This window comes from Pinus tabuliformis, chromosome 5_2 (assembly GCF_031772625.1).
Source record: "Pinus tabuliformis cultivar Carrire ecotype Pingquan chromosome 5_2, CPIR1, whole genome shotgun sequence".
Taxonomy (NCBI): domain Eukaryota; kingdom Viridiplantae; phylum Streptophyta; class Pinopsida; order Pinales; family Pinaceae; genus Pinus; species Pinus tabuliformis.
The window spans coordinates 987026334-987098422 of NC_142306.1; the positions used below are offsets into that span (position 1 = coordinate 987026334).

General features: G+C 38.0%; 1 protein-coding gene and 1 pseudogene across 1 annotated transcript; one reads left to right on the forward strand and one right to left on the reverse strand.

The window, feature by feature from the left end:
• Positions 1 to 1154: 1154 nt before the first annotated feature.
• On the reverse strand, positions 1155 to 32434 carry LOC149162613 (pyruvate decarboxylase 2-like; annotated as a pseudogene).
• A 2025-nt stretch (positions 32435 to 34459) lies between these two features.
• On the forward strand, positions 34460 to 40351 carry LOC149162614 (uncharacterized). The gene is made up of 6 exons (XM_089435239.1): positions 34460 to 35986; positions 36335 to 37085; positions 37239 to 37450; positions 37624 to 37751; positions 37798 to 39148; positions 39707 to 40351. Exons 1-6 carry the CDS (start codon positions 34460 to 34462, stop codon positions 40349 to 40351), a joined length of 4614 nt encoding a protein of 1537 aa, XP_089291365.1.
• The last annotated feature ends 31738 nt before the right edge of the window (positions 40352 to 72089 follow it).

Here is a 72089-nt window from a genome sequence, read left to right on the forward strand (position 1 = left end):
CATTAAATTCCCCTGCAACAGCCGACTTCATTTCTTCAAAAGGCATCACCGCTTGCTGCATTCAATACGCAGATAAGCTTTAGAAGATATTTGTATTATTTTATTGTTTAAAGACAAATATGTTTTAACATATAAATGTAATGAACAGCAGTTCTTTTCGAATGTTAGAAGAATGACAGAGAGTCTTTTTTTTGTAACGCACAGCAGTGCTGAAACTGTAATTTTCTGAGATAGCAGAAATTGGTTTGTGGAACTGAAGCGTTCCTGTTGTAATCCCTCTGTCAAGAGGAAGATGCTCTTCAGCATAGATTGGTAAATCCCTCTGTTAAAAGGAAGATGCTTTTTAGAATAGACAGTTGTGAAATCCCTCTGTCAAAAGGAAGATGCTTTTCAGCATAGACTGGTGAATCCCTCTGTTAAGAAGAAGATGTTTTGTAATAGCAATTGTGAAAATCCCTCTATGTGAGGAAGACGAATTTGTATCAGTTGGTTTACTCTTTATAAATAGAAGTTTTATTTGCGCGTTGTTGTTACACCGTAAGCAGAAAATAGTTGCGCGTTGTTGTTACACCGTAACCAGAAAATAGTCTTGACGTCAAAACAGAGTGTTGCTGATACATCAGTTTCAGCATTGCTGAAACACCGATTCTGTTACACTGCAAACAACAACTGACGAAACTGCGTTGCTAAAACACTGGTTTCCGCGTTGCTGAAACACCGTATTCCGCAAACGATTTTTATTTCCGCTGTGTTAAAACAGAGTATTGTTCTGTTTTTCAGTTTTGTTTAGTATCAGAAATTCCAACAGTCAAAGCCGGCCTATCATTGTGGACTCCCACTGGCATATCATCCGAACGTAGCAGAATCGACATTGAACAACCTCAATACAAAACAGCGATTCATGCTCAGTTATATACCTCAACCAACATTGAACATCCTCATTCATTAATATCAAGTTCGAAACCACTGTAACACAGTAGCAGTTGTTTGATTAAATCCATTATATGGGCCAACCAATATTGAACATCTGAATTCCTTGTCAAGTTTGATGCAAAACCATTCTGACATATATTTAATTACATCGGTTAGATACCACAATCAAAATTAGACATTCTCATTCCTTGATATCAAGTTTGATACAATACCACTGTAACAGAGTAACAGCTGCTTGATTACATCAGTTTTAGATAACGAAGGGAGGCGCACCAACTAGACTAAAGATATTCTAGGTCCTAAAAACATAATCAGAAATCTTTGTTATTCTATTCGTATTGCCAAAAAAAGGCTCGGACTGCTCTTGCAAAATTTGACACGGAACAACTAACCAGGCACCAGAGAGTAGCTGCATGCTGTATGCCTCACTGGAGGGCCACACCTCCACCTTAGATCCATGGAAAACCAAATTCAAATATATACGATTATTATAACAGATGACCCTACAAGATGACCAGAAAAAGAAACGACATCTCAAACGTGAACTGCAGAAAGTGTTTCTAATTGCTTGTCTTTTCAAATCCTCACCACCGAGGATTTGGCGGCCTGCTGTTTGCTGCGGAGACTCTGGATCCCCACCCAAGCAACTATTTGCTTGTGTCATCCTTGTGTACAACAACTTCAATGAAGCATAAGCAATCCTCTTTGGGGCCTAAGGAAATTTCAATAGCCTCTACAAGCTCTTCTTCTGTTTTAACCTGCACAGAATAGAAGCAGCGCTGTTAAATGAAAACAAAAATACTTATGCAGTTAAATGGCCACTGACATCCGAGAAAATGGTCCATCCATTGGTGAAATGATACAAAACCATGCAGAGCCGACAAGAACAAAATACTCCTGGAATAAGAATCAACAAGAAAATCAAACAGAATAAAATCATGCTTGAGATATTTCAGCAAAACAGATTAATGGGCATCCCGCATTTTCTAAGGTTGATACAAAACCATGCAGAGCTGACAAGAACACAAAACTCCCATTCAATAAACCAAAACTTCCATTAAATAAACCAGCAGATTAATAAGTCATGTTTTGCATATTACAGCAAAAACTGTCTAATAAGGCCATCCTGGCATGATATAAATTTAGAACCATGTAGGGCTGACAGGAACAAAAACACCCATCATAATGAGAATAAAAAAAAGAAACCAGTAGATTCAGATCATTCTAATTTTACTGAGACACAAGTTATTTTCTTGTTTCTCTAATCCGTCAATTGGCTGAGCAACACAGAAACTGCTATTGAAAGTAACCAACACAAAGGTTCCTAACAAGAAATACAGTTGTCCCTCAGCTGACATGCTGGTTTGTAAAGTCGACAGTGCAATAGATACCTCAATAGATGTAAACCTATAAAAACAGTCCTCCAATATGATATTGAGTTCTGGCCAATTCAAAGAGGAGTCCTGAAGGCTACAATAATATAATTTTCAAGGAAAAGTAGTTGGTTAGGAAGTGGGCCTTGGCAAATGACAAAATGGACAAGCAACCATACTAAAACAAATCCTTAGCTTATGCAGAAGTACTCCCTTATCAGAAAAAGAAAAAACCTAGAGGCACTGGTAAAAAGGTTGCCCATGCTGTACCTTGACTGCAGTCCAGCATTTTCCTTCACCGTTATGAAGGGCATCTACTAAGCCGGTGTAGTTCCAATTCTTTATAACATTGTATGGTCCATCATGAATTTCGACCTCTATAGTGTATCCTCCATTATTAATCAGAAAAATGATATTATTCTGCCCATTTCGAATCATGGTAGTCTCACTTCCTGGACTGTGACCTGTTCAAATGAGGAGGAATACATTTAGGGATAAAAACTTGCTGAATTTCGGACGAAACAACTAATTCAAAGGAATTCAATATTTCAAATCTTATGTACATTGGTACTCTATCATTGTTCTCCATTAAAACAATATCTCGAAATTTGAAATAAAAATCCTTGCATCTGCACCTGGAAGCTTCCATCACCAATGCATGCGATTACACGCTTGTCTGGCGTTGCTTGAGCATAACCCAGTGTTGCTCCTACAGACCAGCCAATTGATCCATACTGCATTTGGAACTCATACCTGTCAAACACACGTTTAACACGCGGAACAAACTACCTGTAAATATATGGACAATTATACTTGTAAATAGAGCGCCAGCAAAGGAGAGCACCTTAGAAAAGAGTTCAAACAATTGACCTCTCTCTGATCCTCAGATTTAATCCACATAAAGATGCCCCTCATTAGAGAATATTCATTCTCTTTCATCACTCATTGGGTTGTGATGGTAGTATTATTTAGTTATTGATTAACAGTAATCATATATTGTTACGGAATAGATTGTTTGAAAATTAGGCATGCCCATGCATTTACTTCTTCCAAAATTTCCTAACTAAAGCTAAGAAACTAATGGGAAGGAGCATAGAAAACTTCGTTCCTGCTCATACCATTCTAAACACACCCTGACCTTAACATTTCCTCACGTGATCCATATTTTTCTAGAAAGAATAAAGGGTAACTTTGGTTTATAGAAAATCCTTGAAACCATAAATGATATGCAATAATATTGCAATTTTTTTTAGCAAAAGTAATACTTATTAACCAATACTCTCAGCCTCTTGGCAACAAGCAGATTACTGAATTACAGCGTCCTTGACAGAAAAATGATGTTTGACTTACCCACATTTTTCTGGCAATTTAAGCTTCTGGCAATTGAACCAAGAGTCACCAGTTTCAGCAATAACAGCAGTCTCATTTGTTAGCATGCCCTGAAACCAACCATTTTATACCAGTGAATATCTAACAAAAATCCCACTGCATATGGACCCTATAAGAACACAGCCAACTAAACAGTAACTGTCTTACGAATTTTACTTCAGAATTTGGTTAGATTCTATGAGGCCTTGCCTGGATGTGTTTGAATAGTACGTTGACCTTTAAGGGCTCATTTGGTGAACTTTTCAAGGGAATGCCTTCCGGTACGAAAATACGCCGATAATTTTCCAGTGATGTGGGGTTGCGTTGCACCTTCTTTGCAAGGGCCTCTAAGAAATCTTTCATCAATACACACCCAAAAGTTGGTCCATTTCTCAGAGTCACCCTGTCAGGTTGCACTATTATAGCTTTCTCCTTGTTCAATAGTAATGAATATCCCACTGAAGTATAGTCATTGAGAATTGGCCCTGCAAATAAATATGAATCTGCAGATTCAACTATTTCAGCACAGAATGGAGTACTTATTCCACCCCAGTAAGTCCCTATGAAATGAGGATGAGTCTCTGGAACCTGCCCTTTAGCAGACGGCATTACAGCCATCGAATAACCAGATGCATCAGCTAATTTCACAAATGCATTTTTTGCCTGAGCAACCTTCATATTTGACCCACCTATCAACACTGGCTTCACTGCTACATTTAGGAATTCTGTTGTCACGTCCACTGCAGCTTTCAAACTTTTTGGATTGCTTAACCTACCGTGTCAAAAGAAAAAGAAAATTGGGATTAGCCAATGATCAGCAGAACACAGTAGAACTTCATTATTTCAATCTAATCCCGCATCAAACTTTGAATCTTTTTTGGAAATGAATAAAATAAAATTACTCCACGTAATACCACAGACACAAGTTAGCACGGGTAGGCAAAACACCTTGCTTAGCGGAGAAGCGCATTCTACACATAGCCATCTGTGATTTCGTTAGTGATGAACCATGAGTGTTTTTTTAAATTAAACAATGAATCAATATTTGCTTAATAAGAAACAAAATAGTTTTAAGAGAGTAAATAAAAAACATAACAGTTGTAAGAGAGTTATAATTGAAGATATTTAATTAGTAGAATTTGAATATTTTATAAATATTAAATAAGGATGGTTATCACATTTTTTTTGTTTGTAAATTTAATGTATATTAATTAATTTTTTTATAATTTTTTTTATTATGATTATTTTTCTAGTACAGTTTTTTTTATATTAGTGGTATTAAAGCAGAGATGAATGGTATAGAGAATAGCAAAATAGACTTAAACGAATTGAAGAAACAATTAGAGAGATGAATCACCAAGATTGAGGTTGATCTTCAAGGTGACATTTTCTTTCCTTTCTTTTTGGAGACCTTGACCCAACCTTCCTAATGCGGTTTGATCAAAGTGATATGCAAATTGCCATTTCACGCTAAAGAAGAGTTTGTGTCAGAGTTCAAAGAATTCGACTCATAAGCTCGTTTCAATATACCCGGAGAAGCATTATTACTCAATATCTTTGTGCTTGTTGAAGGAGCATAGTCCACATTAGAAACCATAGGAGATGTGTGAGGCCTTGAGTCTTGGACCTTGTCCCTCAGATACATTTCATCATCAACTTCTTCATCCCCTTTCTATGACATAGAGGAGGCCTTGCCCTCCATAGGAGGAGGTTTGAAGGGCTTCCAAATTTTAAATCTGAAATTGCAGATGTTCCACTTCTGTTGAGAATTAAACACTGGGGAAGAATTTTGTAAGTGGTCTGCTTGATGGTAGAAGTTGCAATGAAAATAAGTATTCTCATAGTCTAGAGCCTCAGTCTAGTGAAAATCAACGATGTTTAAATTGATTTGGTCGGGCAACCCTTTATTGATATCGATTTCAGCATAAATTTGACATAGGTGTATAATAGGTGTATACACCAAGCTACCCATGAAAAACATCAGTAATAACACGATGACTCAAAGAGCTGCGAGAAGGCTCAAAGAGTCTCCAATGCTTGAAGGATTGTGTAGCAAGCAATCCAGCATTACCCCAAAACAAGGGCCTTTAAATAAAACTTTCTAATAATCTTGAGATAACACAATGAGTAAGTCTTTTGAACAAAAAATAACCTTACAATTCTTAATCCATATGGAAAAGATCCATGTAGGGAAAAAAACCATTAAAATGAAAAATTAGAACTGCCTCTGAATACACTTAGTGAAAATCCTCATCTCAATAATACCTTATTAATATATATTATTTATATTATTATGTAAATATGTATATTATCATTATACTCTAAATATCATATTTTAGGTTATTGATCATTTTTTATTGCTAATAAATTATATTGTTTTATAAATATGAAAAATATTTCTCTTAAAATAATTAAAGCTCTCGAAGAATTTGATCCAATCAGAGGTTAGAAGATCTAGACTAGTATATATACTCTCTTTATATATATAAACCTCATAACAATCCAGTAAGTGTTAGGATGATATATTACACATGGGAAAAATTATAGTATTATATATGTGTTTTGAAAGTGTATTTTGAGATTTAATTTGTCTAAAATTTTGCAATAATTAATTTAAATTATAAATTTAAATTATCAACTCTAAGATAATATAATACTAGTACCTATAAATTTTTCAAAATATTAAATCTATCTATATAGTCAAAAACCTATTGTAAACCACCAATATCAAAATTTTACCCAAAAACAAATTCACCCCTCCAAAACCCTAAACCATATAATGTTTAAACAACACAAACTAAGCCTCTAGAATTAATCTAGAATAAAAAAAAAGGAGAGGGGATAGATTATTCAAATTTCAAGAATCTATTACCTGGGCGATAAGCAATATGGAATAGGCTGCCCGCTGAAAGTGGGGTGCTCAATGCCAGCAAGATTACAACTGATGTTGATATACACAGGTTTGCTCTTTCTAAGCACTGTGGAAATCGCATAGTCGATGAGCTCCTGGGCATCATCCAAGTGATTCACAATAACCTGCACAGTTTTGAAATACTAACATTCAGACCGTGGATCTAGGAGCAATCCAGTCCTTCGGCCCTTACGAAACCTGCTCAATGCAGGAAATCAACATACAATCCAATACCAATTCCAGTATAAGATCACATTTTACAGAAATCGAAGACCTGAGCGCATGTGACCGCCTGGAAGCAGCGAAGCTCCTGGCTGAAGTCGGGCATCCGAGTGGTATGATGCAGAATGCGGTTGGTGCCATAGTCGTTAGAATTAGGGCCCCCCACGATACAGATGACGGGCAGATTGTCGCTGTAAGCCCCCGCGATCGCGTTGATGACGCTGAGCCCCCCGACTGTGAACGTCACGACGCAGGCCCCCACGCCTCTGGATCGCGCGTAGCCATCGGCTGCGTAGCCGGCGTTGAGCTCGTTGCAGAAGCCTACGAGATTGAGGCCCTGCTCCTCCAGCAGATGGTCCAGTAAGATGAGATTGAAGTCCCCAGGGATCGAGAAAACGTCCGTGACGCCGACCTCAACGAGCCTTCGCGCCAGGTGGCGGCCTACCGTGGAGGAGGAAATCGGCGGATACTCCGCGTCATGACGTTGGTACTGAGGAGAGAGTTGGAGATATTCATATTTCACCTCATCAGCTTCAATGGCTTCAATGTTTGCATCGTGAAAACCAGTGATTGCACTATTATTATTGCTTGAATGGACTCAGAATGGTGAAGCGGCACGATGTTGGACAACTTTTGTGGAAAAAAACATATTATTCACTGAAAAAGCAAGTGTTGGGGAGGTGACTCCAGTTGTTGCCATCATGAACTTGGGATCTTCCGTTTATATTCATAATATTTGTAACAACAAGAAGAGGGGAAGATGTTGAAATATTATTTTCAACTGCATGGCCAGTCCTTTGCCATACCCCTGTAGTGTTGAATCAACTGTCATATCTCTGCATTGATGAATTTGCCATTAAACAGCCGCAGCTCCAGTCCTTTCTTGAATCAGCCATTACACATCGATTTATTACGGAATGGTGGTCACTCACGGAATGATGGTAATTTATTGCTGTGGTTGGTAAATGTAGGTAGGATTTTAATTTTACTTTATTTTAATTCATAGGTGTAGTTTTGTTTTTACAGAAAAAAGGGAAAAATGTGAAGTTCAGTTTTGTTGAACATGAAAAATGTAATGTGAGACACAGCAGTGTGTTAATATTTTTTTTAACAGAGATAGAGCTCTCTTTGTAATGCACAGCAGTGCAAAAGTTTTTTTTTTAATGTACACAGCAGCGTGTATGTATGAATGAAATTTACACACAACAGTGTAAAATGTTTCAAGAAACAAACAGAGTGTTACAGCAGCGTTCTGAGCAGAAACATAGTGTTAAACAGCGTTAATTCTGAGCAGAAACAGAGTGTTTTGTAGATGCACAAGAGTGCAGACACAGCAGTGCAAAGTGTAGACACAGCAGTGAAAAACGTGTTGATTTTTCATAGGAGACAGAGTATTTTGTTTTCTGTAATGTACAGCAGTACAGACACAGTAATGTAATTTCTATTTACAGCGTGAATTTTTTTTTTAAGTTTTTGAACTGTCTTTAAAGTAGTCTTGTAGAAATCCCTCTGTTAGAGGAAGTATTGTAAATGAATACAATTTCCCTTTTGTTGTGCACTATTGAAATTCAATTTTCAGAAAATATTTTTTTTGTGTTGCTGAAACACCAGTTTCAGCGTTGCTGCAACACCAAATTGCATTGCTGAAACACCGTTTCCAGCAAACGATTTTCAGTTTTCTGTGCTAAAACAGAGTGTTAAAACAGAGCATTTTTTGTTTGTCTGCTATGGAATTATCATAAGTTCCCAACATGATATCAGAGCTAGTCCAGGCTCTTTGAAGTGTCAAAGAAGCTGAAGGAAGGGTTTATTTCTGTAGCAATTTCACCAGCAGAGTGAAGACAGTCAACGAATTTTTTTTACACAGTCAAGTATTGAAAGAATGGCCAGCACCAGCGTGGGTATGTTTAATACCCAGCTCCCACAGTTCAATGGGAAAAACTATGACTATTGGGCCATAACCATGAAGGGTGTATTTGCCTCACAAGATTTATGGGAATTTGTTGAATATGGATTTGAAGAGCCAGCAAATGAAGAAGAGTTTAATGGATTAACTCAGGCAGAAAAAGAGTTGTTGAAGAGCAATAAGAAGAAGGATTCAAAAGCCCTTGTATTCTTATATCAAGCAGTGAATGAGAGTGTGTTTCCAAGAATAGCAACAGCCAAGACATCCAGAGAAGCATGGCAAACTCTCAAGACAACCTATCAAGGCATGGAGAGAGTGAAGACAGCAAAACTACAGTTGCTGAGGAAAGATTTTGAGAATCTGCGCATGAAGGATTCAGACAATATTGACTCATTCTTCACACAAACAATTGGATTGATCACACAGATAAGGTCTCATGGAGAAATTCTTGAAGAAAGGAGGATTGTGAAGAAAATATTGAGGGTCCTACCCTCAAAGTTTGATGTGATTGTCACCACCATAGAAGAGACAAAGGATCTCTCAAACTTTTCAGTTGATGAACTCCATGCATCACTGATAACAGCAGAGGTTGAGTAGAAATGAAAACTCATCTCTAGAGCAAGCCTTCAAGACCCAGATGTCCTTTGGAAGAGAAAGAGGTCAGGGCAGAGGAAACAAGAGAGGAAAAGGCAGAAGTCAAAATAGAGGTGGAAGGAACAGCCCAGCAAATGCTCAAGGAAGAGGCAGCAATCCAAATCAGAACCAAGGCCATGGCAACAGCCAACAAAGTGGACAACATCATGCTCAAGGACAAAGGTATGAAAAATCCAATGTCCAATGTTATTATTGTAAAAAATATGGGCACTATGCCAGTGAATGTAGGAAGAAGCAGCATGATATGAACAATAGATCTAATGCAAATATTACTAGAGAAAATATCAGCCAAGATAATGTATTGTTAGCTTGTAATATGGCTGAAACAAATAGTGAAGATATATGGTTTCTAGATTCCGTTTGTAGTAACCATATGACAGGAAACTTAGCCATGTTTTCTGCTTTAGATCAAAGTGTGAAATCACAAGTCACACTTGGGACTGATAGCAAAATCTATGTTATGGGAAAAGGAGAAGTTAAAATATTTACAAAGAAAGGAGAAATGAAAACCATAGCAGATATCTATTATGTTCCTGGAATGAGGTGTAACCTCTTGAGTATTGGACAGCTTGTCCATAAGGGGTACAATTTTTTCTTTGAGAATGATGTATGCACCATCATGGACAGAGCACCCAGCAAGCGATGCATCGCTGAAGTGAAGACGACAAGGAACAGAATGTTCCCTCTCAGAATATGGGCAGATTTGAAAAATAAAGAAGAAATTGCAGCAATGATACAAGAAGCTTTCCAAAGCGTGCCAAATGATGAAAATTGGTTGTGGCACTTGAGATTTGGACATCTCAACTTTGGAGGTCTTAATTTGTTGAGTAGAAAAGGAATGGTAAGAGGATTACCATTGATAGAGAAACCGGACAGCCTTTGTGAAGGCTGCATATTGGAGAAACAACACAGAGAAAGTTTTCCAACTGGGAAAAGCATAAGGGCAAAGGCACCCTTAGAAATTGTCCACTCAGATTTATGTGGACCGATGCAAGCTCCATCACTTGCAGGCAGCCAATATTTTCTAACATTTATTGATGACTTTACCAGAAAGACTTGGGTTTATTTCCTGAAGAATAAGAGTGAAGTGTTTGAAAAAATTCAAAATTTCAAAGCACTTGTGGAAAATCAGAGTGGGTTGCGCATCAAAGTTTTGAGAACAGATAGAGGAGGTGAGTATATCTCCAAAGAATTTCTGCGGTTTTGCAGAGAAAATGGAATTCACAAGCAATTTACAGCCAGCTATACCCCACAGCAAAATGGAGTTGCTGAAAGGAAAAACAAAACAATCATGGATATGGCAAGAAGCATGTTGAAGGCAAATCATTTGCCAAATGATTATTGGGTTGAAGTTATACATTGTGCAGTATATATTTTGAATAGGTGTCCTACAAAAGCAGTGATGAACAAAGTGCTAGAAGAAGCATGGAGTGGGAGAAAGCAAGGAGTCACCCACATGAAAATTTTTGGTTGTGTGGCTTATGCACACATTCCAAATTAGCTAAGGAAGAAATTGGATAGAAAAGGGGAGAAATGTATTTTCATTGGATACAATGAGGAATCCAAAGCTTACAGGTTGTATATCCCATCCACCAAGAAGTTTTTTGTGAGCAGAGATGTTCAATTTATTGAGGAGGAAGCTTGGGATGGGAACATAGAGAAAACAATTAATGTTAAAAACTGTTTGCCACATGATGATGATGAGGAGGAGTTGGCTAAAACACATCCCCAAATAGCAGCGCGAACAACAGAACAGCAAGAGACACCCTTGAGGAGAAATGAAAGTGCTTCTCCAAGCACACCACAAGGAGGAAATTCAAGTGCTTCTTCAAGCACTTATACACCAAATGAAAGAGGTAAGAAGCTCAGAAATTTAAATGAAATTTATGAACAAGAAGCAGAAAATGAAGGTATGAATTCTTTATTTGCTTTATATTGTCATGTTGAAGACCCTATTCATTTCGAAGATGCAATTAAGGATAGGAAATGGATAGAAGCTATGGATGAGGAGATGAATGCCATAGAAAGAAATAAAACATGGGATTTAGTTGAGCTACCAAAAGGTAAAGAAGTCATTGGAGTTAAATGGGTCTACAAGACCAAGAGTAATGTTGAAGGCAAAATAGAAAGACACAAGGCAAGGCTAGTTGTCAAAGGATACAAACAGCAGTATGGGAGAGATTATGAGGAAACTTTCACACCGGTTGCTAGAATGGAAACCGTGAGAGCAGTGCTGTCCATAGCAGCACAAAACAAGTGGAAAGTTTACCAAATGGACGTGAAGTCAGCATTCCTAAATGGAGTGTTAATGGAAGAGGTTTACATTGAACAAACTCTAGGCTATGAGAAGAAAGGTGAAGAGCATAAAGTGTGCAGATTGAAGAAAGCTCTTTATGGGCTGAAGCAAACGCTAAGAACATGGTACAGTAGGATAGATTCCTTTCTACTGGAAAATGGATTTGAAAAGTGTGAAGGAGAACCCACCCTCTACATCAAAGAAAATGATAGTAAAATACTAATTGTTGTGTTATATGTCGATGATGTTATTTTTACAGGCAATGATGACTATCTTATTGAAAATTTTAAATCAGTCATGAAGGAAGAATTTGAAATGACTGACATGGGTTTGCTGAGATACTTCTTAGGAATAGAAGTAGATCAAAATGAAAATGGAATTTTTATCTCACAAGCAAAATATGTAAATGAAGTGTTGGGCAGATTTAATATGCACGAGTGCAAGGCAGCAATCACTCCCACAGTAATGGGATTAAAACTCAGCAAAGAGGACAGCAGCAAGGATTTTGATCCTAGGTTGTACAAGAGCATAGTTGGCAGCCTCATGTATTTGACTGCAACTAGGCCAGACATAATGTATGTTGTTAGTCTAATTTCCAGATTCATGGAGAGACCAAAAGAAGCACATTGGCAGGCAACAAAAAGGATTTTGAGGTATGTTAAAGGTACTAAAAGGTTTGGGATTTTATATACTGTCTCAGAATGTTCAGATTTAGTTGGATACACAGACAGTGATTGGGCTGGAAGTGTAGATGATCGGAAAAGCACTTCCGGTTATGTTTTTCACATGAGTTCAGGAGCCATTTCATGGGCTTCCAAGAAACAGCCAATTGTGGCATTGTCTACAGCAGAAGCAGAGTACGTGGCAGCTACAACAGCAACATGTCAAGCAGTTTGGATGAGAAGGATGTTAAGGAGCTTAGGCCAAGAGCAGGCAAAAGGAACTGTGATTTATTGTGACAACAGTTCTGCTATTGCATTATCCAAAAATTCTGTGTTTCATAAGAGAACGAAACACATTGACACAAGGTTTCATTATATCAGAGTTGGTAAATAATGGAGAAATTGTCTTAGTACATTGCAAAACTCAAGAGCAGGTTGCAGACATTCTAACCAAGCCTTTGGGATAGAAAAGTTTTGAGTTTTTGAGGAAATTTCTGGGTATGACTGATAACCCAGCAGTTGAAACTAAAGGGGAGTGTTGAAATATTATTTTCAACTGCAAGGCCAGTCCTTTGCCATACCCCTGTACTGTTGAATCAATTGCCATACCTCTGCATTGATGAATTTGCCATTAAACAGCCACAGCTCCAGTCCTTTCTTGAATCAGCCATTACACAACGATTTATTACGGAATGGTGGTCACTCATGGAATGATGGTAATTTATTGCTGTGGTTGGTAAATGTAGGTAGGATTTTAATTTTATTTTATTTTAATTCACAGGTGTAGTTTTGTTTTTACGGCAAAAAGGGAAAAATGTGAAGTTCAGTTTTGTTGAACATGAAAAATGTAATGTGAGACACAACAGTGTGTAGATCTTTTTTTTAACAGAGATAGAGCTCTCTTTGTAATGCACAACAGTGCAAAAGTTTTTTTTTTTTAATGTACACAGCAGCGTGTATGTATGAATGAAATTTACACACAGCAGTGTAAAATGTTTCAAGAAACAAACAGAGTGTTACAGCAGTGTTCTGAGCAGAAACAGAGTGTTACAGCAGTGTTAATTCTGAGCAGAAACAGAGTGTTTTGTAGATGCAAGGAGTGCAGACATAGTAGTGCAAAGTGTAGACACAGCAGTGAAAAACAACGTGTTGATTTTTCAGAGGAGACAGAGTATTTTGTTTTCTGTAATGTACAGTAGTACAGACACAGTAATGTAATTTCTATTTACAGCGTGAAGTTTTTTTTTAAGTTTTTGAACTGTCTTTAAAGTAGTCTTGTAGAAATCCCTCTGTTAGAGGAAGTAATGTAAATGAATACAATTTCCCTTTTGTTGTGCACTGTTGAAATTCAGTTTTTAGAAAATATTTTTTTTTGTGTTGCTGAAACTGGTGTTTCAGCGTTGCTGCAACACCAAACTGTGTTGCTGAAACACCGTTTCCAACAAACGATTTTCAGTTTTCTGTGCTAAAATAGAGTGTTAAAACAGAGCATTTTTTTTGTCTTTCTGTTATGGAATTATCATAAGTTCCCAACAGAAGAAGGTGATCCAGAACTATTCCTACTCATTTCAAAAGAAACTCCACCACAGCTAGACAACCGCAGGAGTAGCAGTTCGGCCGCCATATTTATATCCATAGAGTTATGTAATAATACGACAAGCAATCTTAATTCAGAAAGCAATAAACAGGATTGGAGAATTTATATAGGCTTTTTTTCTAATGGAAATTATATTGTAGACTAGGCTCAGGCAAGTTCGGGAAATTTTTTTTATATGGGAGAGTAAGACTAGTTACTCTGTATGTAGCAGATATATATGAGCCGCAAAGAAGAGGAGCACAAGAAAACTGCATATCATTGCAGGGATGTAATGGAAGTCTTGAATTAAATTAAAATGATTGATATCTTTATAGCTGGAACGATATGTTCTCTAAGACATTTGGCATGCGATTTGGTTTGAGAATTCGGGATGGAATTTCCTATGGGCTTCAGTAGCGATGCGCCGAGTTAGCAGAGTTGACTTAAATTAATTTTTATTATTAATAATAGCCGAGTTAGCAAAGTTGACTTAAATTACCTTTTATTATTAATAATAGCCGAGTTACCAAAGTTGACTTAAATTAATTTTTATTACTAATAATAATTTATTTGCGGCTACCAAAGTTGACTTAAATTAATTTTTATTATTACTAATAATTTATTTGTATTTGTATTGGTATTGAATAATTAGTATTTTTATTTTTAGTGTATTAGTTCTTTGTCATGTTTATGCAGGTGAATTGGAATTTTTTTATATTGAATTTATAATTAATTTAAAGTAAGAAGATATCTAATTTAAGTATGAATTAAGTTGAATTATAATAACTAGATCTCAATATGACGGATTAACTCAAGGTTGTCTTTCAAAATGGTGGCATAGATTATTATGGAAGGGACAAGATCTCTTAAATGTAGGTTTTTTTTGTTATTGTTGGACGGAAAAATATTGATCCGGGAGATTCTTGTTAAGTGAGGATGGGAAGGTCCTCTATTTTGTGATCTAAGTTGGATGAATGAAAATTCTATTGTTCATTTATTTATTCAGTGTTTTTTTGTATTTTCTATTTGGAAAGTGGTTTTCTCTTGTTTTAACCTTGATGCCTTGTGGAATGGAAGCTCACTTGAAGAGTGCTTCTAGACTTACAAACAAAGGTTTATTTCCTCTTCCCTTAAATTATTTATTGCAAGGAATTTGGCTGGGGCCAAACCGTTGTATGTTTGAAGACACTCATGGTTTTCTCTGAAGTTATTTCTCATAATGCAAGATCGTCTTATCTTGAGCAAGTGAAACCGTCGAAAGGGAAGAATATCAAGCTTATGAGAGATGTGGAGGTTTCGACTAGTACAATATGGGGATTCTTTGATGGACCTAGTAAGAGGGATGTTTTTGGTGTGTGTATAGTCATTTTTTCTCCCATAATCTAATGATTAAAATGAAAACTAGGTATTGGCTAAGGCAAAAAATTTACAACTAAACTGCTTGCTATGTGGTGTGCCATGAGGATTATTTGTTGGAAGTAGATAGAAGTATTTAGATTGTTTGGATATTCAAAAGTCTTTATGGACTAGTTCAATGGAAGAGTTGATTTAAGAATCCTTCATTTAAAATCATGCCAAAGGAAAATCCACTAGCTATAGGAGCAATATGATGATGTGCAGGTTCTTCATACAATCAAGGAAAATAATACCATGGTGAATATGTTATCCAAGGAAGCTCTACTATTATATGTTGGGTTAGTTTCCATGTCAAAGGTGTCTAATGGTAATGTGTTGTCTATTTTGTCTTTTAATTTGTTTTATCCTATTCAAATAATATTTAGTTAAGTTTCAAGATATGTTTAAAGTTTAAGATATATCTGAGATTTATTTTCAACCCAATTTTTTAAGTTATCAAGTAAGTTACTATACAACCACGAAATTGTACTTTTTGATTTCCTATGAAATATCAAAAATATGTTTTCTCTTTTGCAAAAAAAATATTGTATTTATATTACTACTAATATTAGTATTTGTTTTTTTAAATCACCATAGAGGATTTATATTACTTTAACCAAAACAAATTACAAAATAGTCTGCCTGATAACATATTAGTATTGTTTTAATATTACTAGAAAATTAGTAAATATGGTTATGTGTAAATTTTTATAGAGTGAAAAATACAATGTGTTATTTTTCATCGCTTAAATTGTATTTTTGAATGCTAAATAAAATATATATAGGACCAAATAAAAAATTTAACCATAAAAACTTATTTTTTTCTATTTATAGATATATATGAAGTTGATATGGACAATTAGTTAACATACATATTCAAATATTTTATTTAAATCTCTTGTTAAAATATTTTTGAAAAGTATAAGATTTAAACATATTCACACATTGTTTTACTTCTAATTACTTTAAAGCATATTCACACATTGTTTTACTTCTAATTACTTTAATGGGTTATGGTTGTGGTTAGCTAATCTCCACAAGTGGATTTTTGAAACCTCTTTTGACTAATGAAATGAATATTTATCCTCTTGCTCATTGTTTTTCTTGTAGTTGTTTTTTATAATATCGAGGATAAGAAGGTCATTTGTGAATCCAAGCCCTAGTTCGAGGGTAGTGTTGGTCTCTTCATGCAACCCTACTCTCCCACCTTTGATCTTGTTATGACGTCAATCTCCACAACTCCAGTATGGGTAAGACTTTTGAACCTTCCCATGCATCTATGGAATCTCTCATCATTATCTTCTATTAGAAATGCATTAGGGAAGTTTTATTCTTACAGCCCAGAAACTGGAAATTTTTATAATATCACTTATGCTTGAATATGTGTGTAGATGGATTTCAGCAAGAAGATTTTTTTGTCAAAGAAAATTCACCAAAAGAAAAAAAAAAATTAGTAAAAAAGAAGCGCATGTAAACGAGGACCGCCTGGATTCAACTTTAGTGGAAATGCAACAAACCCTGGTGAAAGCTAGATCCTCCATCAAACCCTCAAGGAATAAAGATGTAAGAGCAATTTCTTGGGCAGATCAAGCAGATGAGGAAGAACTTAAATATAACATATCTCACTCACCAAAGGATATCCCATTGGATGTAGCATAAAATATGGGTTGGATTCAAGTGGGGAAGAAGGGAAAAAATATTTCCCTAAGGAAAACAAGAAGTCAGTAAAAATCAAATCAAAAAGTTGTACAAAATGGAATGTAAAGGTATTTGAATCTTGGGAGTATTACAGAATTTTTTTTAGCTAGAATAGAACTTAAATTTTTGTATCATTGGGTAATTGCTTAAGGGATTGGATTGATCCACCATGCTCCAGGCCAAATCTCAACTTTCTCTTTTAATAAAACTTTCATGATCATTTCATTTAAAATAAAAAATAATGTATTATCATAATAATAATAATGATATTATAACAATAGGACATTTGAGCCATAAAAAACCATGATAGTTCCAAAAGAGGATACAAAGTGTTCCCGATTCTTATTTATCACTCTTATTTTGGTCTCTATCTACGATAATAACTTTCCTATTTCTAATGATTTGCCATTTTCCTTCCTTTCTTGCCTCCTTTACCTTTTAAACTTAGTTCAACTTGCTCTTCTAGAAGAATATCCTCATTTATAAATAATTTTAACCCTTTTATTCTTGGATATTTACTAAGTATATCTTATTTTTGGTCATTACAACTTACCTTAACCCTGAGCAGTCTATGTTTATGCTCAAGTATCTTTCCCACGCTTTTCTCTGATGTGCGATAAGTTGTTTGAATTTGTGACTTAGTTTTCAATTGTTGATTTACAATTTCTAATGTGTCCTCATCTTTTTTCTCTTTTATACTAACAATGATAAGGTTCGGGGCTCTTTTACAATGCTCATGATGTAGTTTAATTATTTTGTTCATCTCCTCTTTGATGGGTTTTATATCTAATTTATTCTTTGTGCTACTTAGGAGTTGATCTAGATCTATTCAACTACCAAAATTAACAAAGATATTTTACTTCTGTGATGTTATTAGAATTGAATTTAAAAGAGTATAAAACAACCACATGTGCATACTAAAAGAAGAGGAAACATAATGACGATATGTAGAAATTCCCACTATAGATCAACAGATTATGCAATAGACTAAAGCAAAATACAAGATCTACTTCTACAACAAACTTTTCGGAAGATTAATTGAATTGAGCAAGATCAAGAGAACACATATAACTGAGAATGAGAAATCAATCACACATAACACAGAAGAAATAACCCAGGGAAAGCCTCAGCCTAAAACCCCAATCTTTGTATTATCATACAAGTGGAAATCGTGTTCAAGTTACAAAAAGAATCAGCTCTCAAGCCATCTTGCTCCCTCTGCAATCAAACAATACAGCTCACAGACTGAATAGACATAGTATATGTCCTCCTCAAGCCCTCAAAGCCTCCTATTTCCTTGTGCAGTTTTTCTTGGGGTCCAGTGAAGCCACATGTGTGAATTGGCCTCATCACACTCACAAAACCTGAAGAAGTAACTGCACAATCCTCAAGGAAAGAATTCCTTCTGCATGCAAGGGATATTCACAATGGAATATTCTAGCAACTGATAGTACATTGTCCCTCCATCTGATCTCAACTGGGTCTCTGTCTGAACTGACATGCATGAGTTATTTATGAGAGAATATTCAGTTATCTGAAGTGTAACAGTTACATGCATGCATGCATTAACTAACTGAACTTACATTAATTCAACAAACTGTTTGAATTAATCTAACTGGACTTGACTCGATTAACTGGGCCAACTAATTACAACTCATCCTTATCTCTTTAACTGATGGACAAATTCCTCAATTAATGGAGAAATTGTTGCATGTCCCCACACAGACTTCATGTTTGATTTTCCTTAACTAATTAACTCATGGTGAATTAATTAATTATTTTACAAATAGCTGCTAAGATCAAATTCGAATTTTACTTCACTATTTTAGTTTTAGGGACTGACTAAAATAGGAAGGTATCCCGAAATGCTATTTATAACAGTACTAAATTTAGCACTTCTATATTTATCATTTCTTGTTGTTATTTTCAACACTCCCTCTCAACAAGAAAGGGATTATCAGTAACCCCAATCCCGTCTCTGTGGAACTCGAACTTGCATTTTGACAATGCCTTAGTCAAAATATCTGCATCTTGTTCCTCGGTTGAAACATACAACAACAACATTATCCTCTTGACCACACAGTCTCGAAGATGGTGATATCGAATATCAATGTGCTTGGACCTGTCATCAAAAACTAGATTCTCAGAGAGTTTGATACAACTCTAGTCATCGCAGTAGATCATTGTAGGATCCATCCTCTGACCAAACAATCCCACTAGAATATTCCGCGTCCAAATGGCCTCACATGCAACTTAACTAGCAGCCATGTATTCAACCTCTGCTGAGCTAAGTGCAACTGATCTCTATTTCTTGCTGTACCAGGAAAATGTAGCTGTACCAAGGTTGAAGATTCCTCCAGAAGTGCTCTTCCGGTCTGATGGACTCCCTGCCCAATCCACATCTGTGAAGCCCTGAAGCTTCACTCCCTCTGTCCGTCTATACCACAATCTGAACTGAAATGTGCCTCTGAGGTATCTCAAGACATGCTTCGCTGCCTTCCAAAACAGCTTGGTAGGCTGAACCATAGCTTGACTCAGCTGGTTCACCGCAAAGCATAAGTCGGGTCATGTGTTCACCAGATACATAAGTGAACCCATAAGTTGTTGATAAACAATAGTAGCTACTACGTCACCTAAAGTAGCATCCTCCTTCCTCCAGTTCCCAGCTAGAGGAGTCTGCATGGGCCTGCACTTCTCCATGTGAAATCACCTGAGTATCTCATTGGCATACTTGCCTTGAGACACAAATACTTCACCATCTTTCTGCCACACCTCCATGCCTAGAAAGTATTGCATAAGGCCCATGTCCTTCATCTCAAACTCTCTTGCAAGGTCCTCCTTGTAAGACTGTATCAGCTGATCCTGTCAAAATCAGATCATCGACATAAAGAACAATGATCAATGGTTTACCTTCTACCATGATGTGGTAAAGGTTCGCATCTGCTTCACTCTTGGTGAAGCCCAAACTAGTGAAATAACTATCAATCCTGGTGTACCAAGCACAGGGTGCTTGCTTCAGCCCATATAAAGCCCTCTTAAGTCTGCACACATGTGACTTACGACCGAAGGTCTCAAAACCTTCTGTTTGTTCAATGTACACCTCCTCCTCAATCTTCCCATTGAGGAATGTTGTCTTCACATCCATCTGGTGGATCTTCCACCCCATCTGAGCTGATAGTGCTAACATCAATATAATTGATGAGTACCTTGCTACGGGAGAAAAAGTCTCATCGTAGTCGATCCCCTCAAACTGTGAGAAACCTCGGGCAACAAACCTTGCCTTATGTTTCTCAACACTACCATCAGCTTCCTGCTTTACCTTGTAAGGTCATTTGGAACTCGCCATTGACTTGCCCTGAGGTCTTGGGACAACATCCCACACACTGTTTCGAATGATAGAGTCGTACTCCTCTACCATTGCATCAACCCAGACTGGTTGTTGCACTGCCTCCTCAAATGAAGAAGGTTTGGTATCTACACACTCCCCAACCAGGACCATGTACCCAGTGTATCGCTCGAGCGACCTCCTCTATTTGTGCTGAGAAGATGGTTGTCCCACATTCTCCCATGCATCCAGCATCAACCTGTCAGCTTCCCTTGAGCATTTCTACCCATCTCTGGAAGTCTCAACATGAGTGGATGTCTCCACTCCAAGATCCTCTACATGCACTGCTTCGCATCAATCTGAGGCTCCTCCTCCTTAGGAACTCAAAGTTCCTCCTCTGCATGCAACTTGAGTTCCCTCTCAAGTGATAAGCACATGGCTTTCTTCTCGTTGAAATTCAGATCCCTGCGCACCACTGTCCTCTGAGTGGAAGGCAGGTACACTGATAGTTGTGGGGTGTATCTATGTACTCCACAAGTATTCCCAACTCAATTGTTGGGTCTAGCTTCTTCCTGGCATCTTTGGTCACATGATAGTAAAATGATGAACCAAATATTCGAAAGTGACTTACATTAGGTCACTTCCCGGAAAAGGCCTCCATAGGTGTCTTCATCCCCAATATATGGTGCGAGCTTCTGTTTTGCATGTATACTGCTATATTGTATGCCTCAGCCCACAAATGTAGTGGTAGGCTTTGGTCATGCAACATCGCTCGAGCTGCTCCCACAATCGATCTGTTCTTCCTTCCGTCCACCCCATTCTATTGTGGGTTATGGGGTGCCATCAATTCCCGTTTAATTCCTTCTGCAAAGCAGAAGTCTTTAAACTATTGGGAGACATACGCTCCACCATTGTCGCTATGCAAGGCTTTTATTTTCTTTCTAGATTCTTTCTCTGCAAGGCTTTAAACTCGCAAAATCTCAAGAAGGTCTGATCCTTCTTTTGCATAAAGTAGATCTAGCATCTACAAGAAAAATCATCAATAATAATAACATAGTACCTTTTTTTAGCAGTGGAGGCTGTAGAGAATGGTCCACAAACATCTGAGTGAACTCTCTTTAGGATTGCTCCAGCTCTACTGTCTCGATCTGGAAAGGAAGATTTCTCATACTTGCCCAAGGTACAACCTTTGCATGTATTTGTCTGCTCAAGTTTTCCTTTAGGTAATTCGGTAGAAATCTGCTGCATGATCTTCAGGGCTCCATGGTGCAAGTGGCCCAGTCTTTTATGCCATAGCTCGCCAACATCTTGGCTCTGCACCATCTCAACCTTGGAACTCAATGCAACACATTCGTCTACCTCCAGCTTGTAGAGATTCTTTACTCAAATCCCAATTTGCTTTGTCTGCCCAGTACCGATATGCATCAAGAATACCTTTCCTTTACTAAAGACTACATCATAGCCTTTATCTTCTAGCATAGTGATAGAAACAAGTTTCTTCTTCGGACCTGGTACATACTTTATAGCAGTCAAGGTGAGGGGAGCTCCATGCTCCCTCTGAAACACAACCATACATTCACCTGAAACACAGTACTTTCCATCATCGCCCATCTCGATCTGCATCTGGAGATCCTTCTCCTCCAAGGTACTGAAAAGATTCTTTGTAAATGTGTTAGAAAACGTGCATAGATGAATCTAGCTAGTAAAGGTTGAACACACAGCTTTGTAGACCAAAAACACTAAAAGAAAATCGAAAGAACAAAAGAATGATTCATTAGAAAATAGGTTACAATGCTCATGATATAGCATTGCTGGGTGAAGATCCCAAGGTAATGCACCATAGTGGTGATCAATTAAAGGACTCAACACCTACAACAAGTTCTGGAGAGAACTAGCCAGTTGCGGAGGGAAAGGAGGAGCAAATCAAGGAGTAAATCATGTAGAAGAACTAGCCAATTGCTGAGTTAAAGAAGTAGAAAATCAGGGAGTAAATCATGTAGAAGAACTAGCCAGTTATGGAGTTAAAGAAGGAGAAAATCAGGGAGTAATCATGCAGAAGGAATCTTGCATGTAGTCCCATGCGCTAAGTAAGTGTCCGCATGTAGGTGTGTAGTACCTCCAACACCCCCTAAACACCACTATGGGGAAAAATATAAAATGGGCCCTGGCAACTAGGGCCAAAGGTCACCCAAAATATAGTGCAACTTGTACTAAAATTGAGGAAAGAGGGAAAACCTTGTGGGAAAAACCCCCCCTCAAAATACAATGTAATCAAAAGAAAAGAGGAAGAAAAGACAGTTGCTAAGCAACTATGTCCTTCACTCCAAGACGATCGCGCAGAGAGCGAAACTTCTGCTCAGTGAATGTCTTGGTGAATATGTCTGCAGTCTGTTCTGCTGAAGGACAGAACTGTAAATCAATGACCCGATCATGTACTAAGTCTCTGATGTAGTGCATATGGATCTCTATGTGCTTCGTCCGCTGCTGCTGTACTGGATCCCTGCAAAATTTGAGAGTGCTCTAGTTGTCACACCAGATGACAATGCGTTGGTGGAACTGGACGCCCAACTCAGTGAGGAAGTGTTGTAACCACAGAGCCTGAATGGTGATGTTGACTACTCCTCTATACTCTGCCTCGGCTGAAGAGAGAGCAATAGCAGCTTGCTTCTTGCTTGACCAATAGATAGGGCCAGACCCTAGACTGAGTGAATATCCGAAGGTGGACTTGCGATCAATGTTGTCACCTGCCCAATCAGAATCAGTGAAGCCAAGGAGATTCAATGCAGTTCCTGCTGCATAGTGAATCCCGAAGGTGATGGTGCCCTGCACATATCAGAGGATGTGCTTGGCAGCATTCCAGTGTAGCTCATGTGGCTCCTGCATGTATCTCGAAACTGCCGCTACTACATATGAGAGATCTAGTCTGGAGTGGGTGAGGTACAATAAGCTCCCCACTAGATTTTGGTAGAGAGTTCTGTCAACTAATGGAGTGTCACCTCCATCCTCAAGGTGTACCCCAGACAGAAAAGGAGTCGGTGTTGGCTTGCAGTCAGTCATGTGAAATCTCTTGAGGAGATCCAGTGCATACTTAGCCTGAGAGAGATTGATGCCTGTGGCATCCTGGCTGATCTCAAGACCAAGAAATAGGTGTAATGGACCTATGTCCGTCATCAAGAACCTATCAGGCAAGGCCCTCTTAACTGCAACAATTGTTGAAACCAAGCTGCCAGTGATTAGGAGATCATCCACATACAAAACTAAGATAAGAAGAGAATCATGTGTCCTGAGCATGTAAACATTCGGATTGGACTTACATCTTTCAAAGTTTTGTGATAAGAGAAAAGAATCCATTTTCGCATACCAAACTCTCGAGGCCTGCTTAAGGCCGTAGAGAGATTTCTTTAGTCTGCAGACAAAAAATGAATCCTGAATGAAACCATGTGGCTACTCCATGCAAATCTCCTTTGATAGGTCTCCGTGAAGAAAGGTATTCTTCACATCCATCTGATGTACTTCCCATCCCTGGGCAGTAGCAATGGCAAGTGTAAGGCGTATGGAATCCATCTTTTCTACTGGAGCAAAGGTCTCGTCATAATCAATGCCATGCACTTGTTGGAAGCCTTTGGCTACTAGCCTAGCTTTCTGTCTAGTGATTTTCCCATCTGTAGCACTCTTGGTCCTGTAGACCCATTTGCATCGGACAAGTTTCCTTCCTGAAGGAAGGGGGACCAGATCCCAGGTCTGGTTCTCAAGGAGGGAGTTATACTCCTCCTCCATGGCAGACTCCCAAGATGGATGCCCAGCAACCTCAGCATAAGACTGTGGATCAGAAGACTGAACCAAATGACAATGCCAGGATGGCATTGGTTCAGTGGAAGTGAGGGCAAGAGGAGGCTCAATAAACTCTGAGCTAGTCCTCCACGGATCAGAATTATCCCCCACAAGACCATTTCTAGCAACTAGGTGGTCTTGTGCATATATCTCACGTAAGCTCCTTGTTCTCTGATTTATGACAGGGGAAGTTGATTCACTGCGGGAAGCCCGATCTGTGCTTGGATGTGGATCATCATATGAATGCACTAGATTTGTATCTGAAGACTCTGTCTCTACATCTGCATGCTCTGTGTCTGCATCTGAATGTACTGAGTCATCATATCGGACATGAGGTAGATAAACGGTGTCTGCATGCAGCGACTGAGGTGCATGCGAGAGACTTTCCTCAAATTTGACACTTCGCTTAATGATGAGCTTGTTCGTAGAGGAAATCAGGAGTCGTTATCCCTTCACACCATCAGGGTATCCAATAAAGATTCACTCAATGCTCTGTGGATGAATAGCTTTCCTATTTTTAGAGGGGATCTTGGCCCATGCTCGAGAGCCGAAAACACGGAAGTGGGTGAACTCGAGTTTAGTGGCGCTCCAAGCCTCAAAGGGGGTCTGATCCTTGACAGACCTATGAGGAGATCAGTTATAGATGTAGTTATCACAATTAAGTGCTTCGGCCCTTAGCTTATGAGGCAATGACTTAGCATGCAACATGCAGGAAGCCATCTCTTTGAGAGGTCGGTTCTTTCTCTCAGTAACTCCATTGTGCTGTGGAGTGTATGGAACTGTGTACTACAACTGTATGCCGGAATCAAGGCAAAGGTCCTGAAATGTTGTGTTAACATATTCCCCGCCATTGTCTCTACGGAGGGCTTTGATCTTTCTCTAACTATGTCTCAACTAGTGCTTTGAAATCTTCAAAGTGCACAAAAACTTCAGATTTGGCCTTGAGAAGATACACCCAAGTATACCATGAGAAATTATCAATAAATGTAAGCACATACCTTGCTTTGTTGATGGAAGGATGAGGAAAAGGCCCCATGAGATCACTATGGATCAGATATATAGGAGAGGATGCTCTGTTAGTCTTGCTGGTGTCAAACTTTTCTCTAGGATGTTTGCCAAGGACACACCCTTCACAAATTCCTTTGGAGAAACTAATATTTGGCAAGCCTTCCACCATCTCATTCTTGCTTAACTGCTGTATATATGTGTAATTTAAGTGACCAAAAATCTTTTGCCAAAGCCTATTACTATCATCAACATGTGTAAGCAATAAGGAGGATTCAGATTCAATAAATTCAGAAAATATATACAGTCTGGCTCCATTGTTTACCTCACCTGTTGCAATTTTGGAGCTGCTATGTAGGTCATATATGTATTCACTGCATCTGGAGTGAATTCCACTCTCTTTCCAGTGTCAGAATGAGTGATCTGATAAATTGAATGCAGATTTACCGAAAGTTTTGGAACATGAAGCACATCTTCAAAGCTTCTGTGTAAAAGTTCCACTCTACCTTTTCTGGTGACCTCAATAGGTGAGTCTTCTCCCATGAGGATGGGAGGTCCTTTGCATGCATCCAAAGAGGAATAGACTTCCTTTGCAACAGCCATATGATGTGATGCACCAGAATCTATAATCCATGCATCAGGGGAAGAATTAATTGCAACTAAAGCATGAAAATTGTTTCCTTTCCCGTGTGGCAGATCCTCAGTTTTCTTCTTGGCGCCCTGAGGGATGTGGTCCCCAAGGTTGTGCTTCTGAAGGATTTATGCCATTTGGTCAATTTGTTTCTTCATGCAAGAGGATTTTGGATGGAATCCTCTTTGACAGTAGGTGCATTTGTTTCCTTTCTTCCCTTTCTCATTTCTCAAGCCAGAGGAGTCATTGAAGGGCTTGGTGTACCCTTCCTTCTTTGGATGGGAATGCACTTTTCCCTTGTCTTTTTGCTGCTGATTTTTCTTATTTGAATTAGATCTGTGATTTTTATTGTGGCTGCCATCATGCACAACAAGTGCATGCGCTTTTGGAGGTTTGATTTTCCCCATGCCAATGAGTTTATCTTGCTCAAAAGTAAGGGACCCCATGAACTCTTTGAGAGAAGGCACGGTGTAGGATTTACCTGTTGCGAGCCTTACTGAATGAAATGTAGAAACAAAGATGGAGTATTCCGGTCCGAGCTTTGACATAATAGAGAGAAGTTGGCGACTCTCCTCCTTGGATTTGTCAATTCCACAACCCTTGAGTTGCAGCAATAGATCATTATATTTGGTGAAGAAGTCTTGAATTCTGTCATAGTTCTGTGGATCCAATGACAGAAGCTCCTCTTTGAGCAGATGTCCTTTCATCTCATCCTGTTTCCTGTAGATTTCTTCAACCTTTTTCCAAATCTCATTGGGAGTATTGCAGGTAGATAGATGAAACTGCAACTCTGGGGAGATGCACATGCATATGGATCCGTGGGCCTCATCCATGCAGTTGAGGTACTTGGATTTCTCTATGGATGAAGTGGGTTCCACTTCTGCAGCCATGGTAATCTCGTACAACCCTTTTTGACGAATTTATCGAGCCATTTGGTCCTTCCATTCGTGATAGTTGTACGGTGTTAGGATCGATGCTTTGGGAAACTCCATTTTTTTGTCAATCTTAAATCTCCAAGCTGTAGTACCTTCAAAAATATACTGGTGTGCCTTTTTATCTAGCAACCTGTGGGCTCTGATACCATGTAAATGTGTTAGAAAACATGCACAGATGAATCTAGCTAGTAAAGGTTGAACACATAGCTTTGTAGAGCAAAAACACTAAAAGACAATTGAAAGAACAAAAGAATGATTCATTAGAAAATAGGTTACAATGCTCATGATATAGCATTACTTGGTGAAGATCCTAAGGTAATGCACCATAGTGGTGATCAATGAGAGGACTCAACACCTACAACAATTTTCGAAGAGAACTAGCCAGTTGCGGAGTGAAAGGAGGAGCAAATCAGGGAGTAAATCATGCAGAAGAACTAGCTAGTTGCAGAGTTAAAGAAGAAGCAAATTAGGGAGTAAATAATGTAGAAGAACTAGCCAGTTGTGGGGTTAAAGAAGGAGAAAATCAGGGAGTAAATCATGTAGAAGGAATCTTTCATGTAGTCCCATGCTCTAACTAAGTGTCCGCATGTAGGTGTGTAGTACCTCCAACATTCTTGTCACCTGACATGTGGAATGAAGCTCCACTGTCCAAGTACCACACACATCCCACCATGAATAAAACCATGCATGTGATAAGTGATAAATCTAGCTAAAACTGTGAGGCCAATGCCTCACCATCAAATCCCTTCGAGGAACCCTTCTTGGATTTCTTCTATGGACAATTCGTAGCATAATAGCCCACTTCATGACAATGAAAGCATCGCACTTTCGATTTGTCAATCTTCTTCCGACCATGGGAAGAACCGGATTTGAGATGGGACACCTTCCCTTTCCCTTTCCTCACCTTACTCACTGAGGCTATATTTTCCTCATCATCTTGATTCGATGAGGATCCACCTCTGGTGCTTCTTCTTATTTCCTCCTGCTTCAGATCTGACCAAATTCATTCCCAATCTGGAAATTTTTCTCTTCCATTAACCGAGTCTTGGTAGCTATGCCAGCTCTTAGGAAGACCAAGGAGTGCAAGACTCACCATGTCATCATCATCGGTCGTTATCCCTACACTTCCAAGCTCATCCCTGCAGGTGGTGAGCTTGTTCAGATATGTAGAGATCGTGTCGCACTTTTCACACTTGATCTTACGAAGCTTATCTTTTAGCACCAGCTTCCTCTTATCGTTGTTGTTCTAATATAGATCTTTCAATGTTTTCCACATTGAAAATGGTGTATCCTTCCCATGGAGGCTCGAGACAATGTGGTCTCGAGCTCCCTCCAGGAGGATTCTCCTTACTCTAGCCACATATTTCTTCCATTCCACCAGTTGAGTAGCATCAATCGGCTTGGGGATTTCTTGATCAATGAAGTCCTTTAGACCGTTATCATCTAATACTACCTCCATGCGATCCTTCCAAGATATATAATTTGAGCTTCCATCAAGGGCATACTCAAGTCTTAAACCACTGAACGCCATTGGTGAAATTGAGATGTGATAAGAACTCGATTTCTATATTCAGGAACCTCAAACTTTGAACTTCTTTCTTCTAGTATACTATTCTTCACCTTGATCACCTTTGCTCTGATACCATGTAGAAATTCCCACTGTAGATCAACAGATTATGCAATAGACTAAAGCAAAATACAAGATCTACTTCTACAACAAACTTTGCGAAAGCTTAATCGAATTGAGAAAGATCAAGAGAACACATATAACTGAGAATGAGAAATCAATCACACATAACACAGAAGAAATAACCCAGGGAAAGCCTCAGCCTAAAACCCCAATCTCTGTATTATCATACAAGTGGAAATCATATTCAAGTTACAAAAAGAATCAACTCTCAAGCTATCCTACTCTCTCTGCAATCAAACAATATAGCTCACAGATTGAATAGACATAGTATATGTCCTCCTCAAGCCCTCCAAGCCTCCTATTTCCTTGCGCAGTTTTTCTTGGGGTCCAGTGAAGCCACATGTGTGAATTGGCCTCATCACACTCACAAAACCTGAAGAAGTAACTGCGCAATCCTCAAGGAAAGAATTCCTTATGCATGCAAGGGATATTCACAATGGAATATTCTAACAACTAATAGTACATTGTCCCTCCATCTAATCTCAACTGGGTCTCTGTCTGAACTAACATGCATGAGTTATTTATGAGAGAATATTCAGTTATCTGAAGTGCAGTAGTTACATGCATGCATGCATTAACTAACTGAACTTACATTAATTCAACAAACTATTTGAATTAATCTAACTGGACTTGACTCAGTTAACTGGGCCAACTAATTACAACTCAATATTACAACTCATCCTTATCTCTTTAATTGATGGATAAATTCCTCAATTAATGGAGAAACTGTTGCATGTCCCCACATAGACTTCATGTTTGATTTTCCTCAACTAATTATCTCATGGTGAATTAATTAATTATTTTACAAACAGTTGCTTCACTATTTTAGTTTTAGGGATTAACTAAAATAGGAAAGTATCCCAAAATGCTATTTATAGAAGTACTAAATTTAGCACTTCTATATTTATCATTTCTTGTTTCTATTTTCAACACAATAAACAAATCAAGAACACATAACACATTGATAACAAATTTCACCCAGTGAGGGTTACATCTTTGGGCCCAGTGTCAAGAATGTGGAGGTCGCTTCATTAAGTGTTGCAAATGATGATGATGTACATGGTATGTTCTTTTTCATTACAAGGAAAAATACCCTCAACTTAAATCATGTGTCTCTCCACGAGACGTTCTCCCTATAGGAACTCTCACTCAAATGGGTCCTCCTTCAACATTAAAATCTAAACAAATCTCACATGATGTGGAAACAAGTATCCCTCAACATAATGGTAATGAGGGATCTCAACAATAAAGACATCACCTCAACAAATCAAGAAGAAAGACATGGCATAACTACAACATATACCTCCACTTTCGAATATGGCTGAAAAATTCAAAGCTCAGCTTCTGAAATGGAAAGCACCACTTAATTCCTGGCAATGAGTTGTGTAAAATCAACTATAAACTTGTCCAATTATAACACTGTCAAATTTTGGACTCTTGGAAATCTTGAAGATTCCCCAAAGATTGCTTCCTAAAGATGGTTGGAAAATCCATTGCTCAGATGGAAATTCTTAGCAATCCACTGTGCTCCTTGTGAAATTCTATGAAAAATGACTATAAAGTTGGCATCATTCTGACACTAGAAAAAATCAGCCTCCAAGGGAATCTTTTAGATTCCCTAAGGTTCTCCAAAGATTCTGTATTGCTAGACACTAGCATTCTACTACTTAGCTGGAGATTTTGACTGCACGGTTTGACTCTTGGTGATAAAATGTGTAAAAATGAATATAAGCATGACAACTTCTGTCACAGGAATCTTTGGCTCTCAAGGAATCTTTTCAACATCAAAATATTCCCAAGTTCATGGTTCCACTCTTGTGGCCCACTCATGGTTCCGCTGGTTGGAACTCCTCCGCCGATCTATCGTCCAGGTTCCACCTCTGCTCTGATGTTCTCTCCCCTGGTCGACTGTTTGGAGAAGGTTTATATAGTAGATGAGTAGTAGAGCCACCAAGGAACGAGTCATGGCTCGTTGGTGGCGAAGTCCTCTAGCCCGGTGGTGGTTAAGGGTTTGAATCTTGTATTGTCAATTTGTTTTGGTGCTTTTTTCCCTGGCGGTTAAGTCTTGGTTGGCAGTTATAACATTTTTTTTTTTTGTTCTATGATGTGCTGATAGTCACGTAATGGAGGCAAAGTTTATGGTTATGTATTATAACCAAATAACATTAAATTTGGTGGAGTTTATTTCGATGGTTGTTATATAGTTTAATATATGGTATGAGTTTGTTCCGAACCATACCATAAGAAACCTTACCATGAATACACTATATTTTTGTTGGATTTAATACAACCATTGGTTTATATTAATACAACCATATTTAATTATATGGTTATTTTAATATATAGTTTTGTCTTATATGGGGTGTATAAATAATTTTTTTGTTTGTTTTGTTTTTAATGACTTTTGTCACTAGATGATATTTTTAATATCATTTATTTTTGTCCTTTTTTAGTTGCAAGGGCCAATGATGGAGTGCCATGTGTCGATGGTTGATGGTTTTCCATGTGGGTCCCACTTGCTGACTGGGATGCCATGTGGCACACTGTGGTCCCCACTTTCTCCCTGTCTTGTTAAACTTTAAAGAGCCATAAGTTGGTCATACAGACTCAGATTTGAGTATCGTCTATGCCACAAAAATCGTAATGATGAGCACTACAATTTGGTATTGGTTTGGCTACATTTTAAAGACTTTTATTTTCAAGCCTTTCTAGAGCCACCTTCGATTTCTGAGCATGTTTGAAGCTACCTAGATCATTCCCCCCCACTGAGGAGCTTTTGGTCCTCTAAAAGCATGAACATAATCTTCCACTTTTGTGTTACATTTTCTGCACCACAAGTATCCTGATGGTTCACCCTTCCTTCTCCTTCACCTTTTTCCTTCAGAGCCATAAGCGATGAACTGATACCTGCATCTGCTGCAAACCTGTAGTATGTCTTTGCAAACTACATGGTCAATTACATGACCAATAATGACCCAAGCATGCCCATACTTGCCACACGTTTATAACACATACTTTATGGTCGAGTTTACATCATAATAGAAATCAATTCCCCAACTATCAATTAAAGGCCAAAAAATCAGTGTTGCTTTAGCAATTGATGGAAAACACATCATTACCTTTACCTTTATATCGAAAAACATGATTTACGAAATGTGACTTGACCATGACAAGCTACCAAATCTAGCAAAACCATCTTTTACTCAATAAAGTGCTCTAAGAGGAATGTAGCATATTTTCTTGTTGAACACCTTCACCAACTTCTTTCTGCACGGGCACTTTGACCCTAAGGCATTTCTCTGGATGGAGCCTCCAACATGTGGCTCTTTGATGACCACCTCTATTGTAATTACTGCAAAAATTCCTCTTCCTCTAGACCTGCTTAACCTACTTCCTTCCTTGACGTGGAGAAGGCCTTTCATGCCTCATCCTCTTTCTTTTTGCCATTCTCTTCCAACACTCAACAATCACGTGGTTATGTAAACCACAAGTCTTTATATGCCATGATTTATGCTCATCATTAACATGCTTGTAATCAAAATGAACTCTAGAATATCGAGACTTGTTATACCTCTCTTGGCTATCTCTGGTGCGATTCTGGTTATGAGAGCTTGCCTCAGCTCTTCCTATGCAATGTGCACTTCCATGGGAGGATGTTAATGTGTTCCCATCATTCTCTTTCCTCGACGGTTTCAACAATTTCTTGGAAGCTTCTGATACCTTTGAGCACTCTCCTTCAGTGTATCCCAAACCTGCAAATCGAGGTCTTTGTACAACCTCCAATGGTTGAGTCATTCCTTGGCCATTAACACCAAGTCCTCCTCCTTTATACCCCATCTTGGTAAGGAGTCTCATGCTAGTTCCTGTAATGGGTACCTCCATGTTTCCAACAGAAAGAATGTCATTTGAAAATGAAATTGAAGAATGATCAAGATTGTTTACATTAACTCTCGATGCTGAAACATGTGATGATGCCTTTACTAAGCCTTCTTTGCGCTTCAATTCTTCCAAGGCCTCTTTCATGGCACATAACTGAAGATACAATACTTGCTTCTCCTCTTTCTCTTCTCATAGAATTCTCCTCAATTCAAAATTCTCTTCTTGAAGGCTCTGATTGATCTCCTCATCTCAATGATGAGAAGACAATGAAGAAGATGAATGTACACACTAGGGGGTAGATGAAGCATCTTCCTTTGCTCTTTCTTTCTCCCATTTCTCTCTTGCCATTTTCTTCTCATAATCTTCGTACATTATGTCCACCGTTTTTGACATGCTGAGGAAGGCCTCGTACATATCTCTATCATCCTCCATTTTATTTCTTGTTGCATGTTCAGTCGTTCACACTTGCAATTTACATCAACAAGAAGACTAGTTTGACACCAAACTTGATTTGAATCTCTTTAGCTATTGGAATTAACCAAGATCTTTTACTTTTGTGATGTTATTAGAATTATATTTAAAAGAGTATAAAATAACCACATGTGCATAATGAAAGAAGTGGAAACATAATGACGATAAATAAATCAAGAACACATAACATATTGGTAATGAATTTCACCCAATGTGGGTTACATCTCTAGGCTCGGTGTCAAGAGTGGGGAGGCCACTTCATTAAGTGTTGAAAAAATTGATCATGTACATGGTATGTTCTTTCTCATTACAAGGAAAAATACCATCAACCTAAGTGGCATGTCTCTCCACGAGACGTTTTCCCTATGGGAACTCTCAATCAAATGGGTCATCCTTCAGCATGACAATCTAAACAAATCTCACATGATGTGGCAACAAGTATCCCTCAACATAATGGTAATCAGGGCTCTCAACAATAAAGGCATCATCTCAACAAATCAAGAAGAAAGACATGGTATAACTGCAACATATACCTCCACTTTCGAATATGGTCAAAAAATGTAAAGCTCAATAGCTAAAATGGACTGCACCACTGAATTCTTGGCAATACGGAGTGTAAAATCTATTGTAAACTTGTCCAATTCTGACACCGTCAAATTTTGGACCCTCGGGAATCTTAAAGATTCCACCAAATATTCCTTCCAGAAGGTGGCTGGAAAATTTGCTGCTCAGATGGAAATTTTGAGCATACCACTATATTTCGTGTGAAATTATGTGAAAAATGAATATAAAGTTGGCATCATTCCCACAATGGAAAAAATCAGCGTCCAAGGGAATCTTTTAGATTCCCTAAGATTCTCCAATGATTCTGTATTATTGGGCACTTGCATTCTACTTCTCAAATGGAGATTTTGTTTGCACGGTTGGATTCCTGGGGAGAAAACATGCCAAAATGACTACAAGCATGACAAATTCTATCATTGGCATCTTTGGCTCTCAAGGAACCTTTTCAACATCAAAATTTTCCTAGGTTCATGGTTTCACTGCTGTGGCCCACTCATGGTTCTGTTGGTTAGAATTCCTCTACCGTCCGGGTTGCACCTCCACTCTGCTATGCTCTACCTTGGTTGACTGTTTGGAGAAGGTTTGTATAGTATATGGGCAACGAAGCCACCAAGGAACGATTTGTGGCTCATTAGTGGCGGAGTTCGCTAGCCCGATAGAGGTTAAGGGTTCGAATCTTATATTGGAAATTTGTTTTGACAGTTCGTTCCCTAGAGGTTAAGTCTTGGCTGGAGGTTATAACATTTTTTTTTTTCTGTGATGTGTTGGTGGTCACATAAAGGAGACAGAGTTTATGGTTATGTATTGTAATGAAATAACATTAAAATTAGCGGAGTTTGTTTCGATGGTTGGTATATAGTATAATATATGGTATGAGTTTGTTCTGAACCATACCATAACAAACCTTACCATGAATACGTTATATTTTTGTTGAATTTAATACAACCGTTGGTTTATATTAATACAACCATACGAACGACTCCTTGTGAACAGTTGAGGAACGGCGGAGGTCTGGTGACGATTAGGGTTCTGAGAAAAGCTTCGACGGCGCAGACTGCACAGTACTGGATCTATTCACAGGCCTGACCAAAACACCTGTTTCGTAACAGCGTTGCAGGGTTCTAGAGTAGCACAATGGAATCTCCTCAGGGGAGGGCGTCAGAGCCCTCCCCCAGAGCAAATACCTCGCAGCACGGTCCTGAGCAGACATTTGTCTTTGGATCTGTCGATAAGGAGGTAATGAACAAAGAGAACAGGCAACAGCACGGGAACAAGGAGATAGGCGGTCGGAAGGACAAAGCCAGCGTCACACAAGATAGAGAGGAAAAACCAGAAGAAGTTCCGAAAGTCTCCTCGACTACATGCAAGCCTATAGCTAAAGAACGGCCCAGAATAGAGTTGCCGGGACACAAGATTGACAAGCGAATCGAATACATGAGGGATCATGCCCTTATTGGGAAGTTTATAGGGTTTTGGCCGACAGAAAAAGCCTTATATGGATGGATTGCGGCGAAGTGGAAACCCAAAGGAGACGTTACTCTGCAGCTAGGGCAAAAAGGCTTCTTTACTGCGATTTTCTTCTGTCTTGAGGACAAATACAGAATTCTGGGAGCAGGGCCCTACTTTTTTAACTCAGCGGGTCTATATTTGAGGGAATGGATACCAAGATTTAACCCGGATAAGGAATATCTCACATGGGCGCCAGTCTGGATCAGAATGTACTCACTTCCAGATGAATATTGGGACGAGGACATTCTCAAAGATATAGGAAATGGATTGGGGGAATACATCAGGGTGGCAGAAGAAACAAAAATGCGCAGATACACTTCTTATGCCCGCATCTGCGTCTTCATGCGCCTGGACGAAGCTTTGCCAGAATCGGTAAGTCTCTCTCACCGTGACGAAGAATGGATTCAACCTCTGGACTATGAGCATGTCCCCTTTCGTTGCCGAAAATGCCATGCTCTTGGGCATCTATTCAGGGACTGTCCTCTGAATGCCAAAGCCAATACTCCTGATCCCTCAGAAACCCTAACCCAGGACGGCTTCACCAAAGCCCCTAGCCGAAAGCGAGCGCACAAAAAACCCACAAATGGGAATAAGCCCCAGCAAAATAATACCCATGGCCCAGCTACAAAGAACAGTTTTGAAATTCTTGCTCAGACCTCTGATGAGCAACCCCCGATCTCCGAGACTAGCCCTGCTCCTCCTTCTTCCTCCTCCCATCCCCCTCCTACAGCTTCCCCCTCCAAACTTCAAACCCCCATTGTCATTCCAGCAAACCTCAAAGAAGGACAAAAAGAGTCGGCAGGGAAATACAAGGATATGGAAGTCGATGGAAAGCTAGACCCCCTTCACAGCTCAGAGATTAATATGGAAGGAAGCAGCCAAGTGCAACAGATGGAAGAAGAACCAGAAAGCATAGATCTGAACGGCCTAGACATTCTGGAACTAGAACTAGCATGCAAAAAGAAAGCATACGACAGTATACCAGAGACTCAACTCAACAAGCTGGAAGTGGTCATTTCAAGGGCCTATCAACAGCAACAACTAGGTATACAGCCAGGAAGCCATTGGGATGGAAGCCTTCCCCCAAAAGACACCAAAAAGAGAGGAAGAAGAACGGATCTTCAGCGAATGATCGAGATTGGGAAAATCCTGGTAGACTCAGGCAGGTATGCTAAATTGACGAAGTACTATAAACCCTCTATTAATAGTTGAACCATGAAGCTTGTATCATGGAACCTAAGGGGGCTCAATAGCCCAGGAAAACTTAGAATGTTAAAAAACATGATTAAAATGGAAAAGCCACAACTATGCTTTCTCCAGGAAACCAAATGTAACAGCTCTACATTAGGCAGCATTCTCTCCAAAGCATGGCCAGGTTGTCGGAACACACAAGCGTTAACTCTTTCAGATTTTCACGCTTCTCATCACCTCATCCAGGCAGCCTTCCACATTCTAGGCACGAATATTCATGGAAACCTATCAAATGTATATTTCCCGCAGGATACAGGAAGCAAAATTGCACTTCTCGACACTATAGAAGCTTTGAACAACAACAGGAGGCACCCACTCTGGATTATTGGAGGGGATTTTAACATGATTACCAAGCTAGAGGAGAAGATCGGGGGGAGAAATAGAATGGAACAAGAGAATGCCCATTTCAAGGATTTCATTCAGAATACCTCTCTCATAGATATGCCTTTTTGTAACGGCACTTTTACATGGAGCAATCGCAGGGCAGGTAAGCATCAAATTGCATCCAAACTGGATCGCTTCCTCATATCAGATAACGCGGTTCATCTCGGAGGAGACATTTCAGCTGCTATACTTCCTCATACAGGTTCGGATCACTGGCCTATTGCCCTCCAATGGCAAAGACCAGGCGACCTGACCAGAAGACCCTTCCGCTTCGAAGAGTTCTGGCTCTCACATCCCTCGTTTAAAGACTTTGTCAAAACAACATGGACATCCTTCATCCCGCCAGAAGGGTCCAAGATGTATCAGTTCCAACAGAAGCTCAGGTTTTTAAAAAATCACCTAAAGCGTTGGAATAGGGAGACCTTTGGAAACATCTTTAAAGCGCAACAAGACCTAAACAAGGAACTGACGGAACTCCAGCAAAAAATAACTACAGAGGGGCACACTGAGGTAACTCTGGAACAGGAACGACGCATCCACAGCCAACTAGAGGAAAGGAGGAAGCAGGAGGAAATATATTGGAAGCAAAAATCCAGAATCAGATGGCTGAAGGAAGGTGAGCGAAATACCAAATTCTTCCACAGAACCACTGTTCAACGAAGAATGCACAACAACATCCCTTTCATTCAAAAACAAGGGGGGGCAAAAGTAGAGAAGCATGAGGAAATTGAGGAGGAATTCCTTAATCACTTCAATCATGTCCATCAAGAGCCTGAAGGAGACAGGCGACCTGCAATTGAAAGAATAACCAACAATGTGCCAAAGCTCATCACGGAGGAACATAATGAGCTTCTCCTTCGCCCTATTCTGTCTCAGGAGGTGGATGAGGCAATGTCCCAGCTTAAGGAAGGAAAAGCCCCTGGCCCGGATGGATTCACCACTACGTTCTTTCACACCTTCTGGGAGCTGATAAAACTGGAGGTATGGCAAATTGTAGAAGAATCAAGAGCTCTCCATTGGCTGCTTCCCTCTCTCAATTCTACCTTCATTGCCCTTATCCCTAAAGAGGAGGATTCAATCACCCCTGACAAATATAGGCCGATTGCTCTCTGCAACGTAATTTACAAAGTCATATCTAAAGTTATTGCAAACAGGTTAAAGCCCCTCTTGCCTCTGCTCATCTCTCCGGAACAGTCGGGGTACGTGGAAGGGAGACAGATCATGGACGGCATACTCCTCACGCACGAGATAATACACTCCCTCAAGCAATCAAAGCAGGCAGGTATGATTCTCAAACTGGATCTCTCTAAGGCTTTTGATAAACTCAGCTGGACTTACATTCAGCAAATGCTAATGGCCTTTGGATTTTGTTCTATGTGGATCCACTGGATCATGAGTCTAATTACATCCACACACTTCTCCATCCTTGTGAACGGAATCCCCTCCCGCCCCTTCAAACCATCCCGAGGAATCAGGCAAGGTGACCCCCTATCCCCCTTCCTCTTTGTTCTAATGGCTGAAGGTCTAGGTCGTCACATCAAACACGCCCTCCACTCTCATCAGCTCAAAGGCCTCTCTGTTCACAACACCCCTGCAACTTCTCATCAGCAGTTTGTTGATGACACCATGCTATTTGGCTACCCTTCTGTCCAGGAAGCCTCCTGCTTCAAAGCCCTGCTCAATGATTTCTCTGAAGCTTCAGGCACCAGTGTCAATAGCTCCAAATCGCAGATCTTTTTCTTTCACACTCCTCCAACTGTCAAGACAGCGGTTGCTCGTATCCTGGGATTTCCCACTGCTACCCTCCCCTCCAAATACCTTGGAGCCCCCCTCACTGCTTCAGCCATAAAGCATTCCTCTTGGCGAACTCTCATTGAGAAGCTCGAATCCCGTCTTAACCTTTGGACGCACAGAACTTTGAATTTGGCCAGTCGTGTGGTGCTCATTAAGTCAGTCCTTCAGGCAATGCCACTTTATCTGTTCTCAATCCTAGCAGCGCCGAAATGGGTTTTAAAAAGAATCAGGAATCTTCAGCGTGGCTTCCTATGGGGCAGCTCGGCAACTAACCGTAAATGGGCTCTTGTAAAATGGACCACCGTCTGCACGCCCAAAGATAAAGGGGGCATTGGGCTGAGAGACCCAGAGCATAGCAACTCCATTATGAGCGCTAAAATTTGGTGGCAATGGGTCACTAACCCAGAAAAACCTTGGGTCAAAATCTGGACAGCCAAATATGCCAATAACAGACCTCAGGAAGAGCTCATCAGGTTCACTCCCAATGACAAAGGCTCGCTAATCTGGAATGCAGCCAAACAGCACTTCCAGTTAATTCAGCAGCACAGTTTCTGGGAAGTGAGAGACGGCAAAACGGCAAGATTCTGGACAGATGCATGGAACCAGATGCCAAAGCTCAGCCGCATTCTTCATCCATCTCCGGAATTCAATAGGCAGGAGCAGCAGCAAGAAAAGATCCGACAGTTTTGGATGCAGGAAACGGAGCATGGATTCAGGAAATGGAAACAGGGTAATCAGTTAATCAATAACACAAACCTTCGGGATGCTGAGGAGCTGGAGAAGGAGTTACGGAAAAGAAGCATTAGACATGACGAAGGCAGTGACATTCTTCGATGGGGATATCAACCAAAAGGTGCCTTTACCACATCAGAGGCTTATAAGATCGTATGCAATATCACTACCCCTTCTGACCCAATCTGGAGCAAAATCTGGGGTCTCGGATCCTGGCCCAAAGTCTCTTATTTCCTATGGTTGGTAGGACATAAAAGAATCCTCACTTGGGACAAACTAAGGAGCAGAAACTTTCATGGTCCCTCCATTTGTCATAATTGCAATCATAATGAGGAAACTCTCCAACACCTCCTGGACACCTGCCCCCTAGCCAATCAGCTATGGGAAAAGGCGAGCTTTAGATGTCAAAGAAGATGCAGAATGGAGAACGACATAACCAACTCCTTAAGACACTGGCCACAGAATCCTTATAAAAGCGAGCTTCTCAACTGTTTGTGGAACATAATCCCAGGGCTCATCCTCTGGAGCATCTGGAAGGAAAGGAACAAATGCATATTCAAAAACCAACGCTCTCCGATCGAAAATATATGGAATAGGCTTTGTGGGAATCTCAAAGAAACGCTGATGCTCCGATCCTGGACACAGGAGGATCTTCCTTCTCTAAACAATGAGAAAGGCATTCTAGACAATTGGCAATTGCATCTACCTCAGGGACTACACAAGAACGGCCCTTCCAAAAGCAGCATCATAAACAAGGGCACATGGACCGCTCCCCCTAAGCATTCCTATAAGCTCAATTTCGATGGTGCCTCCAAAGGCAATCCTGGAATGGCCGGCTTTGGAGGAATTCTAAGGAATCATGAAGGCACTCCCCTACAGATATACTTTGGAAACATAGGGTGGGACACCAACAACTCAGCTGAGCTAGAGGGACTTTGGCAAGGGCTCCTTCTCGCTTGGAATCTCAACCTTCAACCCCTGGTCGTGGAAGGAGACTCCCAGATCCTTATAAACATGGCCAAGCGCCTCCAGAATGGATCTCAAGCAAGGAAAATCGCCGCCAGTTGGAGGCTCGAAGCAAGGCTGGAGGCCATCGAACAAGCGCTCCGCAGCAACAGGGCCATTTCCTTCAATCATATAAAAAGGGAAGGCAACAAGGTTGCTGACCTCCTGGCCAACATAGGGGTGGAAAACGAGAATACCCTTCTCACAGGAAACACGACTATTATACCAAATAATGTCCAGGCTCAGGAATGCGCTAGCCTGGTCCAAAGCGATGCTGCTTCCCCGGATGCGGGTGACAAGACGCGTGTTAATGAGGAGCCACATGCTAGCCATGTGCTGCCTCAAGATTAAGGCAGGCAAATTGATACGATGCTCGCCGCCAAGGAATAAAAGCATGGGAGAACAACAGAAGCACTTCAATGCTCTGTCCGGTTTACTGGTGCGACTGCAGCTAGCAGTTATGGCGAACAGGACTCGAGGTGGTGATGAGGAGGTTAAAAAAGGTGGTGGGTCGGCTCTCCATGCGCTGGTTCACGCTCAGTTTTTGGTTCTCGGAGTTCAGGCTCTTGCCTGGTCTATGGTTCTCCAAGCAACCGCTCTTGCTGTCAAAGCCATCTTCCTGTCTGTTGGGTGCCGTCTCAAGTCTGAAAGGTTATCCTATTCCGCATTGCTCCATACCCCTGGTGCTCTTGCAAAGATGGTTAGGCCTCGACAGCGATTGCTCAGCCGTCGAGGTTCTGCCCGGGGAGGGTCTTCACGTCCTCCAGTCGATGCGTCCCAATCCCACTGTTGCCGTTGCCATTGCCATCGAATCGCTGAGGCCAACCCCCTCCAAACAAGCCAATTCATGGACTCCAGTGCCCCAGACTCTGATCCGGCACCTATGCCTGCCTTCGGTTCTGCCATTTTCACCTTTAGTAGCTCTCTGGACAAACCCCGTATCAATGCCCACGTATCGGTTCTCTTCCTTGAGGAATCTCCCGATGGTGGCGATGTTCATCACAGCAAGGGGAAGCACCCGGGTGGAAGCTCAGAGGACGTCAAGGAGATGCCAGGGGATGCTCCAGAGCATGTTTCTAACCTTCCTCAGACTCAGGAGGTGTCGACATCCAAAGGGGACAATGTCAACATGGACTCCTTTCCCACTGCAGAGGAAATTGAGAAGTATGGCTGGTGCAGGGTGTTCGAGGAGGAGCCGGATGAATAGCCGTCCATCTGTTCAAAATATTATCCTCCATCACTGCTCAGGTCTTGTTTTGGTTTTATGTTTATGTCATGTTGGCTTAAAGTCTATTCTTGCTATGTCTGTAATGCCCGAAAGGGATAATGCTGAAGGTCTTTTGATGCCCCTGCAAGGGATGAACACTTTTGGTCCAGCGCCCCTGCGAGGGATGTCTAGTTTGGTATGGCTGCACTTTTGTGGTATAGTACCCCTGCGAGGGTTGTTTTGCTCAGACTTGGTGCCCCTGCGAGGGCTGCTCTTTTTGGTTACTCCTATTCCAAACTGCCACAGTTGGCCTCTGGTAAAATGACTCTATGAATGTAACTGTTTTTCTTGATCTTGTAAATAATAGAATAGTTTTAACGAGAAAAAAAAAAATACAACCATACTTTATTATATGGTTATTTTAAGATATAGTTTTTTCTTATATGGGGTGTATAAATATATTTTTTTTGTTTGTTTCTAATGACTTTTATCACTATATGAGGATATGAATATCATTTTTTTTGTCCTTTTTCAGATGCAAGAGCCAATGATGGAGTGCCTTGTGTCTATGGTTGATGGGCTACCATGTGGGCCCCACTTGCTGACTGGGATATCATGTGGCACACCGTGGGCCTCGCTTTTTCCATGTCTTGACAAACTTTAAAGAGCCATAAGTTGGTCATACAAGCTCATATTTGAGTGCCATCTTCACCACTAGAATTATTATGTCGAGAACTACAACTTGGTATTATTTTGGCTACATTTTGAAGTCTTTGATTTTTGAGCCTTTCTGGAACCACGTTCAATTTCTGAGCATGTTTGGAGCCACCTGGATCATTCCCCCCACTGAGGAGCTTTTTTTCCTCCAAAAGCATTAACATAATCATCCACTATTGTGTTACATTGTCTACACCACAAGTGTCATGATAGATCACCCTTCCTTCTCCTTCACCTTTGTCATTCAGAGCCATAAGTGATGAACCAACACCTGCATCCTCTGCAAACCTATCGTACATCTTTGGAAACTAATTGCTCAATTACATGACCAATAATGACCCAAGAATCCCCATACATTCCATGAGTTTATAACACATACTTTGTGGTCAAGTTTACATCATAATAGAAACCAATTCCCCAACTATCAATTAAAGGCCAAAGCATCATTATTACTTTAACAAATGATGTAAAACACATCATCACTTTTACATTTATATTGAAACACATTATTTACAAAATGTGGCCATGACAAGCTACCAAATATAATAAAACAATCTTTTACTCAACAAAGTTATCCAAGAGGAATATGGCGGATTTGCTTGTTGAACACCTTCACCAACTAGTTTTTGCACAGGCACTTTTTCCTTAAGACGTTGTTTTAGATGGAGCCTCCAACATGTGGCTCTTTGATGAATACCTCTATTGTAATGAATACAAAAAATATTCTTCTTCTAGACTTGCCTAACCTACTTCCTTCCCTGATGTGGAGAAGGCCTTTCACGCCTCATCCTCTTTTTTGTTGCCATTCTCTTCCAACACTCAACAATCACATGGTTATGTAAACCACATAAACCACAAGTCTTTATATGCCATGATTTATGCTCATCATTAACATGATTGTAATCAAAATGAACTCTTGAATATCGAGACTTGTTGTACCTCTCTTGGCTATCTCTGGTGAAATTATGGCAATGAGAGCTTGCCTCATCTCTTCCTCTGAAATGTGCATTGCCATGGGAGGATGGTGATGTGTTCCCATAATTCTCTTTCCTCGACAGTTTCAACAACTTATAATACCTTTGAGCACTCTCCTTCAGTGTATCATAAACTTGTGAATCAAGGTCTCTGTACAACCTCTAATGGCTGAGTCATTCCTTGGTGATTAACACCAAGTTCTCCTCCTTTATATCCCATCTTGGTAAGGAGTCTCATGCCAGTTCCTGTATTGGGTACCTCCATCTTTCCAACATAAAAAATGTTATTTGAAAATGAAACTAAAGAATGATCAACATTGTTTACCTCAACTGTTGATGCTGAAATAGGTGGTGATGGCTTTGCAAAGTCTTCATTGCACTTCAATTCTTCCAAGGCCTCTTTCATGGTTCGTAGTTGAAGCTGAAATCTCTGCTTCTCCTCTTTCTCTTCTCATAGAAGTCTCCTCAATTTAGCATTCTCTTCTTGAAGTCTCTAATTGATCTCCTCATCTGAATGACAAGAAGATGATGATTAAGATGAATGTACTTGAGGGGGTAGATGGAACTTCGACCTCTTCTCTTTCTTTCTCCCCTTCCTCTCTTTCCATTTTCTTCTCATAAGATTCATACATTATATCCACCATTTTTTAGATCCTAAGGAAGGCCTCGAACATATATTTGGCATCCTCCAATTTATTTCTTGTTGCACGTTCAATCGTTCACACTCACAATTCACATTAGCAAGAAGATCCCTCTGATACCAAACTTTCTAACAACCCTGGTGAAAATTCAATGTAATAAAAGTTAAAAATAATAACCACAAATGAATGGGACACTTATTCCAAGCTTAATGTTTGGCAAGACATCCTAGGGGGTGTTCATTTGGTTGTTTATGGCTAAGGAAATTAGCAAAGTCAATGGCTAAGGATTTGGAAAGGAAAAATGGAATTTTTGGCACAATTATTTATAAAAATAATGGAAATTAGGGAAAAAAAGAGGTGAAAGTCACAAGTTTCATGTGAGGAGGAAAATGAAGGAAAATAATGGAAAATAAAGAAAATAGAGGCCTCATTCATAACAAGGCTTCTGAGGATTGGTTGGTAACCTTTTGTCAGTTTAGCTTTGGAGCACTTTCATTATTCTCTCTCTCTCTCATACTCTTGGACACTTAGAGTTTTCTTGGATCACTTTGGCGTTGGAGCAAGAAAGTTAAAGAAGGAGAGAGGAAGTATGGATCAAGCAGGGAAAGGCAGGATCAAGTAGGGAAAGGCAGGATTAAGCAGCTACAATAGGACTCATTGCAGGTATCGAGTTGCATGTGTATTTTCCTGGGTAGATTTGGCATACATGGGATCACATGTGTTTATTTTCTACCATGGCATGGATATTTCCTGGAGTGACAGAATTTCCAGCCTATCCTTGCCATTTCCTGATAGATTTGATGAGATGGGTTCTCTCATTTGGCTTATGTGGGATGGCTGGATTGGATTCGAAGCTAAGTGGGGTGGATTTCTGAATTGAAAAACACATGGTGTAGTGGTCCCTGAACCAGACTAAGGATGCATGAAGCCACTGGCTTAGTAACCCCTGAACTATAGTGTGGGTTGTAGTAAAGCCATATTATGTGCCTCGGTGGGCCTAGGAATCCTTTCTGGTGAATGGAAGGATATATGGTAAAGACAAGAGGTGGATTTTTTCTCCATTGGGCCTAGTGATTCTAGGATGGAATGCATGGTAAATCCTGAAGAGTATATCTCAATGTAGGGCCTAGTGATCCTTGGATATGACTATAGATGCATGGTAAAGTCTGAGAGACTAGGAGGCACTCAAAGTCCTCACGGTGTAGGCAGATAACTTTAGTGGCATCCACATTGATTGGTGTTTTTTATGTGTTCTATGAGTCCCACATTCATGCTTGGAATATGGCACAAGATTGAATGGCTGAAGAGAGACTTGGGTCAACCAATTTATGGTCAGGTGGAATGTGGTAGTCCCATCATCAATTGGTTCATTCCATTGATTAATGAGAAATTTAGTCCATTGATTTTCATGTGTAAATTTACTGGTGTAATATGGATTTTGATGGCTGATATGTTTATTGTATTTATGTTCCTATTATGTTGGTTATGTGAACATTTTGTGACAGTAGCTATGTATGGCTCTCAACATGTTTTTACTTGTATATGAATGGATAACGTGTCTATGACCTAATAGATGAACATGAAACAAATTACATGAGGGAACAATGGATTATAAGGATTCTTAGATAAGTATGAGATCCATACACTTAATTTTGTTGTTTACACCCATAGGTTACATGCTGATGATATGTTTGACGAAATGCATGTCATGGCTAGTAGGGGTCTGGTTAAGGTCTTCTTGAGTTTATTTCTTTTTCTTCATTGTTTCCCTGTACTTTTATTGATTTCAAGCTTTCATTCCATTCTGGGCATTGGCCTAAGCTATGGGCCTAAAAAAGTGGCTTAAATCCCTTAGTCACTGGCACAAAACTAGAAATTTGGGTCCATGGTCACTGGCACGTGGGCCTATGACAGCGACTTTAGGTTTCTGGTCGCTCCCTTACCCAAAGCATGAGAGTGACTATGGCCTCAGAGGTCCAGAACAATAGTGGGACCCAAGGACATGTTATTTGAGTGGTTGACTTGTCTCTTGAGGTTTCTGTTGATGATGTTGAATGACTATGTGTGACATTTCATCATTTCCACTTCCTTGAGGTCATATAGGAGGTCGAATCTAATCATAGTAGCCTCTTGTCTCATGTTTACCCTCATTGGCATGATTACTTGGGTGGATGTGGGAGGAGGGTGTTACAAACTTGATCCAGATCTCTTAAGCTACTAGAATCAGCCAAGATCTTTTACTTTTGTGATCTTATCAGAATTGCATTTAAAAGAGTATAAAACAACCACATGTGCATACTAAAAGAAGAGTAAACATAATGAAGATCATCAAATCAAGAACACATAACACATTGACAATGGATTTCAGCCATTGTGGGTTAAATCTCTGGGCCCATTATCAAGAGCAGGGAGGCCGCTTCATTAAGTGTTGTAAATGATGATGATGTACATGGTATGTTCTTTGCCATTACAAGGACAAATACCCTCAACTTGAGTGATGTGTCTCTCCATGAGATGTTCTCCCTATAGGAACTCTCACTCAAATGGGTCCTCCTTTAGCATGACAAGCTAAACAAATATCACATGATATGGCAACAAGTATCCCTCAACATATTGGTAATTAGGGATCTCAACAATAAAGACATCATCTTAGCAAATCAAGAAGAAAGACATGGCATAAATACAACATATACCTCCACTTTCGAAGATGGATAAAAATGCAAAGCCCAGCTGCTAAAATGGACTGCACCACTGAATTTCTGGTGACGAGTGGTGTAAAATTGTTTGTAAACTTGTCCAATTATGACACCATCAAATTTTGGTCCCTCAAGAATCTTGAAGATTCCCTATAGATTCCTTCCTGAAGATCGCTGGAAAATCCGCTACTCAGATGGAAATTCTGAGCATACCACTGGACTCCCTGCATAATTCTGTGAAAAATGACTATAAAGTTTGCATCATTCTAAAACTGGGAAAAATCAGCCTCCAAGGGAATCTTTTAGATTCCCCAAGATTCTCCAAAGATTTTGTACTGCTAGGCACCTGCATTTTGCTGCTCAGATGGAAATTATGACTACAAGGTTAGACTCCTGGCAAGAAAATGTGAAAAAATTACTATAAGCATGACAAATTCTATCACTGGCATCTCTGGCTCTCAAGGAATCATTTCAGCATCAAAATATTCCTAGGTTCATGGTTCCACTATTATGGTCCACTCATGGTTCCGCTAGTTGGAACTCCTCTGCCGGTCCACCATCCGGGTTCCACCTTCACTCCAGTGTGCTCTCACCCGTTTCACTATTTGGAGAAGGTTTACATAGTAGATGAGTAGCATAGCCACCAAGGAACGAGTCCTGGCTCATTGGTGGTGGAGTCTGTTAGCCCAACAGAGGTTAAGGGTTCGAATCCTGTATTGGCAAGTCATTTCAGTGCTTTGTTCCCCGGTGGTTAAGTCTTGGCTAGTAGTTATAACATTGGTTTTTTTTATGTGATTTGATGGTGGTCATGTAATGGAGGCAAAGTTTATGATTATGTATTATAACCAAATAACATTAAATTCGACAGAGTTTGTTTCGATGGTTCGTATATAGTTTAATGTATGGTATGAGTTTGTTCTGAACCACACCATAAAAAACCTTACCATGAATACATTATATTTTTGTTGGATTTAATACAACCATTGGTTTATATTAATACAACCATATTTTATTATATAGTTATTTTAATATATAGTTTTGTTTTATATGGGGTGTATAGATATCTGTTTTTTGTTTTGTTTTTAATTTTGGTCACTAGATGATATTTTTAATATCATTTTTTTTGTCCCTTTTAAGATGCAAGAGCCAATAATGGAGTGCAATGTGTCTATGGATGATGGCCTGCCATGTGGGTCCCACTTGCTGACTGGGATACCATGACACTGTGGGCCCTGCTTTTTCCCTATCTTGTCAAACTTTAAAGAGCCATAAGTTGGTCGTACAGACTCAGATTTGAGTGTCATCTGCGCCACCAGAATTGTAATGATGAGCACTAAACCTTGGTATTGGTTTGGATACATTTTGAGTAATTTTATTTTCAAGCCTTTCTGGAGCCACCTTTGATTTCTGAGTGTGTTTGGAGCCACCTGGATCATTCCCCCCCACTAAGGATATTTTGGTCCTCCAAAAGCATGAACATAATCTGCCACTATTGTGTTACATTGTCTGCACCACAAGTGTCCTAACAGGTCACCCTTCCTTCTCCTTCAGCTTGGTCCTTCAGAGCCATAAGTGATAAACGACACCTGCATCCTCTGCAAACTTGTAGTACATTTTCAAACTACATGATCAATTACATGACCAATAATGACCCAAGCATCCCCATACTTGCCACAAGTTTATAACACATACTTTGTGGTCAAGTTTACGTCATAATATAAATCAATTCCCCAATTATCAATTAAAGACCAAAACATCGTTGTTGCTTTAACAAGTTATGGAAAACCATCATCACTTTTACATTTATATCGCAACAGATGATTTAAAAAATGTGGCCATTAACAACTACCAAATCTAGTAAAACCATATTTTACTCAACAAAGTGATCCAAGAGGAATGTGGCAGATTTTCTTGTTGAACATCTTCACCAACCAGATTCTACACGGGCGCTTTGTCCTTAAGACACTACTCTGGATGGAGCCTCCAACATGTGGCTCTTTGATGACCACCCTTGTTGTAATGACTGTAAAAAGTCTTCTTCCTCCAGACCTTCTTAACCTACTTCCTTCCCTGATGTGGAGAAGGCCTTTCACACCTCATCCTCTTTCTTGCTTCCATTCTCTTCCAGCATTCAACAATCACATGGTTATGTAAACCACAAAAACCCCATCTCTCTATTCCATGATTTATGATCATCATTAATATGCTTGTAATAAAAAATAACTCTAGAATATAAAGACTTGTTATACATATCTTGGCTATCTCTAGTGCGATTTTGGCGATCAGAGCTTGCCTCATCTCTTCCTCTATAATCTACACTGCCATGGGAGGATTGTGATGTGTTCCCATCAATCACTTTCCTCGACGGTTTCATCAATGTATTGGGAGATTCTGACACCTTTGAGCGCTCTCTTTAAGTATATCCTAAACCTGCAAATCGAGGTCTTTGAACAACCTCCAATGGTTGAGTCATTCCTTGTCCATTGACAACAAGTCCTCCTCCTTTATACCCCATGTTGCCAACGAGTCTCATGCTAGTTCTTGTAATGGGTACCTCCATGTTTCCAATAGAAACAATGTCATTTGAAAATGAAAATGAAGAAGAATCAACATTGTTTACCTCAACTATTGTTGCGCAAACAGGTGATGAGCATTTTCTAAGCCTTCATTGCACTTCAATTCTTCCAAGGCCTCTTTTGTGGCTCGTAGCTGAAGCTGCAATCTCTGCTTCTCCTATTTCTCTTCTCGTAGAAGTCTCCTCGATTTAGTATCCTCTACTTGAAGGCTATGATTGATATCCTCATCTGAATGATGAGAAGACGATGAAGAAGATGAATGTACACTCGAGGGGGTAGATGGAGCATCGTCATCTGCGCTTTCTTTCTCCTGTTCCTCTCTTTCTATTTTCTTCTCATAAGCTTCATACTTTATGTCCACCATTTTTGACATCCCAAGGAAGGCCTCATGAATATCTCCGTCATCCTTTATTTTCTTTCTTATTTCACGTTCAATCATTCACACTTGTAATTCACATAAGCGAGAAGATTGCTCTGATACCAAACTTGATCCATACCTCTTCATCTACCAAAATTAACCAAGATCTTTTACTTCTATGATGTTATTAGAATTACATTTAAAATTGTATAAAACAACCACATGTGCATACTGAAAGAAGAGGAAACATAATGACGACCAGTAAATCAAGAACACATAACACATTGATAATAGAGTTAACCTAGTGTGGGTCACGTCTTCAAGCCCAGTGTCAAGAGTGGGGAGGCCGCTTCATTACGTGCTGCAAATGATGATGATGTACATAGTATGTTCTTTGTTATTACAAGGAAAAATACCCTCAACCTGAGTGGTGTGTCTCTCCACGAGACGTTCTCCCTATAAGAGCTCTCACTCAAATGAGTCCTCCTTCAGCGTCACAAGCTAAACAAATCTTACATGATGTGGCAATAAGTATCCCTCAACATAATGGTAATTAGGGATCTCAACAATAAATACATCATCTCAACAAATCAAGAAGAAATACATGGCATAATTGCAACATATACCTCCACTTTCGAATATGGCCGAAAAATGCAAAGTTCAACTACTGAAATGGACTGCACCAATGAGTGGTGTAAAATCGACTGCAAACTTGTCCAATCCTGACATTGTCAAATTTTGGACCCCAGAGAATCTTGAAGATTCCCCTAGAGATTCTTTCCTTAAGATGGCTAGAAAATTTGCTACTCAGATGGAAGTTCTGAGCACAACACTGTACTCCTTGCGAAATGCTGTAAAAAATGACTATAAAGTCGGCATCATTTTGACATTGGCAAAAATCAGCCTCCAAGGGAATCTTTTAGATTCCCCAAGATTCTATATTGTTGGGCACCTGCATTCTACTGCTCATATGGATATTCTAACTACACGGTTGGATTCCTGGCAAGAAAATGTGCAAAAATGACTATAAGCATGACAAATTATGTCATTGGAATCTCTGGCTCTAAAGGAATCCTTTCTACATCAAAATATTCCCAGGTTCATGGTTCCACTATTGTGGCCTACTCATGGTTCCACTAGTCAGAACTCCTATGTCGGTGCACCATCTGGGTTCCACCTCTGCTCCGTTGTGCTCTCCCCGGTCGATTTTTTGGAGAAGGTTTATATAGTAGATGGGCGACACAGCGACGAAGGAACAAGTTGTGGCTCTTTGGTGGTGGAGTCTACTAGCCTGATGGAGGTGAAAGGTTTGAATCCTGTATTGGCAAGTCATTTCAATGCTTTGTTCCCTGACAGTTAAGTCTTGGCTATCAGTTATAACATTTGTTTTTTTTTGTTATGTGATGTGCCGATAGTCACATTCAGTGGATTTTGTTTCAATGGTTGGTATATAGTTTAATATATGGTATGAGTTTGTTCTGAACCATACCATAACAAACCTTACCATGAATACATTATATTTTGTTGGATTTAATACAACCATTGGTTTATATTAATACAACCATTTTTTATTATATGGTTATTTTAATATATAGTTTTGGTTTATATTAATACAACCATATTTTATTATATGATTATTTTAATATATAGTTTTTTCTTATATGGGGTGTGTATATATATATATACATATATATATATATATATATATATATATATATTTGTTTTTCTTATAATGACTTTTGTCACTAGATGAGAATTTTAATATCATTTTTTTTCCTTTTTCAGATGCAAGATGCAATGATGGAGTGCCATGTGTCTATGGTTGATGGGCTGCCATGTGGGTGCCACTTGATGACTGGGATGCCATGTGGCACATTATGGGCCCCACTTTTTCCCTATCTTGTCAAGCTTTAAAGAGACATAAGTTGGTCATATGGAATCGAATTTGAATTCCATCTACGCCACCGGAATCACAATGACAAGCACTACAACTTGGTATTGGTTTGGCTACATTTTGAAGACTTTGATTTGAGTCTTTCTGGAGCTACCTTTGATTTCTGAGCATGTCTGAATCCACCTAGATCAGGAGTGAACTATTATTTAGTTTTTCTTTTAACTATTTAAACTTGTCTCTTAAGATGTAATTTTATTCAACCTTTGATTGTTTTTCATTTTATATTTCTTGCACCCTATCTAATATTATTTTAATAACATCATTACAACTAAATAAAATAGTATGTTTATTTTATCATTTATAATAATAATAATAATAATAGCAATAATATGATAATAATAAGAGTACTACTATAGTAGTAATATTATTGTAATAATAATAATAGAACTATGATATTATTAATAGATGTCATATCAATTCTACTATTATATTAAAATTATAATAATACTATAGTGTATTTTTGTAGGAAGAGGTGTTTTATAGCTTTATATATGGGTGTGTGTGTGTACTTTCCTATTTTCTGCCTATGTTATATTGTTTGTTGAGGTAGTATCTATGAGACAAGAGGTTCACTTGAGGTTCGCCGGAGGACTCTAGTGTGTGTAAGTCCAAAGGTTCGTGTATGGGTTTGTGTAACGGTTCGTGTATTGATCACAGAGAAGAGACTCAACAAGAGCAAGCTTGCAGAAGCCCCTGCTACAAATTGGTATCAGAGCCAGTAACATCTCGTTCATTATGGTTAGTACTCATTCCTTAATTCTATAAATGGATAATTCTAGAAGATCAGTATCTTTCAAAGAGCTTGAACCTGAAGAACAAACTGAAGAAAACCCATTAAGAACTCAATTTAAAAGGTAATAAAAATAATAAATTGATTCAATTCAATTTGTTATATTATAATTGATTTATTATTAAAAAAATTATACATTTTGTTCAAGAAAAAATCATAATATTGATATCAAATTTAAATAATAGACATATAATTAGGAATACTATATATCTATATATATATATATATATATATATATATATATATATAGAGAGAGAGAGAGAGAGAGAGAGAGAGAGAGAGAGAGATAGCCCTTAGGGGCTACTCAATGGGTGATGGTAGTGAAAATGATGTATTATGTACTAGGAGGTTCTATGTTCAAATCCTCCCAATTTACTCTTGTTTGTGGAAGGGGCATGAGTAGGCCCTTATGTGAGTATGTTGATTCCTCTAGTTGAATATCTATATATATATATATATATATATATATATATAGAGAGAGAGAGAGAGAGAGAGAGAGAGAGAGAGAGAGAGAGATTCATTTTTCGTAATTGTTATATTTTAAAACTTTATATTTAAATTTAATTAATAAATATATAAAAACTTTATACTTCTGATAAACCTTTTATTTTGAACTTTATATATAAAATCAATGTTATGCGTATCACATTAAAAAATCAAATTAAAACAAATATTATAAAAAATGTAAAAAAAAAATTCAAGTACACATATATGCAATTACATGTATTATAAGATTTTTATTAATTTAATTTAAAATAAGAATATTTATGTATCCATCTTGAATATGGAACTACCAAGTTCCTAGATGAATTAATGTCTCTAGGTGCAAACGTTTTTCCAAGTTTTGCACTCAAAAAGGGATTTACATCTTGAAATATTTGATCCCTCTAGACACTCAGTAGATTTAGAGTTAAGATGGATCTATGTTGGCATTGCATTCAAAGGCGCGTGAGCTCACTATGAGGGAGATGTGTGATTCCTTTCGTGCTCAACCTCGAGTTGACATGAGTCCAACCATTTTTGGGGAATTAAACTATCCCAAGGAGCTTCCAAGCAAAATATTTGTGATAACATCCCATTATGCGTAGATCATTCTTCAATCCAAAAAAATTATAGCCTATAATAAAAAATAAAAATGAATATACATATTTGGATAGTTTCTATTAAAAGCATTATAAAACATAAATAATCGCACTCTCACTATGTTCTCTCCCACTCTCACTATGTTTGGTTGGTTTGTCGAGAGGCGCTCTACAACACACATTATGGGGCAAATGTCTAATGACTTGTAATATAATATGCTAGATCAAAAAATAATAATAACAAAACAGAGAATTCATCTAAATTAGAAAATAATAGAAATAATAAATGAGTTCAATTTGTGTATTGTATTTTTGTTTTTATTAATAAAATTAAAAATATTTTTCTAAAGAAAAAATCGTAGTATACATAACACAGTAAAATAAATTAAATAATAATAATTTATATTGTGATCATGATATTTGAGAACATATTATTAATAAATATAGGTATAAAAACTTAGCAAATTTAATTGATAAACATATAATTAAGAATAAGAATATTTCTTTGTTATCTATATATATATATATAATCTATAAATTGAGATCCATTTTAGCATATGAATTAAAATAATGATTCATATCCCTAACCATTATATTTCATAACTTTATATTTAAATTTAATTAATAAGCATATAAAATCTTAATATTAATGATAAATTATTTTTCAACTGCTTATATATATATATATATATAGATATATATATATATATATATATATATATATATATATATATATATATATATATATATATATATATATATATATATATATATATATATATATATATATATATATATATATATATATATATATATATATATATATATATATATATATATAGATATGTATATATATATATATAAAGTTAGAGTTATATTAAAATTTAAAATAAAAATATTTCTATATTTTTCTCTCATGGAAAAAAAATATGTAGTTCTATTTATAAGAATTAAACAAAATTATATGAAAATATGCATTAAACATTTTAATGGCTATGTAACCTCGGAGAGGAAGGCCAACTCATAAAAAAAAAAAAGTACACACCCTTCCATGAGCTAGATACTTCCATATACATTTAGATACATAGTTATGCAATCTTCCAAAATTTAGGAATTATAGGAAAATAAAAATGACACTTTCATATAACCATATTTCCCCAAAATTCATTGATTTTGCATTTAAAAAAAAGATAAACAATAGTGGGTCACAAAAAAGAGGCAAAACAACTGCAAGAATATATTCATGACCCACTATTGTTTATCCTATTTTGACATGAGTGTCATTTCTAGCCTTCCAAGAGAGGTATTCAATTATTATAGGGAAGGTTTTTATTATTTTTTTTCCATATAATTGCTTCTTTTTTTTGTAAATTTGTAGGAAGATCTGATCCACTCCAGTTTGGCTAGTGGACTAATGTATTTTTGTTGTGTGATATATGCCCACAGGCCCCCTCCTTGAATGATATTTAGTGCCCCTTTGACAACAAGGGCTTATGGTAACCAAAATAGCTTTTTTAAGCTCCACCCATAGTGATCCTTAAGGAGGGAAATGGACTTTCAATCTATGTAGGAAAATTTATTTTTGTCTTCCCTTCCTACCTAGAGAAAAAATTGTATGAGTTTTTGCATTTTTTGTAAAATTACCAACGGAATCCAAGAAAGAGAGGCCCAAAAGACTGAAATGGCTTCCAAACTGACTTTACATAAAACCAAATTCCCTACCCTCGAAAAAAAAATATTTCATCATATTCAACTTCTTTTTGAGTTTTTTCTAAGAGTTGGCGCTAATCTGATTTGTGATATTTGACTGGTTTGAGGATGAAACTTAAATATTTTAATCCAAAATTCAATAGACCAAGAAAAGTGGAGAAAATATCCTACACAAAGGTGTTGATCCATTTAAGGATTTAGATGAAGGATTTTTCATTATTTATTTGTTGGATAGTTGGCATTTGTGGATGACAGGTAGCATCAAGTGTGTTGGCATTGATTTCAATTGCGCTAGCATTGATGTCATATGAATAGTTTGTTTGACACTGATATGCTTTATGTTTCAAGTTCAGGGGGATTCCTATGGTTTCTATAGTCCTTGTTAGAGAACAATCATAGTAGCAGGATGAGGAAAAATCTAAAATCTTATGTCTATGATGGTTGGGAGTCATAGGCTTTGAAGAAATTTTTTCCTTAGGATATTAGCTTAGATGCTCCTAGAAATGAAATATTTCAACAGTAATTGAAAAGAGATTTCCAATGGTATGTTGAAGTTCAAAAAATGCCTCCATGATCAAAAGTTATGGCCGGTCAAAGTTAGTAGGCCAAAATTAAAACTTGTGACCTAGCCATGGCTCCCATAACACAATCAACACACATGATGTATAGGTGGTAGAGTGGCATTGACATCTCTAAGCTCAAAAGGAAGTGTGTGGGTCTCATTCGGGATACGAAAACCTAGAAGTTACAAAGGTTAGCACAATGTGAAGTCCCAGGGTGACCAAGTAGTGGGCGAATGTGGCGAAGAACGTCATTGGAAGGATCGAGCATTGATTGGTGGAAGGAGTTCCCCACAAACATGGAATCCTAGTATACATACCCTGGAGGTTACAAAGGTTCACATAAGGGTGTACTACCAGGATGACGAGGCATTAGGGTGAGCTAACATATAATTGATGGAACGAGCCTTGATTGGTGCATGACAACAACATAGGAGCCCACTAGGCACATGAACCTGGAAGATCCAAAGGATGTGCAAGGCCATGGATGATGTCAACATGATGTAAGATTTGACACATGGAAATTGAGGGCCACAATATGTAGCATGTAGATTCAACATTTTCAGGTACCCATGTGGCCAAAAATGAATGACACATGGAACAATATTGAGAGGCCATGTGGCAGGTGTGATAAGAGAATGATATCATCCAGACATGTAGTACTAGAGGCCCTTCCCTATCGAGTTTTAAAGGCACGTAATTTTGAATAGCTAGAGTGACTAAGCATCGAGACACGTAGCAGAATAGGTGGCATACAAAGCAAGGACATGGGATCAATGGAAATTGCACATATGGTTAGAGAGCAACGCCATCGAGACACGTCATCCAAGATTGTGGAAGGTTAAGGACATAAGAGGTTATTAAGTTTGTAGCAGGTAGGTTCTTTGGGATGAGTAAGCTCTGGGACAATATGGCTCATGGCTGGAGTTGTAGATCAATTGGAAGGGCACAATATGGATAAAGGAGTGGGACCACCAAGACAACCACCAAGACACGTAAGCCCAAAAGGCTTACACAAGAGGGAAGTGAAGGCGCACCATTAATTTGTGTTAGAGGCCAAGGAAAAGAACTAAGACTTAGATTTGAGTGCACAATGTGACATGGACATAGAAAGTTAGTGCATGCAGATTAATCCCTCAAGGGATGTAGTCAAAGCAGCCCTAGTTTGGCGACGATTTTGTGGTATTTTCACGTGTTAATGTGACCAAGGTTCTATTGTCCTATTTCACTAATAAATGTTAGGGGTTTCTATTGAAAAAGTGTTGTAGGCTTAAGCATGTCAAGCCATTAATAAAATAGAGAGGTCATATATTTCAAAGCGTCATATGCTCAAAGGCTTAAATGGGTCGACAGTTGGTTTAGCTGAGAATGCCACATTTGGAGAAGATCCCTCTATGTGTAGCAACTTTGTCAAAGGTGGAAATGCCCATTAGTTATCATTAGAATGATATGAATGACTCAAAAACATTTAGCGAACTCACCAAGTTCAACAACACACTAGAGGCATGGCTAGAGTTAATAGTGATTATAGAGAATATGGGTTCAAGGAAGCAAGAACCATAATGCTAATAGAATTAATGGAGCATTTTCCACTCTAATGAATTCCATCACTTATCACAGAGGTTGAACTAATATTAAACTCATAACACAAAAAATCACTCCAAAGGCCATTCCTTGAATTAATATTGTTGTAGTGGTTGAGAAGCATTACAGAACGGGATGGTAAGCCATAATGTGATATTAAGATAATTGATAGCATGTTGCAGATACTAGAGAAAAGAAAGTAACAATAGAACAAAGAGCAATGTTGGAGTATTCTCTCAGGTAGCATGTACGACAGAATTGTCAACATCGTTCCTTGTGAAGAATAGGAACAAAACTCAAGAATGATGAGTTTGGTAGTAGGGGAATGTAACATTGTTTAGATAAGAGTAGAGAGATCTAAGGGAGTGTGCACTGATGTGAAAGGGTGAGAGTTCCTGTGCTACCACAAAAGGTCGAGAGTGCATGTGGAATAGTAAGGGTCCAAGAGTCATCATGTTGAATGCATGAGGGATGAGAGTTGAATGTGTGTTGTTGTTGAATGAGTAAAATGAGCAGAAGATGGAGTGTTGCATGGGTTGAGTGAAGAAAATTATACTGATTAGAATAGAGGGCTAATGAGTTGAGGATAGATGGGTGAAAATTGGTGATTATCATCGAATAAAATTAGGTAGAGTGAGTTCCAGTTCAAAGGGCCAAGGATTGAAGAACATATAATTGAAATCAGGCCAAGTGGGTGCCATTACAGAGAGCAGATAGTTCCTTATTGAGTGTGGGTTGGAGCCTACAAAATAGGGAGTTAGAGCTTCCATCTAGTGGGTGTTTGAGAAAATCTTGGAGGTTGGTGCCTCCTACAAGTGGGTGCTTGCATAAATCCATGAATTTGGTGCTTCATAGTATTTTGATTAGGTATCTATAAAAAAGGGAGTTGGGACTTCCTACTAGTGGGTGCTAGCAAACAAACTAAGGGAGTTGGAGCTTCATATGAGTGGTGGCTCACAAACAAATTGATGTAATAGAGTAGAAGCTCATATTTACATCATAAAACAACGATTGGTGGTTTTTCCCTTTTTGGTTTCCAAGTTAAATTCTTTTTTATCAATATGTTTATTGCTCATGCTTTTGTTGTGTATTTTTATGAGATGGTTTCATTTGTTTCACATGCTATAATGGTTGTTTCTCACATGAAATAATTCAAAGCTTGATTGAAAATTATAAATTGGGATAAAAGTTAAAATTATCCTTAATATTGATTCACCCCCCTCTTAGTATTAAACATTGTTTCCAACATTATTTTCATTCATGTAGCTTCAGTGAAGGTGTACAAAATATCTCTTAATGTGAGTAGATGAGATATTTTTCCTTCAGTTAAAATATCATCCACAAAAAGTAATTTTAAGAGGTTTCACCCATGTGAGATATTGATTGCTTTTAATCCTCCTCTTGAATTTTCTTCCACAATTAATCTACTCAATAATTCTACTACTAGAAGTGAGAGGATTAGAGATAAAGGAAAACATTGTTGTATTACTCTTCTTACATGGAAAAGGGAAGTGGATGCACCATGTATCAATAAGGAAAAAGAGTCAGTGTTAATGCAATTCATAACCCGAGTTACAAAATAAGGGTCGAAACCAAGGTGTACAATAAATAATATGAGGTGGAGCTAATTTAGTCAATCATAAGATTTCGAAATATCATCCTTATAAAGGAGTTCTCATTTATTTTATGTGTTAATCAAGTGAAGACATTCTTGGACAAGACTATTTCATGGATCTAGTTAACTTTTATAAAACCAATTGTGTTCTTGCGAGATGTGATCAGACAAAATATCTTTTAGACAGAGGGCAATGAGCTTGGAAATGATCTTGTAGATGGTATGATAGAGATAGATTATATGAAAGAGGTCAAAATGAGAGCGAGAGTTTTATTTGGAATGAGGGTAATAAAAGTGGAGTTGAAAGGGAAAAGTACCTAACTTTTGGTTTAAGAGTATTGAAAAATACAGAGGATATCATCAACTATAAAATAATAATATTTGAGATAAAAATCAATAGGCGGGTTATACAGTCTTGGGATTTTCCTGTACTAAAAACAATGTAGGACATCGGAGAGTTATTCTTTTGCAACTTGTGTCATTAGATAAGTTCTCCCTTCTTCATTAATAAAATTGGGGCCTATTTGGGGGGAGGAGAAAATGTCTGAAATATTTGCAAATTTATTGCCATTGGTGTCATGATCAATTGTTTTGGTTGGCATTGATGTCAACCTAGTAGCATGGTGTTTGAGGATGCATTGGTGTTGGTTGGCATTGATGTCAACCTAGTTGTATGTGTCCATGCACATGGTTCATTGGTTGCAGACCTTTTCTGGATGTTTGAGGTGATGATGGAGATATGGTAGATGGTTCTTGGCATTGGAGGATGGTTGTTGATGTGCTACACTAGCTTGGAGACTTTCCCATGATGATGAGATTCATGATCACATTGCTGCATATATATTTTCGTGGCTACTTAAGGAGTTAGAGTTGAGGAGCCTTGTTGATTAGGTCCCCTAAGATACTTTTGGTCTCCATGTTTCGATTTAGGTCTATATGATGATAATGTTATCATTGGGTCTTGGAGATGTCTTAGAGAGCATCTACGCATGTTCATGGATGCTTCAAAGGGTTTTTCAGGCCTCAAAGGATGTATGATAGGTTCTAGAGCTACATGTTGATGATTTCATAGGTTGGAGTAGTTGCAGTCATGTTTGACGGCTTGAGTGTTGACGTAGCCGATGGATGGCATATAAGTCAACTTAGTTTGACTTGTGATGATGATGGATTTTCTACAGCGATTTTCTGGAGTGTTGTAGAGGACCTAAAAGGGCTTGAAAAGTATTAGAACAATTTGAGGCATGTTCTAAGCAGAGGAGGCAATTTTTTTGGTGAGCTTAAGCCCTGGACGTAGGCACAAAGGCTTGCAGGAGTGTCTGGAAATTCTTGGAAGTTGGCATAGAAGCTTGTGGGAGCATCCAAGGTCTTCGATGCATGCATAGTGTGCTAGGGGATCGTCCAGGCTTGTAAATGGGTTTTACTCCACATTTCTCGCGCTCATCAGGTGCTTAGTTGTTTTTCCAAAAATCTTTGTTTGGGACCCTTCATGTAAAGGTAAAAAAAGGTAATTATGCTTCTAGAAGTTGGTTAAAAAGGGATATTCACTAGTAAATGAAGTTAGTGGATTGATTAAGTTAAGAAGCATTCAACCAGGCCACTTCCAACATATGAACAAAACTCCACTACATATTGGGAATGAATTGTGTTAATCATTTCAGAAGATTACAAATAGATGGAGATGATGAGTCAAGTTGGTTGGTTCATTTGAGAAGAAAATGTGATAGTGGTGTGTGCTTGAGGAGTGTGTTTGAGTGAAGAGTAGAGGATGCATACCGTGTAAGAATTTATGCAGAATACCTTTAGCATATCATAGTAGTTGATGATTGTGGTAGAATTATGTTTCAGCTTGGATCTCATGTAGTAACATGGTAAAGAGTAGGAAGGATTGTAGATCATTTCCTTCATTTTTTTCTTATCATGTTTCTCATCAAATTATATTTTGTATTTTTTGCATGTATTGTTGATGGGTTGTCACAGTGATTATGTGAGTTAGTGTTGCATATTTGTTTTAGTGAGATCATTATGATGGTTTCAGTCTATATTTCTTGAGTTTGAAGTGTTGTTCTAGTTGAGCGATTCATATTGACTCTAGTCTAAAATATTGTGAAACGAGAGTCACATAGAGAAATGAGGTTAGATCTCCAACAATACAAGGATTGAGAACGAAATTATTCATAACTCCAATGGGGTTGGGCAAGGGTTGTAAATCAAATAGGTGTTTGTAGAGTCATGAGTCCAATGGGGTTGGGCAAGGCTTATCATATAGGAGTCTATAGAGTCGTGAGATGGAGATAGTAGTTCCTTTCAGATGTTTTCCATATTGTACTCTCTATGTAATGATTTTCTTGATGATGAATATAATTATTTGAGTAGCGCGGCAACATCAGGGTGGTTTTTGACCCAGGAGGAGGGTTTTCCACTAGAAAATATTGTGTTCTCTTGTGCATGATTCTTTGGTTATTTCTCATGGTTCTCACATGTTTTTCTATATGATTTAATCTACTAATGGGTTAATGAATATTGTGTTGCAGTAATTGAAAAAGGAATTAAAAGTTAAAATACATTCTCACTACTGATTCACCCCCGCTCTCAGTAGTGAATACATTTCCAACAAACGCTCCTCAAATATATTCTTAAAAGAGGTTGCAGAGCATTTATATAATTTCTTTACCTCAAAAATCATGTTGGTAAATTTCCTTAGGTTTGTGATTCTGCGAAAATATTTAGTGTTCTCATCTCCCTATTTAACCTAGATGGCTCTACTCTTGGTTCTCCATTCCCACTCCTTGTTTAGAAGTATTTTTTTCTCTTTTCCTCCAAATCCTTAATCTCTATTTTTTTTCATCTCTCGAGGCTTACGCTAAGGAGTTTTTTTCATAAAATATATGAACTATAGCCTCAATGTAAATTATTGATTTATTTTCCATTTTTTTTCCTCTTAGCCCAATTAATGATTAGATCTTTTGCTTTTTTGATATTTCATTGAAATTGAATAGGAGGGGACTTAAAGGAAAAGAGGAAAAGGGAATCTAAGAGGATATCAGGGAATCGATCATAGAGAAATGTTGTAGACAAGTAGGGTTAATTTTAAAAGGTGTGGGGGGATTAGAAGGAAAGGGATCAAGCTTCAAAAGGATGGGCCCAGTGATCAAAATTCCCCCCAACAATGGAGTTTTTTCCAAAATGAATGCCAAAATCCAATAGGGTCTCTGATGTAATGAAACATTATGATTTTTTTAGAATGTACATTGAACCAAATCTATTTTTTGTCTAGGTGAGAGGAAACTTCACAAATAAAATATCACAAAACCTCAAGTCCTTAATTAAATCAGAGAATATTTTTTAAAGGGGATCAATTCTACCAAAGGGGCTCCAGATTTTATCTACTCCTAGAGAGAAATTTATATCCCCACCTAATACAACCATTTCAAAATCCATTAGGGGGAGACTTGTAAAACTTGACTAGTATTATTTTCGGTCAACAAAGGACTGATAAACATTGATACATAGGATGGAATTGTCCATTTCTATTGAAAGTATGTTGATTGCTATCCCAAACTTGATGGAATTGGATGTGGAAAAACGGATACATTTAGGGCCCCAACTAGAAACAGTAATATGTGACCTTCATAATGCATCTGATGCAAGGAAATCCCAAGAGGGGAGAATTTTTTTGAGGATCAAGATTTATTTTTTTCCCATCCACCATAGTCTCTTGCGAAAAATAATTTGAGAAGAGTGAAGATTCACTAGGCACTAGATAGCCAGTTTCTTAGAGGGGTTGGATAGACCCATGCAATTTGAAGAGAGAAATTCTCTTTGAAATATTGGGCAAGGACAGATTCTCTAAGATCCCAAATGATAGACTTATATTTCCATGATTTTATTTTAGTGTGTGTTAGGTTCTGAGCAATTGCGAATAGGGATTTTTGGCCTCAACCCGAGGTTTTTTGGGGAGCCTTGGGGAGGAACCCAAACTTACACTAATATTGGGAGGAAAGGAATTTGAGGATTTCGAGGATAGAGAAGAGGAGAGGATATGCAAAAGATATTAGGTTATACCTAAAGGGGCAAGAATTGGAGACCGGAGGGAGGTCAAAAATAGTAAGGGAAACATGCATTATAAAGGAGGTAGGGTTAGTGGAGGAGAGAGAGGGGTGGGAGGGAGTAAGAAAATGGGAGTAGAGGGGAGGAAATAGGGGGCACCAAATTTTGTAGATTCTTTAGGGAAATAGATTTAGAGGGAGAGGGAGAAGAAACCATAGAACAAGAATTGGCTTCAAAGAAAAATAAAAAAATAAAAGGGGGAGGACACGAAGAGGTAGGAACCATACCTTTGGAGGGTTGGCCTTCCATAGGATTATATTATTGGATATCCACTTCAGCGTTAGTAGATGGAGGAGTGAATAGATCATAGGAAGACTCTAACTAGGGTGAATCATTCTCTGCCCTAGTTGTAGTAGATCAATTTTCTAGAGAAAGGGAAAAGGGTACTTCAACATTAGATGATGGAAGAGGGGAGACCATGAACAAAGCATCCCTCATTATCCATATCCTAGAGGATTTTCCAAGGGCATAGTCTTTACTGAGATAACCATGGGTGTGACAACAAGCACGTTTATATGGAACCCCTTCATTATCCAAGCTTTGTTAATGCTTGAGGGTTCCATAGATGATAGATATGGAAGCAAGGAGACCATTGGAAAGATTAAAACCTACAAAAATTAACTAAATTATTTCAATATCAACTTCATAAATATGTATATAGAGAGATAAAGTTCAAAAATTAAAAATTAAAAATATTTTGATGTTAACCATAACAAAATATTTCAATACCCAAAGAGAATAAGTAATTAAAGTACCAAGAGTAATAAGATAGAGATGTGTAATTCATTAAATTCTTTATATAAAACTAATATGTGGCATTTCAAAAATATTAATTATCATAAATAAATAAATAAATTCAATCTTGGTCATAAATAAAATATTTCAATATAAGGTGTAGTCTAACTAATATATGAAATGAATTTTTTCAAACAATTTCAAGAAATATTGTGATTTTTTGTTGTTTAAAATAAGTTTTTGAATGCATAAATTGATTTAGTGCCATAAAAAAACACCATGGGCACTCAAATTCTGCAAATTAAACAACTTAAGCTCGAAGTTTTTAAAAATATCTACCAGGTTTTGGTTAATATTGACCATTAAAAAACCTCTAAATTAGTTAGTCATTGATATTAATTAGTATTGACCTATATTTAAAAATATAATAATAGCAACAAAAAAATGTGGACAATTTGGTAAATAAATAAATTATTTCGATGCCTACGCTAAGTAAAATCTCAAGTATGTATATGGTTAAAAAATCCTATGTATATATTATATAAAACAATTGGAAGAAATAAATTCTTATGTTTAAAACATTTTAAGTAGTCTCATATCTTACATTTTGGAATTTTTTGGGTATATCTTTGGGTCAATTAAAAAAAACTACCAAATATTGTTGAAATTGCAAGTTTAAACTATCAATTCTACACAATCTAAGTGCCCAAAAGGATTGTCAAGGCGTTAAATCCCATTTATACATTTCCAAATGTAATTTAAACATGAAAAATTACACATGATAATGTGAATTTCTAGAATGTTTTGTGATCTCATTAATGTGTCAGATGTTTCAAGTGAACACTTCAACCATCTTCAAGGATAGAAAGCTTGGATTCATGATATGAAGAGTGCAAAACCAAGAACAAATAAATAAGTAAACTAAATGATCGTTAGGAAGGTAGACAATATGTGAACATTACTAGTGTATAAATAATTAATTAAGAATTTCTAATAATTATTTATTAATTATTAATAATGAAAACTAATTAAAATAATTAGAGGAATTCATAAAATAACTTTCCCACCTCCAGCTCAAGTGATGTTGGCATAAGGATAGGGAGTCTTGGCTAGAACATTGGGGGATAAAGGAGGACATCATCTTCGAAAATAAGAATAATGTTGTTACTTCTGAATTTAAGGATAAGTTGTGGATTGATAAGGACAAAGATGTAAAATGGAAGCTAAGATATTATAAAGAGGTGATTAACCCCAATCTTGCTAACTAGAATTATATTTTTGTATTGACCAATGCTAAGAAAAAAAAACCATTTCCAAGATAAACACTAATTCTCATCAGCTTCAAAGTGAAACTGAGGGTTGGTCAATTCCCAAAACACCTTGAGACGAAAGAATTTGTCACCTTTGTGATACTAAGAGGGTTGAGGATGAAAAACACTTTCTCTTAGATTGCCCTATTTCTACTTACATCCATTCTCATTTCAAAAATATTTTCCACACTACTAACCTTCTTAACATGTTAAGTCAACAAAATTATAGTGTATTACCAACGCTTCTCTCCCTTCTTTTTTGTCATAGAAATAAAATATTAAAAAATATCAATTAATCTTTATTATTGTTGCGAAGAAAATCCTCCAAATTTTGGTCTACACTTGAATTTTGGAGCCTATGGTGGATCTTACTATCATTCGTTCCATAGTCACTCTATGGCTAATTGATGCCTTGTTAAGTATTTTAGTATTTTTCGCAGTTTGTAAGTGTCAAATTCACCTTCTCACGCATGCTCAGTCCACAACAAGTTCATGAGAACACTCTTTTATGCAAGCTTGAACAAGAATAGTGCTATTCCATCAAGGCAGTGCCTCTGAAATTTTCAACCTATGTTGACATTCAATGTGCACTTTCATCAATAGTCTCTCACTTTTTGTTGCGATTGTTCTTCTATTTCCACGAGTTTTTCCAACTATCGCTCTTGCGCACCTTCACTCTCGCAAGTGTCACTTCCATGTTTATGATTATCTCTTTGTTTTGTTTTCACTTTAATAAGTGTTTTTCCAAGCTATCTTCATTCTGACATGTGTCACTTTCAATGTCGTTCACATTTTGCAAGTGTTGTTTGCACTTTCCTCTTGTTGTGGCAAATGTCGTCTTTTAGCACGGGAAGTGTTCTAGTTTTTGTTTGTTTCAAGGGGTAATATTGGTGATAATGAGTCATACTTATTATGTAGACATGTATCCACTCATTCCCAAAGTTTCAAGCACTTTCACAAAAGTTTCATCATTGTCATCGCAAAGTGTACTTTTTGTCTTGCACTTGGGAAAATTTGTCACAATGTCGTCACAATGTTGGGGGAATTATGTTGTTCATGTGTTCTGAGTGATAAATGTTGTGTCATTAATTATTCTAAGTGTGTGATCATGCTTATATTTTGTCCTTGTTCACTTTTTCCTTACTGATCCCACACAGCCAAATCTGAAACACTTCCCAACTGAGCAACCTGGCCCCACTGAGCCTTCCTAAACTACACATTATGAAGTCTCAGCCCTCAAGCCCAAAACGTTTCTCTTGTAACTGCGCAATTCATAGTCCCTTCCTTCTAACTCTGCATAATGCACATTCTCAGTGCTTAGTCCTGACCCTTGAGCTCCAAAACTGTGCAGTCTCTTCCTTCAGTCAACCTCCACTACATAGTCTCAAGAAAAAAACCTCAACCTTGACCTCTTGTACTGTACAATCCCTTGGCATTTGTCCCCCCACAAATGCATAGTGAGAAACCTTAAGCTTCAAGTCTTCAACATAACCCCTTAAGCCCCCCAGCTACACATTTTCCTTGCCCACTCCTACCTAAACTGCACACTAAGCAGTCTCAAGTCTCGGTCCTAGCCCTTGACCTCCTGAGTTATGAAACTATCCCTTAGCCTCTCTTCCATTCTGACACTTGGTTCCATCTCATTTAATGGTTGTCAAGAATCATGTTAGACTAAGGATTTATCAGACTAATTGCATATTGTCATGGGTGTATTTTAGTTGCAGGTATCATCTTATGTCATGACAGGATGATGATGAAGGCGATGAAGAAGGGGACTGTTATAGAAGACACCTGTATAGTTGCAACAACAAGTTGATCAATCAAGTCAAGACAAAGGGACACCAGATTGCAATAAAAGTTGGAAATCAAGACCACATTGAAGACTCCCTACCTTCAAGCCCTATGGAGGAGGAAGAAGAGTAGCATGTTCCATGTTTCAAAAGGACACAAAGATAGTAGTAGCAAAGAGTGGCTTGACATTACCATATCATCATGCAGTCCATGTCATCAATGTCTTGCCATATCTTCTCGAAGTGTCATGTAATCATTGGCCACATCATTTGTGATTATGTAATTTTAATGTATATGAAATGTAATGTAAAGTGGAAGTCCAAGAGCTATGTATAGAATATGAAAATTCATGAAGGAATCAAAAGTTCATAGAGAAGTCAAACAGTCATGAGGGTAGTCCAAGTGTCCCAAGGGAGGTGAATGATCACCCCATTTTTTCTATAGACACCCTCATAATGCATGCAAAGGACTTTTCACCTTGGATCCTCCTACAAGCATTAGAGAGGAATATAGTTCTTTTGAAGGAGAAAGTGGTTTCTATAACGCTCCACTATTAGAGCTAGTGGTGTTCACTGTATTGATGTATCTTGGAACTTTTTCTTAATTTTTGAAGTTTGCTGAGCTAACACACTTACATGCATATGTCATAAATATTGTAAGACTAATATTTGAATGTTTGTGATATATGTTGTTTTCATCTATACTAAGGAAATTGAACTATTTTGATGGCATTGGTACTTATCTAATTGAAGGTGTGTTGTATTTGTTTTAGCATTTGTTGCTTCTATGTAAACTATTTCTCTAGTTGTCCAAAGTTTCATTCATATATATGTTCTTGTGTGTCTTTATTGGATTAGTACTATTACTCTTTTTTTTAGAGGCTCACTTTTATCTCCCTTTCGGTAGAAGAACCTGAGATACATTCTGCAACTTAAAATTTCACAAGGTATACTCACTTGTTCATCCAAAATTACATGTGACTTACTCTCTTTTGCTGACCATTGTAGCCAAGGAAAATATCTAAGAACATATGGTAGTCGGGCCTTATTTCCAAAAGGGCTCATACACCATACGGTGAAAATTCTAATTTGGATTTCTCATCAGGGAGTCTCCCTTGGTTTATAGATTTCCAGCACCATCAATAAATGGCGCTAGAAGGAGGGCCATATGACAATTTGTGCCTAGTGAAGACTAATCCTTCCATTCCTCAAGATGATACAAGAATTCTTAGCCTCAATCTTGAATTTGGCTCCACTAAAAGTATTAATTCTTTAAGGGACATATGTCATCCTCTACCATCTATACGCCATGACTCTTTGAACGATGATATGCTTGATCAATTTTCTCCACCAACTAGTTCTTCACACTCTCTTAATTTTGAAGTTGCTAGTTCAAATTGTGATCAAGTATAAGGTGGTCATAAGAAATAGGTAGAGGAGCATAAAAGTGAGGATTATTTCAATCCTTATTCTCTTTTTTGAAGTCCCATGTGTCAAGTTGATGCCCTTCTGTCGGCCGGATAAATCGTTCTTGCGGACAAGACTGATCTCCCTAGTATCAACTGATATCTAGCGACAAGCAGAACAAGCAAATCTACCTTTCTCTAAATATTGTGATTTATAAATAAAAACCAAGAGGTGTTTTAGACCCTACCTTAAGTCCAACACTAGTTTTTGGAAGCCATGCTTCGACCGTCCAAATGAGTTTCCTTTTAAGAACCTGCAAGCACAAACAAGCACACATCAAATAACACCTGCATAGGCAATATAATAAATCATATTCATCATGGTGATCAAGGAATCCATGAAATAAACCATACAAGACAGCTTATTGAGAAAAATAAACTTGATTGTATTAACTTTAAACAAAGAAATTTACAACCTTGGTGCCTTGATGTTGTACAAGGTCCTCCCAGGGTCCAAGCAAGAATCTCCTCTACTTTGACAAGCTTCACACTCTTCCCAATGAGATCAAAAGGTATGTAATCTCTCCTCTCAAGCTCAATTAGGAAGTCTAAATTCCAACAGCATTTACCCTAAAAAATATTCAGCTTTCAACCCCCTTAGTAACCAGCCCAATGCCTCATTCTATAGTGCAGAGGGAGGAAGTTACAGGTCCACCTATGAAGGGATAGAGTCCTCCTTCAAAGGGATAAGCTCCTCACATCAAGGGGTTAGCTCCTTTAGTTATGGGATGCATGAACCTCAAAGGAGTGAACTTGCCACCTCAAGATTCCCTCTAGAAGCTTCTAGAAATAACCCAAAGTGAGTTTTTAAGAATGTACTTGCGCCTTTTTGACTTTTACAGGGGTCCGCACCCTTTACACAGAAACAAAGCGGGCAGGTCCACAGGGGACATGACCAGGGGGTGTGGGACCGCAGGTAATGCTAAGAGAAAGTGTAGAACCAGAGTTTTAGAGATTTTTAAGGGCTTTCTCTCATTTTTCAAGGTTTGACATGAAGAACTAAGGTTTAAGACTAGCATAGGAGGAAAGTATGAGTGATGATAGACTCACACTGACTACACAATGTCATGGTAACAATATTTTGTGCAACACCTTCTATTTTTGAATGATTCTGAATCTACTAATCTCAGTAGTCAATCAAACGAAGTTAATTTGCTTGATCAATATATAGTCTTGAGAAACCATCGTTCTAATATTCAAGACTCCATTGATGTATGTGATGATGAGTGCCCAAGTGCATCATTTGATCTTTAGGTTTCTCGAAAAGATTTTGATTTGAAAGAATTATATCTAGAATCTAATCCAGCCAAAGAATATGTTCTTATCAAAACTTCCTCTTCATCTCACTATCCCTTGTGTTCTACTATTTTCAATGCATCTACTTGCGATGAATATACTCCATTCTCTTCAATTTATTCATCTGATGATTTAACTTCTCAATTAACACAAGGTACTGAGGTTAGCCACAATGAAAAAGGAAACAATCAAATCGTTGAGTATCCACTCTACTCCTTATAATTTTTAGTTTTGCATGAGGACAACTCTTCAAATCATATTTCTCATGAAAATTTTCTAATTCATACATCTCTAGATTTGCGTTTAGAAGAATCTTTAAACTTGAGTAATTTGGTTCTTGAAGTTGTAAAATCCAGTGAAATCATGATAGAGATGGATTTCATCTGGGTAGTATTGGTTCTATTGAAATTACTGATAGAAGTTATTTGTACACCATGCATGATCTGATTCAATCTTCAAAATGTGATTTTACAATCCTTGGAAGTTCTGGTACCTATTAGGAATTTGAGGGACTTTAACTTTCGTTGATGGTTATGTCAGGATCTCACAACTCTGGTAATATCCTTGAACTAAGTCAGATATGGTTTTTCTTGCAAGTCTCTTTTCTTTGCATGGTTTAACTAGATGTAAATTCCTTCTTAAAAGATGTTAGGTAATTTGTATATAGTCTTTTAACTTTCAAGATTTGATTTCTAATTGAATTTGAGATTCTATTCCAATTGATTCATCTCCATGCAAGGTTCTTGTACTTAACTTAGGTTTAGAGTGTATATTCTCTCATAGAATTATGGAATTATGAAGTTGATAATTTCAAATACTATCTTTTGCCGAAGGAATCATGTCTATCAATTGCATTTCAGAATAGTCATCCCCTGGTTTTTTTTGTGAATTTTATACGATGAATATTTTTCTTCATCGCACCTGAAATCCTCTCGAGTGATAATGAATGCATGAGTTATTTGGAATATCAAATTATTCTTCACTCATGGTATCTTAAATGGTTTTATATGTTTTCTATACTAGAAATCCTTTTAACTTCTTTTGGTGATTACAATGCTAGTGCAGTGTGTAACCAGTTACAAGAAAATGGTTTGTTACATTCATCACCCGAGGAAGATGACTCTATTATTTGGAGAATTTACAAAATTGTTCAGACTGACCTATCCTTATTGTCTTATTATCAAGAATCTTATGCTTTGATCGGTCCTTCTGATCATAATTATGATCCTGATGACTTTCATTTAGCTTATCATTTTCTTACCACCCTATCTGATGACAATTGTCCTATATCATTTAATCTCTATGGTTTATCATCTCACTATTCAAATACTTGTCAAGAGGTTTAGACTCTTCAACTCTTGCTAATGGTTATGTCAGGCCCTCATTATCTTGGTAACCCCTTTGAACACAATTATATTCATTTTCCCTCAAAAGATTCTCATCTTGATCTCATACCTTTCATGAAAAATTCATATTTTCAAGGAGCCCAGGGTTTTTAAGAGGATTGTTTTGAATTTCATGATCCAATCTTTGAATGGTTGGAGCAATCTTACCTGGCAAGATTTGTCGCAAATAACAAGCTTCGATCTTTTCTCATGATTTCTAAGGAAGATAGTACAAATGAAGATGCATTAACAAGAAGCTTATGAGGTTTGTTCGATTATGTTTTTCATCATAAAGGTAAGAGTGCAAGTTGGTTAGAAGTAGATTACGTGACATGTCTTTCCACTGACAAGCAAGACATTCAGTTTTTTATGCAAGTTATCCAAGCTCTTATCTTTTCTATTGCACATTTTTTTATATATGCTTTAATTGCTTTTGTCTTTATGAACGTAGGTCGGGAGCAGCTATGGTGACTACATTGGAAATTTCATTATGCTTCACCCTGACGTTTTATCTGGTTAGGTTAGGAGTAGGTCTAGTTGCATACTATTTTCCATTTCAAATTCATCCTACACTCGCTTTCTATAGTCTTTCTTGTGTTTTCTAACTTTTGTCTCACACTTTGTTTTCATTTTACCCTCCTTTTTCTTTATCTCTTGGATTTTGTTTCCTTATTGTGTATTTTATTTATTTTGTGTTTTATTTAATAATAATTTGCATGAAGGATGTTCCCTTCAGCTCAAAAGATAATTTCACAAAATAGAAAAGGGTCTTGTGACACTGTAACATTTGGCTAACCTTTAGTCCTTGTTCTTTGTCTTGGTTCATACCTTTTGGTCGATGATCGTTTGATGAAAAATATGATCCGTGTGTAAGGATATCTTTTTGTGAAACCATGACACCCATATCTTTTCTAGTTGCCTCATATCTATGCTTGGTTATTTATGTTTCAGTGTGTTCCATGTTGATCCAATGAGAAAACTAATATAAGAGGTTTTATAAATGCTTCTCTGAATGAACAACCTCTTCTACTCTCAATAAGTCAGGATACCTATTCTTGTTGATTTATGTAGCTTGGGAGGTACTCTAAGCCCTAAGGTTCGGGGATTGGAGGAAAAAGTGCCGCAAGGGTCACTTGTGGGCTTAGAACCCAAGTGTGGGGTTTTTCATGCATCGATATTTGGGCCAAAACCATGATCAGTTTGAGCATGAGAAAATTTGAGGTGATAGTGCTTGGTGTACCGATTCCAACACTCCAAATATCACTCAAATCAGAGGTCTAGAAACAAAGTTATCAATTTTTGAAGTTGGCAAATAATTATGGACAATCAAGTCATGCAGCCTTGAAGTGAGTTCGTCCAAGAGACATGTCTCTTCATCAATTCATCGAGCCCTTCATTTATTGTATAAATAGAAGGTGAAGAGCATTCATTTAATCATCCATTTCTGCATCACAAGGAAATGTACATGGAGAAAGAAACTTTGTTCTAGGCCGCAACAAGGAAGGCTAACTAGCATAGGATAAAGGACTATTTTGG

What these genes read in the sequence shown, in the direction of transcription:
- LOC149162614 (XM_089435239.1), top strand. Translation starts at nt 34,460, where the DNA reads ATGGAATCTCCTCAGGGGAGGGCGTCAGAGCCCTCCCCCAGAGCAAAT. An exon ending in AATCAGATGGCTGAAGGAAG is followed by an intron (nt 37,086 to 37,238) that starts GTGAGCGAAATA and finishes ATGTCCATCAAG; the next exon opens with AGCCTGAAGGAGACAGGCGA. An exon ending in CAAGCAATCAAAGCAGGCAG is followed by an intron (nt 37,752 to 37,797) that starts GTATGATTCTCA and finishes TGATAAACTCAG; the next exon opens with CTGGACTTACATTCAGCAAA.